Source organism: Condylura cristata, unplaced genomic scaffold (genome assembly GCF_000260355.1).
Source record: "Condylura cristata isolate star-nosed mole 26May11 unplaced genomic scaffold, ConCri1.0 scaffold00017, whole genome shotgun sequence".
NCBI classification, from domain to species: Eukaryota; Metazoa; Chordata; class Mammalia; order Eulipotyphla; family Talpidae; genus Condylura; species Condylura cristata.
Genome location: NW_004567118.1, coordinates 27,443,058 through 27,514,402, shown reverse-complemented (window position 1 = coordinate 27,514,402; position 71,345 = coordinate 27,443,058). Strand labels below are relative to the sequence as shown.

Below are 71,345 nucleotides of genomic sequence, written 5' to 3'. Positions count from 1 at the left end.
GCCTTTGCACTTGCTCTCCCTCTTCCTGGAGCTTTCCCTCCCCAGATGTCCACATGGCTTCCTCCCCCGCTTACTGCAGTTCTCTCCCATCATTCACTGACCACCTTGGATTGCTCCCTTTACCCTGACTGGTTCTTCCTCATTGCTCTCACTACCATTCTCCATGATTCCAATATCTTTGTTTTTCATCAAACCCCATTCTGTTCTCATAGCTATACGCAGCACTGAAAAGTCTTTGGCACAGAGTAGGTGACCATGAAATCATTATCAGATGAATAAGCGGAGGGATGTCTGAGGCACAGTGGAAACCTCCGGCGAGACTGAGAATACTTCTTTAGGAAAAGTCTTGCTCTTTGCAGGTGGGCTAAGAATGTTGAGAAGAGACTTGGCCCTCTGCTCTTAGGGTGAGGTGAGGGGTGGCTGCCTGATCACATTAGCTGAGTTGGAACAGATGTGGTGTTTTCCCCGAAAGCCTGAGTGTGAGGGGGCCGTGATGCTGGCTGAGCCCTCTAGCTGCATAGGTTCCTTCTGTGTGAGGACCTGGGAAGTTCACTTCCAATACGTGGTCTCTCAGCTCTTCTGACTCTCAAGGCTATAGGTTGAGGTTGCACAGGGAAAGGAGGCAGGTGCAGTGGTTAGCACCCAGGCATCTGTACACCAGCTTTGCCTCCAGCAGCCAGCATCCCAGAAGGCCTGGGGTGGGGGTGGGGGTGCGGGCAGTGGCTCTGGCCCTTCCCTCCCCCAGGGGAGCGATATGTGGTCAGTACTCCCTCTGTCTTTATTCTATGTGTTTCTCAAATTATCCCTCTCCCTCGTCATCCAAGAGATGAGGGAAATAAAGTAAAGATAGCAAAGGACCTTTCTGATCTCACCGCCAACTTGGAAAGAGGAGGGACGAGTGGCGTGGGCAGCCCTTGCTTCCCGGAGATGGAGCTCTGCAGAGGAGTTGCCCTGGCCTCGGGCCTTTCAAGCGAGGAAGAAAGGCCACTCTTTTAGGGCCTCTGCCGAGTCTTTTTGCCACCTGCCAGGGCTCTTCTTTTGAAAAGCTCCAAGTCATGGCATTGTCCTCCTAATACAAAGCTGCTTTCTGCCCTTCTCATGGCTATAGAAGAGGGAAAAAGCCTTCACACACATCTCAGATCCCAGAAGAGCCTTTTTTCCTGAGTATGGGGAACTTAATGGTGGAACAATGAGGTCAATCATAACTGAAATTACACAGTAATTTGGGTGCAATTGCATCTAAAGACTGGCTAACCTTTTAAAGTAGCACTTTTAAGAAAAAAAAAAGCCAGATATTCTCTGGGAAAAACCTGAAATGTGAAATTGTCCAGGAACCCCTGAGATGCTTTCAAACTGCTCCAGCAGCTAGTGGGGGTTCTGCTTCCCCTGCCCAGCGTCCATTTTGGGTCCCGGCTGCATGTGCCGCTGCCCCTGGCCCCAGCTCTGGGCCCCTGGCAAGCCCCCCACCACCTGCACTTTGGACTGTGGCTTGGCAGGCACCTGCCAAGTTACCTTTGTTCATTCCTGCAATTGCTCCCATACTCTATGTCAGGAGAGGACAGCTGTGGGTGACAGGCTTGCGTGGGTGACCTGGCTTTAGCTTTCAATGGGTGTGACTGACCTTGGGGCGTGGCTTCTATGTTTTGGATAAAAGCTGCTTTCTTGGTGATTGCAGACGTCTTGTAATTCAGAGCATCTTAATGGTAGAAAGACTGATGACTGTTTCCTTTTTTAATTTTTTAAAAATTATGTTAAGATGTCCACAATGACACTTAACCATTGTTACCATTGTATTTTATTTTTAAGAGATTTATTTATTTATGCATACAAGCACTGGGGTACAGGCCAGAGGTTCAGGAGTGGTCAGAGGATTCACCAGAGATAGAGTGGGGTGTAGGACAGGTAGATCAATGAAGCACACTGCTGAGGGGAGAAGCGGGCAGGTCATGCATGTGGGTCAGCTCCCTGGCCAGGGATTGAACTCGCGGAGTGGCTGCAGCTAGTTTTGTAGTGCTGTGCTTTAACCCATTGGGCCACCAGGGAGGACCCTCAGTTATCATTTGTAAGTGTCAGTTTGGTGGTTTGAAAAATACAGCACTGGCATCTCCAGAATGCTTGTCATCTTAACCTGGAGCTCAATATCTATTAAAGACTCACTCGCCTTTCCCCATCCTCCTGTAAACTTTCTGCCCATCTGATTTTGACTAAGTACCGTGGATTTATGCAGTGTTTGTCTTTTTGTAATAGTTTGAGGGTACTTGAGGGTGCAAATTCATTTTAGGATAGGTTTTCTGCAACAGATCTCATTAGGATTTTGATAGGGAATGCACTGAATTTGTAGAGTGCTTTGGGAAATGTTGACATTTTTACAATATTAAACCTGTGTTCCTTTAGAAGTGTTGAGATGTAGCAGAGAATTAGAAAATTAGTCATGCACAACACCCTTAGAGCCCCCCCTACACCTAGTTTTTATTTCTTCTTACTCATTTGTATGTTTTCATATACGTGTATCATTCACATAACCACACAGATGTGTATATTTTTGCAAATTGGTTTATATTGTGTTTCTCAGGCCTTGATTTTTCCCTTAGTAGTATATATAAAAAACATTTTCTTTCTGAAAAAGGAATCCTATCACACTGTTGATGGGAATATGAATTGGTGCAGTCATTACGAAGAGCAGTCTGGATCTATCTTTTAAAAAAAATGGAGATACTGTATAATCTACAGTCCCACCTCTGGGCATTTATCCAGAATATGAAACTATTAAAATGAAAACCCCATGTGTTCCATTATGTTCATGGCAGCTTATTTGGAATAGCTAGGGCATGGAAGCAGCCTAAATGTCTGTTGACAGATGATTGGATTAAGATGTGATGTGTACATGCCATGGAGTACTATACAGCTATAGGAAAGGATGAAATGTAACTATCTTCAGCAAAATGGAGGAAACGTGAGCGAAGTATATGCAGTAAAGTAAGTGTGCTGGGCAAAACAAATTCTGGACATTTTTATAGCAGAAAAATGGATAGCCTGAAATACTTTTCTTTTCTTTTTTTTTAAAGATTTATTTATTCGTACAGAACTGGGGTACAGGCCAGAGATGTGGAGGGTGAGAGGATTCACCAGAGACAGAGTGGGGAGCAGAACAGGCAGATTGACGAAGTACACTGTTGAGGGGTTTTGTGGTCTGGTCTGGAGAGTTTTGTCACGCCATGTGGTCTCCTCCGGGGCAGGCGGGAATCGAACTCATACGGAAGTGGTTTAAGCTTCTTTGTGCTGTGCTTTAACCCGCTGCGCCACCAGGGAGGGCCACCTGAAATACTTTTAAAAACCAAAGGACATCAATAAACATCTTGAGGTTTCTGAGATTAGTTGGGGGGGGGGGGGAGTGAGTGTGGAGGAAAGGGACAAGAAGAAACAAATGATGGGGGTAGGAAAAAATACATATTGGCAACTATGTTAGTGAACTGCTAATTTTCCGAAATGCAATAATGGTATCATGGCCATGGAGAGTAATGTCTTCAGTTTTAAGAGATGCCTATTGAAATATTTGGTGGTAAAGTGTCATAATATCTGCAGCCTATTTTGAAATAGTTTAGAGGTAGTTATGTAGACCTATAATTTTTTTCCAATTACATATGAATGTTGCATAATATACAATGAAGGTATAGGTAGCATTTTTTAAAATTAAACATATGCTTTGTTTCTGTCTAAACCCAGAGTAGGATATGTGAGATTCTTGCACTGGAAGGAATTAGCACCTAGTTTGACCTGTTTCATGGAAATACTTAAAGATGAATGAAAATGATGCTAAATCTTAGGACTAGCTGCCTCTGAGACCGAGTTTAACAGGGATCTGTACTGCCCAGACATAGAGTGACCTGGTTAGGCTCTGGCTGTGTCCTGAGACTACAGGTAAATAAATGGATTCACTGGACAGTGGGTGACAACATTGTTGCTCCCAAGGTAAGTAATTGTTTGTGCTCTGCTCACCACAGTGTCCCTGTTGCCCAGCACAGTGCCAGACACGTCCAAGGTGCTCCATCCATGTCTGTTCAGTGACTGGGTGTCTCTCATAGCAACTGGTGGAATGTTTGGGCACTGATGCTCTGATGTCTCTTTCAGGAGGCTTAGGACCCACGCCTCTGGTTCGGGGTGTACGAGGCCGAAGCATCAGCATGAAGGCACCCACTCCTTCCCGAATCACGCATGGACCCTTTAAGACCATGCCCCTCCGATGGTCTTTTGGAACCAGAGAGAAGCCACTCGGCACATCTGTGGGATTAGTGGAGTACTTGGAGTCCAGACGGAGGCCTCGGTCCACGAGCCAGTCCATTGTCCCGCTGTTGACAGGCGCTGCTGGTGGGGATAAGTCAGCAGCGCTGAGCTCAACCCCCGCCTGTGCTGCTAAGGAGGAAGACAGTGGACAAGCTGGGGAGAGCACACTGGCCAGAATGCCTGGCCCTTCTGGCTACTCCAGCCTCTGTGTGGCCCCTGGACACTCGGATGGTCTTAACACAGTGAGGAAACTCAAGGAAAACTCAAGTCAGGATATCAGACTTCCCAAACAGTTTGATCTGCCCCTCACAGTGATGCCCTCGACTGAGAATGAGAAATGTATGCGGCCAGAAGGCCAGAAGGCCACAAACTGCAAAAGCAACAGCAGGATACCCTCCCCCAAGGTGATGAGCTCTGTGGACTTAGCTCGGAACAGTGCAGATAATCACCGATCTCCCTTAGCCAAGCTGAAGTCTAATGCAGAGGGAAGGGACTCAGAGACAGACAGGTTACCACAAGGGACCCTCACCCTTCTGCGGTCTATGTTTTGGAAGAAGGACAAGAGGAATGGCCGGGCAGGGATGGCTCCTCCAGTCTCCCTGGGGAGTGACAGGCTGGGCCCAGCAGTGGATGAGCGGTCTCGCGGCTCATCTCCTTTGCTCAGGGGTTTGGAGAGTCCGGCCAGGGGACCATCCAGCCATCTGGAGAGGGATGTCTCGTCAGCACCCAGCTCTCTCCGCCTTGCTCGCAAAGCCAGCAGGCCCACAAAGGGCAGTGCCCTAAGCGCCTCACAAGACGGGCAGACTTCTCTTGGGACCTTGCAGAAAGTGAAATACCATACTCTTTCCTTACGTCGAAAGAAAACGTTACCGGAGTCCAGCTTTTGATGTTACCCTAGGCTTGCGTGAAACTGGTGTTCACGTGACTCCGAATTATGCAACTGGAGGCAGTTTGTGTTGCCAGCAGACTTTTGGATGCCAGTTGCTTTGTGAGCTCTCAAAATAAATTTGGTTTGGTCTTTGTATCTAGACAGACTCCCAATACCTTGTCCAAATCCTTGTGATACCTTCCTGTATTGTTGGGTGCTCTTATACTTCCATGCCACCAGAGGGTGCTATTGGCTCAGCATTACCATTTTATGGGGGCGTCTAGTTAAGAGGGCTCTTCAGTTTCAATTCAAATATTGTCGTTGACTTCCCCTTTCCAAACCTTAAAAAATTTTAAATAGTGGACTGAACAGGAAAATATTTTCTTTTAAGTGCTTCCCTGGGGTAAAGCATTACAGATGTCCCCCAAATGGCAGTGACTAAAGGCAAGATAATTTGAGAGAGAGAGAGAGAGAGGTAGGAGAGAAATGATGGACCGTTTCAGAGACTATTTAATATATGACAAAATTATTATATTCAGATTTTCCACAGTATTTAAAAAAGATAACTATTTTGATACTAGAATAAAGGAAGTTCTTTTAAAAAAGAGAAAAAAACTTTAATTGTGAGATCCAAGTGCAGTTTTAATAAAAGCTTGTCCGTGAACCATACATATGGCTGTCTGAGTTATTCAAGTTTGATAAATGGTCTCATTTTGTTCCTGCTGCATCCACTTGGCCCCTTGCTGTTGTTATCAGAAAGTCGTTGCTTTTGAGTTGTTTCTGAGATCTTGAAGTACTCCTTAACTGTTCTCCAAAGAAGCAGGAGTCTCTTTAGAGGGCTCGTCTCTGAGAGGGCTTTGGGTGGGAGCCAGCCTCCATGCTCCATGAGTGGACCACATGTCTCCTAGTCCCTCTAATAAATTTCCTATCACTTTGCACAGAGAAGCTACAGACTTGACCCCGGGCCTGGTCAGGTCCTTTCTGATGGGAACTATTTGTTCAAAACACCCGACTCCAAGAATTAAGTCTTCCCTCATACATATTGCATGACTCATTGGTATGTCTTTGCAACATCTTTTTTTACCCTTAAGAAGTAAGAATGGGTCTGCCCCACCACCACTCTGTGACATAGAATCCTTACTTTTAAGCAATTGTTAGAAGACAGAACTGAGAAAGTAGAAGGAGAGACCGCTTAACTAGAGCGGATGGTATGAATGCCAGTAGACCTGTGCGTTTGGAATTCAAAAACCCATCTTCTTGTCTAGTCTGAATTGATGTACTCTCAGGCAATGTGAAAGACACAGTTGTCCAAGCCCTCTTGGATTATGGGGCTTCCCTGGTTCTTTCTCCTCTGTTAATGCTCATCTGTCATCTTTAGGTCCCGTTCCTTTCTTAAATTCAGCCTCACTTCCTTCATTCTCTAAGAGAATGAGTTGTGATATAGACATGTTACCAAGCTTCTCTCCTCTACAGAACCTCAACCTTTCTCATGGGTGGATCCAGGGGTGACTCCCAATTACTGGCAGTGTTGTTGTAATGACCCATGAATTGGAGCACCCACGCAGGGCTCTGAATTTGGGGGGGTTGAGAATGAGGCAACTGCACACGGACGCTGCTGGACATACTTGCCATCCCCAGTCTCCAAGAGGGTTGCCTGAGGCCTCGTGGCATCCCCTCCCTGAGGTTGCTGAGCTTTTGGGGGATGTGGGAAGGATTTAGTGTGATTCCCTCCCAGACTGGAGGCATGGTTCCAACGTTGGCTGCACATTTGGGTGTGGCTGTCGACATCCGGTCAAGTGATATTTAAGGAGAAGCACTTGGATTCTTTATTCTAATCACAGAGATCCCTCTGGAAACCAGTAACTTTGTGGTGCTAGACAAAGGTTGAGAGACTGTAAGCCAGATAGGAGCATAGCCAGTAATTGCATTAGCTTAGTGGGGCAGAAGGGCCCACCATTCCTCCACTGGAAGACTGCTCCTAAGGCGTGGTCACTGATCTGATGGTAATGGCTCACCCTGGACCCCCAAAGTGTCCCCTAGGTCTGGGGACTAGTGTCAGGAATCTTGGGCGAGGAGGTCTTATTGATGGTGTCAGAAGCTCCTAGGGTCAGAGTTAGAGGAGAAAGACAGGGAGACTAGAAGGATATTAGGCCTTGAAGTTACAGAAAGCAGATAACAGGTAATAGTTCCAGCTCTGTGGTGGTGGAAATGTGAGGTTCTGAAACCGGGTGTGACCATGTTTCTGCCCTACTGGTCTTCAGTGGGGGAGAATGAGGTGGATAGGGAGAGAGAAGTGGACAGTGAGAGTCTCAGGAGTGTCCCTAGTGGAGAATTCTTGAAGCCCTACTCCCTCCACGCTTCTCTTCAGAGACCAGCTTTCCAGCTTTCCTCACATGGTTAGGGAAACCTCCCAGCTTCTCCATGCTTAACCTCTCAGCTGCATTTACGGCTCCTGTCCAGGTGTCATTTTAAACTCGCTTAAAATGTTTCCAGAGAGAATTTTTTTTTATTACAAAGTTTATTTTTACATCATTTTGCACTTTTTTTTTTTTTTTTAACATCTCGATTGTAATCCCCGCGGGTTTCCCATCACCATAGTCTCGTGCATTTCCCTCCCTCCCCCCCCCCATTTTTGATCCCATTCCCCACTCCACCCCCACAGAATGTCTTCCAGAGAGAATTTTAATGTTTCTGCTTTCAGGAAAATTTCTTTCTTTTTCTCATACTTTGTTTTCTTATGTTCTGGCAAGTATGTGAAGTTTCAGAGGGAAATGGAATTATAGTACCTTTTATTTAAACCACAATTGATGTACATTCACAAGTTTTGAGGCACTTTCCTATTTATTGATGGGTTCCTGCAAGATTTTCCAGTTCTTCAGATAGTTTACCCCTACCCCCCAAATTTCTCCCTGAATGTATATTATAGAAAAAGGGACCCCGATTAGAGTACCGCCAGAAGAGGCTGGGTATAATCACCATTTCAGAGAGGATATGGCTTACTCCAACTCACGTTCAAATCCTGGCCTCTGTGTTATGCAAAGTCCCTCTTCAGATTGACTCCAGCTCATGGCAAAAGAAACATTTCATAAACAGAATTAATCTTTACCTGCCACCTTTAACCTCAAGCAAGAGAGAATTACAAAGAGTCCCCAACAATGATCCATTTTTTTCATAGTTATATTCTATTATGTCCCTACCTGTGGATATATTTTATTATGTCACAGGTTAATTTTTCATCTATATGATGCTTGAAGTCCCTCAATACCCCCCAAAGCATCCTCAGTTAAAGTGACATCATGATGACACCACCACAGAGCCAGGACTCTTGCCCCTGAAGTTTTCTGTACCCATACATTTCTTGCAAAGGGAGGCATCAGGGTCTGACAGCACATGCGTGGTCTAACTTGTGTTGAATGAGACCATATTATTTGAGACCTGCCTTCACGATCCAGCACTTCGCTTGACATTAGTTTCTAAGAACCTACTGAGGATTTTCAGTGAGGACTTGCTGTATTTATTTTTAAATTTCATTTTTATTAAGGTATAACATTGAGTTCCTTTAGGGAATATAATGTTGATTGGATAACCTATGGCTTGTAATATGATCGCCAGCCGTAGCATCAGCTCTACACTATCACATCACAGAATTATTTCTTGGGTGGGGACAGTCAAGATCTGGTCTCTCAGCTGCTTTGATGTTTGAGATAGAGCATTGCCTGTTCTCACCAGCTGTATCTCAGCTCTCTGGAAGGACTGATTTTCTAGTTGTAATTTTGAACCTTGATTGTTGCTTAGGTTTTTGGAGCTTGCTGCCGAGCTCTACAAATTGGCCTCATTATTTTCAAATGTTGCTTATATATAACTCACTAATGCAAGTGGGTCACCATTTACCAATGGGGCGTTTGGAAGAGTTTTTGCTTTGATAAACAATGATATCCTGACAAGAAATTATTTCCTGGACTTCATCCAATACCTAACATAGGACAGAGACTTCTCGTGTTTATTTATGTTCTGATTTGAAGGAATTGCCTCTGATTTGAAGAAATTTTATTATTATTATTATTCTTTTATTATTTTTTTAACTATTTTTTTTCCCTATGTAGAACTAGGGTGTAGGCCAGAGGTGCAGGGGGTGAGAAGATTCATTAGAGTTGGGAGTAGAACAGGCGGGTCTGCTGAAATACATGGCTGAGGGGAGCAGCAGGCGAGACAGAAGAGGTCTGCTGTGCCATGTGGGTCAGCAACCTGGCCACCAGGGAGGTACTCAAAGATTTTTGAATAGAGAGAAAAAAAAAATGGTAGTGAAATAAAAAGAGAGCTGCTTAAGGAGGTGGCTTCCGTTTCCATAGGTGATGACTGTTAATATGATTGGCCTTGTAATCCCCACTAAATTTTGCCTCCAGTGGGTCTTAAAGGTGAGCTTTTCCACATAGCATTCATCTGCTTGGGTTGGATGCTCCCTCTTTCCCGTGACCCTGTCGTTTTGTTCCCCAACAGACATCTCCATATCCACTCTCAAAGGGAGCCCTACCTCTTCCTTTCCCTTCCGGGAACCAAAGACAATGGCTACAACACCTCAAACAGAAGCTTCTCCATGAGCCTGGAGAAAAACCTCAGCTGCTCAGCATGAAGCTGTGAGAGGGTGGGATTGCTTGGGGAAGTAGAAATGTAATAGTAATGAGGAGAATAAAGCTTGTGACCAAATGCTGGACCAAGTTTTTAGACTTTCTTTGGCTAGTAATGGAACAACTCGTATGTGAAATATTTCCCCTAAATTTCTACCCCTCCAGAATGATCAGAAAAAAGGGAAAGGCACCAGATAAAACTAGAAAATTGCAAGGGAAGCAACTGAGGCAAAAACCCTACTGATGTGGATCAGGATATGATCTACATGATCAGTGATTCGATCAAAGGCATGGACAAGAAGCAGAAACTAGGGGCTGCCAGAGCCCAGAGGAGGTGGGGACTTGGTTCCAGAGCATGATGCCTGGCAGTGGCTATCTGCTGCATGCTCCGACCCACATAGCAAGGGACAGTGCCTGGCCATGGGCATCCATGTGGAGACCATGACCACCACCCACAGTGAGTCTGCTGTTTTCCACCCTTGCCCCCAACCTTTATTTCTAGATGAATTTTCCCCCTATCTTCCTGTCTCCCTCGAAGATTTGAGCTTGTACTATATTAACAATTGTCCTCCTTATATGAAGATTAAAGGAAAATAGTGATTTAAAAAAGTAATCAGCACGCTGTTGGAAACAAGTCCACCTTCAGTTTTACGCATGCTTCCAAATGCTCAAGTTCAAGGAACAGTTCCTTCAGATGAGCATTTATTTTTATATTTCTCCAGGCACGTGAACTTTCAAAGGGGGCACAGGGATGAGGTAGGTAGGTAGTTTGCGTTTTGTTTCTTTCAGTGGAGAGGTGATACAGATATGACACAGGGGACAGGAATGGCCTCACCATTTCTTAGAGGTAGAAGGTCCCCTGATGAAGGTGGTATTGCTGATTCAACCAAGATGCCCTAGGCATAGCCTGATTCTTCCAGAAGCAGGTAGCTTTGCTGTCCCTCCCAGTACACCTGCTTTGTGAAATTTCCCCAACCCCACTTTCCAAACCGTGCTTTGAGGGAGCTCTTTCCCACCCAGAAAGGGAGGGTGATTCTGGCTAAGGGAAAATCAGGCAGAGACAGTTTTGACAAAATCTGGGGTAGATCTTACCCTTGGGATCCTAAGGCAAACAGAGTCCCCAGAGGTAACAGGAGCCAACCAGTCCCATTGTCTTATTTTCTTAGAAAATACCCCAGGCAGGGAGATCCTATACTTTTAACACACAAACAACAGTGTAAGCCAGTGCTTCCTCAATTAAAACAAAAAGAAAACAATTTTTTTATGGGTCTTTCCTTTTCCTTATTTAGACTGAAGATACTTCCTGGACTCAAGGGGAAGGTAAGTGGAAACACTTGGAACCAACACTATTTCAGCATCTGAAATTCATTAGCCAACATATAGATGCAGTTACTTGAAGTTACGGGATGGGAAGGAAAGAGAAGAGCTGGTCCCCTGCCTCAACTGTCTCTCTCTCTTTCCACCCCCCTCTTTCTTTCCCTTTCTCTGTGTCTCAGCTATCAATCCATCCATCCATCCATCACTCATCCATTCACCTTGTATGGATGGATGGGGGAGAGGGTTGGAGACAGCAGAATATTTTGTTTATATACTGTAGAAACTTCTTTAGGGTAAGACTGAATCTTGGGGTTATTTTAGCTTCAAGATGGGCAAGTATGTTGTGTTGGGATGTTTAAGTCTTAACCTCGCAGGCCCTTTTATACAGAACTAGGTTTTTGCCTTACTTGAGATTCTTGCAGCAATGGACCCTCATAGAACAATCCCATAGTCCTTTGAGCCAGAATTCTGTACATACCAATTTTGAAATTCTCATTTATTTTAACAAAGTAAATGAGTTAAACATATAACATGAATTAAATGAATGAAATGAGATGAATTAATTTTAAATGAATTAAAATATAACAGGTAAAGCAAATGTTAAACAGTTTCTTAGCCAGTAATTTAGCTTAGAAGAATAGCTTTTGGGGGTGGGCCCTCTCCCCAGTTTCAGCTCAGTGCTGGCCTCTTGCACTCATCTTCTAGAGCTCCTGCAACAAAATACCATAGACTGGGGAGAGAGAGCCTTAGACAGAAGAAACTTTCCTGTAGTTCTGGAAGCTAGAAATCCAAAACTGAGCTAAGGACAGTCCTGGCTTCTCCCAAGGTCTCTCTCCTTGGCTTGCAGACGGCCGCCCTTTCACTGAGTCCTCAGGTGAACTTTGCTTTGTGCATGTCCACGCCGGTGTGTCTTCTTATTAGGACACCTGTCCAATTGGATTAGGGCCCATATAAGAGCCTTTCTTTAACTTAATCACCTCTTTCAAGGCCCTGTCTTTGAAACTGTCGCATTCTAAGATGCTGAAGGTTAGGATGTTAACAGTTGGATTGGCGGGGGACACAGGTCAGTCCATAACCCTCTCAGGTGTTCTGATCGAGCTTGTGTGCACCTGAGCCCAGGGTGCTCCCTGTGTTATTCCTCATTATCACATGCATCTCAGCTTTCCCAAGCCAGGGTATGTGCTCATGGATTGACATACTGAAAGCCTTCGCTGAAGATATTAAGGTTGTAAGAGCTGCTTTAAATTAATTATTTAAACAAGTATCAGGTGATTTGAGCATTATCTGGCAGGTAAATAGACACTTGCCCTCTCCAGTAAAACAAGGTGTTTTCCTGGATTATTTTCATGTCCTCATTCCCTGTGAAAATGGACTCTCCTAGGAGATCCCTTTTAAACTGGACGGGACTTGTCTCCACACATGACTATAACCCAAAGGGGAAAATGCAGTCATTTATCAGTCAGTTCCTTATTTGACGTGGAACTGAGTAATTGGTTGTTTCAATATTTGGCACCCTGTGAGATACATTTGCTTGTGTTTCAAGGTCACATTCCCCAATGGTCCACCTCTGTGTTACCTGGAGATTGATGGAGAATCAGGCAAACCACCTGTTGTCCAGGATCCACATGTCCACCACCACTGCTGGCAGATGGGGTGGTTTAGGTTTATATGTTTGTGCTCTCAAGCAGCAACAATAATGGATATTGGTGAGGTGGAAGAAGAACATCTAAGGCAGAGCCCCATGAAACAGATGGGGAGCCTGTGAATGATTCTGGTCAGGAAGCTAGTTAGTGGCACGACTTGGACAGGAGAACAAGAATGAAATGATCTGTCATCCCTGAAATGACCTGTCATACCTTCTACCAATAACTCAGTAAACCAACTTCAAGTTTTTGTCTCTTACTTCAGGAACCTACCTATAAATACGGGTGTCAATATTTCTGAAAGTATAAGGTTATTTGTCATATCACTATGAACACTGTACTAAATAACCTACACTATATTTACACTACTAAATAAATTACACTACATTTGTAGTACAAAGCAATGCTGTGACAGATGCCATAACATAAAATTCTACCCATGGGATCAAATGTAGGGCAGGGCTTGTATGGACAGCTGGACAGCTCTCTGTGATTTGATTTTCCAAGGGTGATCAGATGAGGAGGTTTGGAGGGCCCGTGAATGACCAAGTAAAGTGTGTCCCTTTCCATAGCTGAGTCAAACTCGGAAACAGTGGGATTAATGTTGGATCTGTTTTTCATTCTGGAATCAGAAGGCTGATTACATCGTGGCTCTCCATTGGAACTTCCTGGGTCCGCTGGCTGCTTTCACTCTTCACTAATCCGTGGAAAATGCCCAAGCCCATGTTGGGTCTCAAGTGTGGTGTCCCATAGGAGGAAGGTAAGAAGACTCAGGAGAGAGATGTGTGGCACTTTATCGTCCAGTACAGTGCATATTGGAAGAGTTAATTAAATATTTCCAGTAATTTTATGATTCTATGTTCTGCTTTTTATAATTTCTTTTGAGAAAAATCTCTTCTAATCCTTAGCCAGTAGTTTCCTTGCCTGACAACAACCTTGAATTACAGATATGTTTATGTTTATGTATAAGTTACTTTTCTTTTCTTTTTAAAAGATTTATTTATTTGTGCATACAGAACTGGGGTACAGGCCAGAGGCTCAGGGGCGGTGAGAGGCTTCACCAGAGACAGAGTGGAAAACAGAACAGGCAGACTGACAAAGTACACTGCTGAGGGGAGCAGCGGGCGGGTCAGGAGAGGTCTGCCACACCATGTGGTCACCTCTGGGGCAGGCGGGAATTGAACTCATGCGGAAGCGGCTTTAGATTCTCAGTGCAGTGCTTTAACCTGCTGTGCCACCAGGGAGGGCCCTGTATAAGTTACTTTTCAAAGGAGCTTTTGATAGGTCATAAGAAGACCACCTTGGGCAAATAATGGTTAAATAATATTTTAATGCAATTTTCTCATGTTTTTCAAGAATATGCTAAGATAGATTGGATAGTAAATAACTTATGTATAGATATAACTGCTTCAAAAATTGAAGAAGTAGAAGAACTAGAATATAATATAGTGGCTGGTAGCTGGGGAAGGTTTCCTACCTGAAAAAGCACAGTAAAGACTATAATAGGGAAAAGCAAAAATCTGATTTCAAATGAAATTACATTTCTTTCTACATCAGAAGAAAACTAGAAAAATATTTGGGAAATGTATACAAATTTATATGCCTATATATGTATACAAATTTATATGCCTATAAATATATAAGTACACATATTACATATGCCATATATCTCCTAAACATATAAAAAGTTAAATAAAATATGAATAAAATATACAATTCCTAAGTCATACTAGCTACATAGCAAGTTCTCTGCATCTATATTCAATTTTTTATTTTATTTAACTTTTTTAAAAATTCCATTTAACTTTAATGTTAAAAGGCATATTTTAATTCTAAACGCCAGTAGTCTGTACCCTGATTATGGTGTGCATATCTATTCTGAGGAGGAAACTTTCCACTGGTTTCCTGCCCACATTTTCTTAGGGGGGTCTCATTTGCTTTACTTTCAACAAGACATTTCTACATCTAGCACTCAGGTCTATGTTCTCCCTGAGCCCTGAATTTTCATTTCCAACTTCATGCTGGAAATTTTAACTTGTCTTATCACATCAGATTCAATGTTTTTAACTCAAATAGGTCTTTCACTCCCTCTTAGAAAAATAGATCCTACTCTGTAAGTGTTAAGTTCAGTCTCTTGCCCATCTAGGTCATAGACCTGCTAGTCATTTTTTATACCCTATTTTCATCTTCAAAGTCTTCCTTTTCAGTATATCCCACAGCTGCAACTCACCCCATATCCACTTTCCTGGCTCTCACTCTTTATGCATAGAATAAGCTCACAACCTGTCTCTCTGCATCTTCTATACATTAGGTCTTAGGAATAGACTAGCTTAATTGTAGATATAGGTTGTGTAGGATGTTAATTAAATACAAATCTAAAAGAGGTCTGCAGATGCCAGGGTAGATAGTACAGAGCCACTGAATACTTTGGACCAAGTGAGCAGCATAATGAAAGCTCTATTTTAGGAGTGTTCCAAGTTACAATCTGTTATCCTTTTCTTTTTTAGAAAACCAAGATCCGTGAGTCACAGCTAAAACTATATGAAAGATTTGGAACAGGTAGGGAATATTCTCATTGTAAGCATTTGTTGAAAGGACAAAGAAACTGAAGGTAAACTCTTGGTGAAATATTTTGACTTTGATGTTTTCATATATACTTTGACCATATATACTTTTACTATAGCCCATTTTTATTTTTTGAGTAACCTTGTAGGAACCCTAGATAGCCTCAGCCAGGAACTTCTCAAATATAATTTAACCTGTAAAGTAGCCTGGAAAAAATATTTAAGGGACTTGGTGGGTCATTAAGCCTCTGAAGGAAACCACAGGTCAATTTGTGAAGGAATCAGAAAGATCCGTTAGAGATTTTCTTGGCAGTGTTGCTCAGCAGTTTTAGATTAGTGTTGCTCTGAAGTAAAAGCTACAAAGGAACTTGTATAGCAAAGAACATACAAAATGTAATTTCCACTAAGACTTTAGGATGTGTGGACAAGGACTTTAAAACAATTGTAATTCAAGAAAATAGAGTGAAGAATTTCACCAGAGAACTGAAATCTTTTTTAAAACTGTGAAATGGGAATTCTAAAAATGAATGCCGTGTCAGAAAATTAACTCAGTAGATGGATTTAACAGTAAGAATTACATGGCAAAAGAAAGATGAATAGATTATATTGGTCAATAAAAATATCTGTAAATAAACAAATGGTGAAATATTCCTTTAATGGAATCCCCATGCAGCCAAACCAAAAACAAACTAAAACAAAACAAAAAAACTGATATATGTAACAAGCAGAATGACTTATGAAGAAATTATATAAACAAAAGAGGCAACCCAATATAATTTACTTTATGATTCCATTTGTATGAAATTCAAGAACAGACAAGGGATATTTATGGGTGATGGATATCAAGCAGTGGTTAGTCTCAGGGACAGGTATTGACTAGGTATACAGAATCATTCTGGGGTCATAGAAATGTCCCTTAACTTGATCTTTGGGGTAGTTGCTTGGACATGTGCATTTGTAAAATTTGGCTGAACTGTACACTTAAGGTTTATGTACTTTTTTTCTGGATATAAGAAATGGTTAACACACAAGGGATTATGGTGATATGGTGGTTGGAGGTTTATGGGGGGTTGCACCTGAGGGGAGAAATCAAATATTGTACAAAAATGAACAATGATTTAAGAAAAAATTAAAAACAGTTTAAATTTGAAAGATGCCAGAGATTCCTGTTTATTCTTTCTAGCCTTAAGGTTTTGCTTATTGGCATTCAAGTTGGGTTTGCAAATACACATTGAATCTCTGGGTGGGGACTAGAGATAACCAGGAAGGACTTGATAGAACTGTTGGATGAACTAGCTTTGAAGGAAGGAAGGGTGATACTCTGTGGCTAGAGATTAGATAAAATTTTTAGCCAGATCAAATTTTTGAGTGGCTTTCTTTTGAAAACATTTAAAAATTTCTCCTTGGAACAGAACACTTAGCTAGCCTGTTGTTTTCAAAGGGTTTACATTATGAATGAACAAAGGTAGAGGATTTTTATGCATACCCCCAGTTATTCACTATGTAAATGAAATGCATCCATGTCTAAAATGAGCAAACCTTCATTGACTATACCTGGCATATGGTGGACTTGGGTGAGTAACCATAAACCTCGCCCTTTCTGATAACTGGCTCAGTGAAATGAGCCAGTCACAGCATTGACACAGAATGGATTCAAAACCCTCCTCCCTCTTCTAGGGCCCCCATCTGTGCCTACAGGACCATGGTAATCTGGGACCAAGGTCTTCTCACCAAGAAACCTGGTTTAAGTAATTCTTTAGCTATGAGAAGGTAGCTTCTTATTCTGAATTATTTATGATGAGTGATGAAAAGAAGGAAATGTTCTAATACACTCCACCTTCCTATTTCCTAGTGAGAAGGTTTGTGGCACAGAAGCCTCTCCTTCATGCTTAATTTTATTTTAATGGAAGAAATGTTGTTTTACAACACTGTATGTGACTTAGAGAATAGGCCTCAGGGGTACACCCCACCCTGCCCACTCATCAAAGCACCCTCAGTCCTTTACCCTCGGCCATTAGGCCCCTCCCCTTTTGTTCCTGCTTCCACCCCACTCCCCTTAGCCTCAATTCTGCAGTCACATTTCTAGGGTTTGTTTTGCTTTAGTTTTGTCAGTTCCTTAATTTCCCCCCTCTATATGCCACATAGGAGTGAAATAATGTGGTATTTGTCTTTCTCTTTCTGACTCATTTCACTTAACATAGTTCCTTCCAGTTCCATCCATATTGTTACAAATGACAAGAGTTCATCATTTAGTATGACACACCCCCTTTCACCAAAGTTAAATCCTCCTCTCTAGCCCACCCCCTAGTTTTCAGTTTATTGGCTGAGTTTTCTTTATTAGGCTGTGACATATCCCTTCCTGAGAGGGCAACAGGACCTGACTGGATACAGTGACATCTGAAAGCCAGTAGCAGCATCCAGCCAGAGCGAGAGCCTGGAAATTCAACTGTGGGCACCTACCAGTCAGACAGCCAGTCCGCTGAGGGTGGGTCTGCCTGGCGGTCTCGGCTTCCCTGTATCCCGGGCTCCCTTGGTCAGCTGGAGAGGAAGAGTAGAGCAGACCCACTGGCAGGACTCTTCCTGCTCTGTCTCTCCACTTCTTTTAGGGGAGCCCCAGGTTCTGAGGCCTGCCCCACTTAGCAGTCCCAGTTCCCCCAAAGTGAGCTTTCAGGTCTACTGCAGATTTTGCCAGATATAGCCCTTCCCTGTAAGTGGTTTTGCCCCTGGCTTCCTTCCAGTGATCTCACCTGAGATCTGAGAGGAAGCAGAGCACTTAAAGGGAGCAGGTCAGGACTCCACAGTCTGCATCTGGGTCATGGCCAGGCCCCACCTGGCGTCCATCCCTAATGTGTCCCCAGAACTGACGGCCTGTGACCCCAGTTCCAGCCCTTCCTGCCCCAAACCTGCTATCTGTTCTCTGGCCACCAGTCAAGCTTTAGCCATTTTCCCGCTGCCATTGCCTGCCCAGACCTCCTATCCTCCCTGAACACCCCTATAGCACCCCGCAAGCTCCCCATGCCCACAATAATAAAACTTCTTGGGCTAGAAGTTTGATTTGCCTCCTCTGAGTTGCCTTACCTGCTGCATTGCTGACCCACGTAAATTCTGACACCTTATTTTTGGGGTAGGCAGGGTTCCAAGGCAATCATACGATCCTGAGCATTTTGCTTTTTAAAATAAGATTTATATGTGTGAGTATATAGATCACAGATATGTTAATTTTGTCTATGATTTGAGGTCCAAGAGGAAATTTGAGCCTGCTTTATCTATATAAATATTGGAAAAGTTTGAATCTCTAGTTAACAACATTAGTGTAAAAAAATATATGCTTTGCAAGACTCTAAGAATCATCAACTGTTTTACACAAGAACAACTAAGAAATGCCCACCAGTAACAGGATTTAAACTGAGTTTTGCTTCAAAAATGTACAAAAAGGCTGCAGTGAGGTGGGGACCCTGGGGCCAGAGTTCTAAAGATCTGTTACTCCTTAGACCAGCTGTGGCTGCTGCTGAAACTGGGGGAGGGCGATCGTCTCTGTGCTGCCAACCTGGGGGCCACTAGCCACACCTGACTATTCACACTCAAGTTAAGATAAAAGGAAATAAATACAGCTTCTCATTGCGGGGGCCACATTTGAAGTGCCCAGCAGCCAAACGTGGCTAGTGGCTGCTCCGCAGGATGGCCGATTGCGGCTCTCTCCGTCACTGTGGGAAGCTCCGTTGGCCAGTGCTGCCGCCTCTTGCCAAGTTCTACTGCTGCTGCTGGAGGCGGGCTGGACACTGGGCAGGTCAGAAGCGATTTTCTGAGTGAGTTCCTAAAAGGGGGATGGTGAGCAAGCGTGTATTCGGGAGTTAGATCCCTATGGTTCCTATTTTCCTGCTCAGCTATCACCCTATAAAGAAGCTTCTGGAAGTGTGTCCTGGGGATATCAACTGGAAAAACCCCACATGGCCCTGTGAACTGTGAACATTCTGAGGTCCCCCTCTCGTCCTACTTGTCTGACAAGAAGAAACGAAGCCATCCGCATAGCTTGACCAGGCTGTTCTGAGTAGCAGCCGTGTGTGAGTGGGTGCCTGGAGTAAGCCAAACTTGCAACCCACGACCAAGGGACGTGCTTGACTTTAATCATTTACAATGTGACCCAGGGGTTTGACAGAGAGGACTTGACCGGCGGGCACCCGGCTCTTGCCTCTCCAATGGCGCCCTTGAACCACCAGCAGAGACAAGATCCCAGCACTTGCACTTGCCCTCCTCCGTGCATGGAGAGCAGTGGCATTTCTTTAGGTCAGGGTACAGCAGGAATAGGAAGGAGCCTGGCCTCCGTGACTCATTTCCTCAGGCCCTGCACATCTGCCTTGCATAACAAGTGTACAAACTGAGCTCAGACTTGTGGCTGCTGGAACAGCTGTCACAGCATCTGTTCTGCTGAACTGCCCCTTGGGCGCGAAACCTCATTTTGAGTTTGAATAAACACTTTGGTTAGCTAGCAATGAAACTTTTATTTCAGTGGACACCCTTTCATGGGTGGGCTGTCCTTTGGGTCATTCTCCCTGGGGTGGAGACCATCTCCCACAGGGAGAGTACAGGGTAGGATGGTGGGGTGGCTCTCCCCCAGCTCAGTGGCTGAAAACCCAGCACCTTCCAAGAAAGCCTTTACCTCAGTCTCAGGGTGACCCACTGGACCTCTTCAGGCTAATCCTCTTCTGGGACATTGAGTTTCTCTTTCACCCCACAGGCCACCACAGCAAAAAAGAACTCTGGGAAGAAGGTGCGGATGTACATGGCAGCCTTGGGGATGGGGTTGGCCATGAAGACCTCTTGCTTCTTCCGCCTCACAGTGCGCATCACTTCCTCGGCCACCTCCACAGGGTGTACCCCATAGGTCAGCTTCCTGAAAAAGACTAAGATGCCCGGAGAGGGAGAGGGAGTTATGGGCCCCAGCAGAAGAAAGCAGACAGTACCCACTCTGTGCCCACAGGTAGCACGTGCATGGCTGGGGCCTGAGCCCCAGGCCAACTTGACTGTCCATGGCCATGTGGCCCTGGGGAGACACATGGTTCCTCTGGGCCTTAGTTTCTACATCCATAAAGTGAGCACAACTTCCTGCCCAATTAACTTTACAAGGTGGTTGTGAGCAATGGAAGGGATGAGAAAGAGCTTAGAAAATAAGAAGGTGCCAGATGAATTCACAGTTGTTTAAAATGGCTGCAGAATAGTACTGTCCAGAGCCTTCAGGGTCTACCTGCCAGATCAGGGGTTAACTTAGCTTCCCTTGGGCAGATGGAGCCTTGGGCACCGTGCAGGCCCCCCTCTTTAGGGGATCGGGTGCCCTCATTGTGTGCCAGTTACTATTCCAAACCTCTTGATGAGCTGAACCTTCAGTCTCCCCAGAGGCCCTCTGAGGGAGGTGTTACATCATCACTTACTTTCTGAAGGGGACCCCGCAGCACCATGACCAAGGGATGTACTTGAGTTTAATCATTTACAATGTGACAGACAAGCTTCCAATTTGGGCAACCTGACTCCAGACTCAGCCTCTGTGCTGCCTCCCAGGAAAAGGGGGTGGGAGGCAGGAATTTTTTAAAAGACTCTGTCCTGGTAATTCCATATGAGAAACTGAGGCTCAGAGACAAGTAGTCCCTTGGCCAAGATCACAGGCACCTGTGGGTGACTGAGTACAGCTGGAACGTGGCCTTCTGGTTGCGGGTTGGGATTCTTTCTACCTTGTGCCTCAGAACTGAAAGTTTGCAGCTCCCTCGCTGCTATTAGCTGGGCACAGGTACCTCCCCCCCCCCATCTCCCATGTCTCACTTCAGGAGCACCCCTTAGGCTGAATGAAGCCAGGCTGTCCTGAGACCCAGGTGGAGTCCACTGCGGCTCCTATCCCTCAATTTTCTTCTGCAAGCTCACATTTCCAAATGGAGGCTTCCCAGCTTCCTTGACCTGGATATGCTTGGTGGGAACGGATGAAAGTCGGGCTCACGGTGCTGACCACGACGTCGTACTCCTCAACTTCGGCTCGGAGGCAGTCAAAGAAGCCTAGCACGGCATGCTTGGAGGCAGCGTCTGCGGGAGAAACCAGCCAGAGCCCGCGTGTGAGGGCCCTGCTTCCAGGAAAGCGAGGGAGACAAGAGGCCAAGCCCAGCTGAAAAGGGCCCTACAGGTCCCCCAGCCCTGCCCTTCACCTCACAGAAAGCGCTGTCTGATGGACAGAGCAGAGCTGGGGCCGAATCCACTTCTCCTCTGTGTGGTCTTGAACAAACCACTTTACCTGTCTGAGGCTTGGTTTTATTATATCTAAAGTGGGATAAGATTGGTGTTGCCCACACCTAGCAGTTCTCTTGCAGGAAGGCAAATGCTGACACAGCTGAAACCACAGATAATTGGCCCAATTTAGGTCTTGGAGAAAGGAACTAGAATAACCTAACAGGATCCCTTACTTCATTATAATACTAAAATTATATAAGCCCAGGGGTGGAGATTTAACACTAGGCAATACAAGACCTGGCTTCAGTTAGGGAATGGACTTGCTCTCACCCAAAACATGAGGAATGTGGGGACCCCCCGGCTGCAAAGCCTTATAGCCTCACCTCAACACAAGCCTGGAGAGAAAGCTTCTATGGAGCATGAGTTCCCCCTTTCTCCATTGTCAGGTCAGAAGATAGAAGATCCTGCTCTGTTTCCTGACCCTAGCTGTCGTGCTGTTGGCTTTTGGTTACTAGGGGACAGGCCTTCCCATTCAGGAAGCCTGCAGTAACATTGTTCTTGCCACGTGGTTGTGAGGACCATCTGAGAAAAGGCCTAAAAAGTGCCTACCTCAAACCTGAGTTCCCATTCCTTCCAGGAAGACTGATGCTGGAATGATTTCCCCCCATGTCTCAAGGACAGCTGGTGACCTCCGTGAGCCCCAAGCACAGACCTGTCACTTCTGGCCCCCATTCCTTTGGCGATCCTGTCCAAGTAATCTACTCACCAAATCATCCAATTCAAATGGAGGAGGCCAGGGGCTGGGTAAACAAGGATTATTCCAAGAATTCCAAAAAGAAAGGAGGGTGGGCATTAAAGTTTTGGAAATGTAAAGCCACACCTGAGTTATGAGGAACCCCAACTTCCCATTTCAGGGGGGTCAGTTGGAAGCTGAATGAGGCAGTGCATGGACGTGTCATGGGGTCTACCCCCAGGCCCAGATGTCCTAGGGAGTGTAGGGATGCCTCTGGAACCCTAATCATGCCATCAGGGTTAAGAACAGAGGGGCTGGGGGCTCACCTATAAATGAAGATGGTCAATGAGGACTGCACCTGTGCTAGGCCTGGGAGACCCTTTACCATGTATCAGAGCTTTTTCATGATTACTCTCCTTTCAGTGGCTCTCAAGGTAAAAAACATCTGTAGGAGTGAGCTCAGAAGTTCCTGGGGATGGAAGTGAGCAGGAAGCCACCAGCTCTGTCTCCAGGCCTGGTGCCTCTTGGCTTCAGCCACAACTATTGAACTACTGTTCAGGAAGCTGGAAGTTCTGGTTTTTATTGACATGCCCTAATTTTCATATAGTTAAATACTTAGCACCTTAACTTTTCATCAATTCCAATGTGTGTGTTTTCCCCCACACCAGCTGGGTGTCCTACAAATTCACTAAATTCTAACATGATGTATCTGAAATTAGCTTCAGATGCCAAGCTAAGCCTTGGTCCTACCGAACACCCCCAACCCTTACTTCAAGCATCAGTCACAAGTCCAGGTTGTCACCTGTGCTTCTGACCCACCAGCTGTGGATCAGAGATTTGCGTGCTACAGTCCCCTGCTTGGATTTGGTTTATTTGCTGAAGTGTCTCATAGAACTCAGAGGAACATTCTACTTACTTGATTACTAGTTTCTTATAGAAGGATATAAATCAGAAATATAAGGCGGAAGAGGTGTGCGGTAAAATATGGGGGTGGGGCAGGGAATCCATACCTACTCGCCAGTCTCCCCAAACATCCCCAAATTCACCAACCTGGGAATTCCCTGAAGCCCACATTTCTGGGATGTTACTGGCTGCTTCATTATGGAGCCAGGGTGGATCAAATCACTGGAATTGAACTGAATTTCCAGCTCCTTTCCTCGACCCCAGAGGTAGGGGTAGAACTGAAAATTACTACCCTCTAGTCCCATCTTTGTTCCCCCCAACCAGCCTTATCCTTAGGTGACCTAGGAGCTTTCCCAAAGTCACCTTGTTAGTGTGACAAGACGCCTTTATCATTCTCATCACATAGGACCTTCCAAAGGCTTTAGGAGCTCTGTGCTAGGGGCAGACAAAGACCTCTCCTCTTTCCTGATGTGCACCCATCTTTTTCAATGGTATTGTTTCTGGCCCTTCAAAGTGGTAGAGCTCTGGGGAAAAGCATTACAGCTGGGGCTGGGGCCCATGCCAGGCACATGACCTTCAGTTGGCATTGAGCAACCAGCCAGGGCTGCCCTGACCTCCTGTGAGATGAGAGTTTTGAGAGAGAGTGATTTTACCTATCTTGCCTTTCAAATCTCAGCATCTCCCGTGTGACCTAGTGTCACCAGGGCTCAGAAGTAGAGACCTAAGGGATGGAAGAAAAGGAGCTCCCCTTGCCCCCCACTTACCCAATGCCTACTCCTAGACACATCTTTTATGACATGTAACATTATTGTCTTAGGTACTTACAAGCTGTCCGGAATGGTATTCCAAACTTCCCTTGGATGTTATTCACTAACACAATCTGGCCTGTCCTCCGGGAGATCATGTTGGGAAGCAGGACTAGAAAGCACAGGACAATGGGTCACAGTTACAATCTGAGACGAGCAGCAGACAGCTCCCAGACCCCCTCTACTGCACGTGGCTCCTCAACCCGCCTGGTAGTTAGATCACAGCAGGATGGGGTGGAAGGGCCCCTCGTAATCATTTATTCCATGCTTCCTACCAGTAGGCTGGGCTCAGCTGCTCAATTGCTGGGTGATTTTACGTGCGCCCCAGTATGCATGAAATGATAATGTGAGAGGTTTGATTCTCCTGTTGCCCCTAGAGGGAAACCTTACCTTGTTCGAATGTAACTTTAGCACCTGCGAATCTTTTAAGTACGAGAGCAAAGGCCTCAGTTCCGAGTGTTCACAAGTGTTTTCAGAGCATACTAGTCTGTTTTGTTTTCTAGTTTTCTTCCATTATTGAGAGGGAAAGGGATTCTTATTTTTATGGTGGCATGATAAAGATTTTTTCTTAAAATAAATTAATTTTAAGTTGAGGACATTTAGAGAGTAATTGGAAATCAGTGACAGTATGGATAGAATAGGAACAAGCAAAAAAAAAAAAAATTCAGAAACTCAGCATTCAGTGGGGTCAATTCAATATAGCCCTTGCCTGTGAGAGATGGGTAAACTGAGACCCAGAACTAGTGGCTAGATGGATTCTCTAAGCAAGTTAGAGCCCACCCAGGAAGAGAAACCAACTATGACTTTTCCATTCCAGTCCTTCCATCCCTTGCTATGATGCCAATGAACAGGCCCCTCAGAGGCAGACTGAATGACATGTCAGATACTGGCTGGCCTGCTCGGTGTGTCCACAGGGCCTGGGTTGGAGGAAACAGTTGTCTTTGCAGCTTCATTTAAGAAGTTCTGGGAAATCATCTTTCTACCTCAAATACTTTCTTTCCTTCATCTAGCTAAAACTCAGAATGCCATAGATATTTGGGCTGTGGAATAATCCTATTCTGCACCTACGCCCCACTCTAAATGTGGCTAGTCTACAAGCTTACATACTCTCTGTATGTAAAATAAACCTTTATTTTGAGGGATGCCTTCATCTCTTGGTTCTTCCCCATATCATCACCAGCCCAACCTCCAGATCTCCAGGCTTCAGATTAGCATTTGGTGGTGAGACATTTCTGCCTAGGAATCACCACTCTGTCCTTAAAAAGGAGACATCCTCCTGCCTTCCCTATTTCTGCAAAACACTGACTATGCCCTCTTATAGTGTGGGGATCCATTTTTTCTCCTTCTTCACTTCTGGGCAAAGAGTATCTACCTTTGACTAATTATTAGGCTTGAGAACATATTGGCCATAAGATTTATCTATCAAAATCTATGCAAAAGATGAAGACAATGGGTTAGAAGTATAGAATGGGGATGGTGGGGGATGTTGTGAATATGAGTAGAAAGAGAGGGGTAAAGGGTAAGACTTGGGTAGAGAGGGGTGGCATTTGAAGGGAGGGGTTTTACCAGTAAGATACTTTCAAATCCCTTTTTGTCATCAACATTTATGATCAGAAAATGAAAGTTTTCATTAAATAAGGTAGTTTTTCTGAGGATGGCCTCCAGCCATAACATAGCAGAATATTTCTAGCAACCCAAGACCCAAAAAATCCTTGGGGAAGTCAAACTCACGAGACCTTTGGTCAATGTGATTGGCCCAAAGTAATTGGCATCCATGATCTTTTTGTCAAGCTCCAGAGAAATCTTATGAGCAGGCCCTTTCATCTTCATGCTGGCATTGTTGATGAGGACGTCCACACAGCCGTAACAATCCAGGACCTCTTTTGCCACATCGTGGACACAGCTGATGTCTGAGAAGTCCAAGAGGACTAGCTTTGGGGTGAATGTCTGTTGAATCAGTGAGAAAAATCAAAGCACAGTCCTTGGGGTCTCTCTCTGTAAAAGCCACCTCTTTTGAAATTCAGAACTCATGGAATGGCTACAAAAATAAATTGTGAGACTAAAGCAGAATGACTCTGGAAAGACAATCCACTCTTGGGAGGCAGATAACAACATAAATTCAAAGGGCTGGAAATGATAAATCCAAATGGATTTCACCCTTAACAGCAGAGGCTGATGATTCTAGTGGGGATATCATCACATAATATTTTAAGCTCCTTTTTGGTATTTGCTTTTCAAACTGGCTTATCAGTCATAAGAGAATCCATCACAGTACTCTGTAGACACATTTGATTTTGACCAACATCATACACACATCACAGTACTTTTAGAATACCATCTGTGTGCCAGGCACTGTGTTCTACCCAGACATTGACTGTCATCAAGATTCATGGTTACTAGAGTGGGGACAGATGGGACAAGCAATGTTGCCATGCAGTTAAAGCAATTCCAATGCTTGATAAACACTCATTCTGAGATATATCCTTGAAAAGACAGTATCCTGATTAAATTCATTTGGGAAATAGATTATTGGATATTCTTGGGGATACAAGATGCCTACTAGCATATCAAAGATTCTGAAAAGTCCTGCAATAAAAATACCAACTAGACAAGTTTGAGTTAACTCAGTTAAGTCACTTGACTCAGACTCTCATTTTTCCTCAATACCTGATAATAACCTAAGAAACACACTTTGGAGAATGCTGTGTCATCCTGTTCAACTCATCTCAAATAACAGACTTACTTTTGGCTATTTCTAAAAACCAAACTCAGCATCAAGGTCGAAGATTTACAATAAAATTTTCCTGAAGAGAGTTCTATAGGCAATTCCTTAAACAATATTCCAGAAATGGTTTCAATATGGCAGTTGTGCTAAAATACACATTACTTCCTGATTTCTTGTAAGAGGACTGCATTTCCCTGATTTCCCTGAAGGAACTATCATTTGAAGTATTGTAAAAGAAAAGAAAAATCAGCCATAAGTGTTTGTAATCACAACCCACAACCTATGACATACCCTACCTTCTGGATCATCTTTGAGTCTGATTTAAAGCGTTGGTGATTAGAGAACACATTTTTGGCATGATGAGTGATCAAAATGAGTTGATCTTTTATGACTGACAATCATGCTTATGGCAAGGTCAGTGGGATGATTACCTCACATCCCCCCAAAACTATTACCAAATTTAGCCCAGTTGGCCAGAGGCTTTAACAATTTATGAAGGGCAAGTGTGCCCAGGAGTTCCCAACATGGCTCCTGGAGGGTCTTACCTTGCTGGGGTCAGCCACACTGGTCAAGGCATCATACAGTTTCTCTAATCTCTCCCAGTTCTTTCCACACAGCACCAATCTTGCCCCGCCAATGTGGAACACCCGAGCACACTCTGTGGGGACGGAAAAGAAGGACAGGGCATTGTGTGGATGGACCACTGATGGTGAGACCCACTTCTGTTACAAACTCAAGACTTCAAAGATTCAAAATTCCTAGGACCCCAGGGTCCTTTCGAGGTCCTTTCATTCAGCCTTGTCCTGATCTGTATTTTTTCCATTTCCAGCCTTAATGTGAAGAAAAGCTCACAAGGGGTGAAAGAGCCCCCCTTCATTAAGTAGTTCTGATATTAGGACAGTCTTAAACTGGACAAAAAGATGACTCTCTTCAGTTAGCCTTACATCTATCTCAACCTAAAAATACTGGAAATAGCCACCACATTTTTTAGACCAAATGTGATGAGTTCCCTTCACATTTTCTCTGTGGATAAATAATCTTGTCAGAGTTCTTTTAATTAAGAAAGTAAACCTGCTTCTGTCTAGTGGATTTTTCTCTGGACTAATTCCTGACTCCCCCAACGTAGGTCTTTTCTCCAATGAACTCACAGCAATCTTCTGTAGTAATAATACTGATGTCTAAAAACTATACAACTTAACATATTTTGAGAGCTGACTGCTCTAGGGACTGTTGGAAGAGATTTACAGAGATTAGCTCATGATTCAGTAATGTCACCAGTAATATCTTTGGTGGGTTTCCTTGAAGCAGAATCAGAGACAGGGATTTAGGTGACCAGCATTTCTGAGGAATGCATTTCAGAGAAAACCTGTCAGGGAGGAAGGGCATGTTGGGTTTACATGAAGGGCAGTTGGTTGGATTTTGACAAGTGGGAGTTGGGGCAGGGAAATGGTGGGATTGGAGAGTGATTTTGCTGGGCTCTATAGTCTAGGCCAGATAGAAGCAGGAGCGAAGCATAAGGTACTGATAGAATAAGGCCAAGGGGTAGGGGCCAGACAAGGAGGTAAAAGCTAGCCTTGGCTGATCCAATAAAGGCTCTGGAGTATAAACCCAACTGCAGAGTTGTCCCAGAGGGAAGCAAGAGGACCAGTACTGTGATAACCAGTGACTGGCCCTGGTGCTTCCTCTGTGGGTGGGAGTACAAAGGGCATAATTTTGGGAAAGCAACATCTCTGTCAGAGAGCGAGTTTGTGAGCTGTGGTGGTCAATGCTCAGGCGTCTGGGTGCTGGAGGAAGTGGCCAGGTACAGGACTCTGCAAAAGACAACCCCAGGGTGGGAAAGGTGTCACTACTATAGGAGGTACATGCTTACGGCTGTCCCATTTAACACCAAGCAGTCGTGGGCCCTGAGAGACCAGGGATGCCAAAGGAACCACTGGAGGCTGGTGTCCTTAGTACATGTGATTTCATGGCTGTGTAATATTTTCTCCCCAAGGCCAGCTGCCTGGTGCAGGTGGAAAGGAGACCAGGACAGTTGGTTGGGTTTTGACAAGGGGGAGTTGGGGCAGGGAAATGGTGCAACTGGAGAGTGATCGTGCTGGGCCCTATAATCTAAGCCAGATAGAAGCAGGAGCGAAGCAGAAGGTACTGATAGAACAAGGCCGAGGGGTAGGGACCAGGAGAAGTAGGTCCCCTGGGGATGGCGATAAGCCCACAGTGGACCCAGAGGTAGGCCATGAGCAAGTGGCATGCACCCACTTCACAGAAGGTCCAGATGAATGTGCGCAGGGAGGCCTCTGCAGGACCCAGATGTGCTCACAGCTCCATCCAAGCACTGGAGCTTGAAGTGGTTTTATAACCTTGAGAGGTTCTCTTTCCCTCCCTGCTTCCCTGCCTCTCTACCCCCAGAGGGGTCAGAAAGCTTGCTCTACCTGGCTAGAAGGAGGAGAGGAGGGGGAAAGAAACTTTCATTGTGATGAAAACAGACGGCTTTACTAACGTGTTCTACTGAGAATCCCACTCCTGAGTTGCTGCTGTTTGAGGACTCAATGTGACCGACAGGTTTGTAAAATCTGATAGTTATCAGAGATAAAAAAAAGTCAAGATGCAAAGGAAGGCCTTCCCCTCTGTCTAAATTTGAGGGACCAAGATGGCCTGCCTCACTACACCCCCTGATTCTTGTTACTTCACTGCTGTTTTTACAAATAAGCATCATAAAGAGGCTGAAGGGAAATAAGAGGAAGTGTTCACAGGTGGGTGGGGTTCTAGGTGTGTTTTCTGAGTTTTTACTTTTGAAATCCCTTTTAGTATCTATGGCTTTTATAATAATGGAAATCAGCCCTCCGTGGGGGCACAACGGGTTAGGACGCAGCACTGCAAGCTGGCCTCAGCCGCTTCAGTGTGAGTTTGCATCCCCTGTCCCAGAGGTGACCCACATGGCATGGCAGACCTCTCCTGACCCGCCCGCTGCTCTCCTCAGCAGTGTATTTCGTTGATCTGCCTGTTCTGCTCCCCACTCTGTCTTTGGTGAAGCCTCTCACCACCCCTGCAACTCTGCCTTGTACCCCAGCTCTGTATGCATAAATAAATAAATCTTTAAAAAAAACAGAAATCACAGAAGGATCTTCATCTGGAGGGAGAATGCCTTAGTCCTCATGTGTTGCAGCTGAAATCCCCAGCAGTAGTCAGGCTGGCTTGCATTTTCCACCCAGAAGAATGAGGTTCAATGCGATGAAATGATTAACCCCTAAGCCACAGCCAGTCTGAGACCACCACAGTGGTGGACCTGTGGACCTTAGCACTGACCTTCCCACTGGAGTGAAGAAGCGTGCACTGGGGCAGATTGTGGCCTGCCTCCCCTCAGTAATGAGGGACATATGTACAAGCAGGGCATAAAGTGAGGTGAGGTGTCTGTGGCCAGAGCCAGCCTGAACTCTGGCCTTTACCTCAGGGCAGCCAGCCAGGAGAGTCCTTCCCCATCATCCATGTCCCCACCCCCTTCTCTGCTGATACTGCCTTTCCCCGGGGGTTTGGGGGGCTGGAACCAGAGGTGCCATATTGCTTCAGGGCAGCTAGCCCAAAGGCACACCCCCAAATAAGTCGTGTCTAATGCCAGACCTTGGGTACACACAGGATTTCTCGTCTGTATTCTTTATTACTAAGGCTCAGCACAGCGTTTCTCCTGAGTCGGGCACGTGGGCATGTGGCTTTTCTTTCTCAGGCAGCAAACGCAAATGAAGTCCTCACTTCCCTCTTTCCTCAGGTCTAAGATGCCATTGACTGTAAGAGGCTTCCTGGTTTCAAAATGTTAACATGCAAAAGGATGGGTTGTGAATATTGCAGGGTGCTGTGGATGAAAAGACTATCAGCTCAGTTTCAGAAGTGTTGAAAGAATGTTCAGAATGTTCAGAATGACTGTGCACCTAGAGGTGAGGAGTCCCAGGCGGGGCTGTGCTCTCTGGGGCTGGTCAAGTACACAGGCTTAGCATTCTGGGAGTCCCTTTGCTGCACACACTGTGATAGCAGGGACTGATTTCTGATTTGGCTGAAGTGTGCAGGTTGTGGGGGTGGGGGTGGGGTTAGGTGGGGTTAGTGGGTGCGGGGGGGAAGGGTGGGAACCGGGAACCATGTGGAGCTGGGCGCCTGGCAACTGCCGTCTCTCTGTGTTGGGTCAGGCTCCCTGGGAACAGGGTATGCTGAGGCTGGGCATGGCCTGAGTCCTCCATTCAGATCCACTTATGTCTTGCCCTGGACCTGAGAAACGGAGCAGTTTGATCCTGGAATTGCTATGGTTGGCAGCATGTCCATGCTAGGCATTTACTTACAGTCACATAGGCCCAGTTTCTCAAGTTACAAATAAATAATTGTACTTTATTTTTCCCTGCTTTGCATATCTTTCCAGGGTGGACCCATAACATACAGTAAACGAGAACTCTGACAGCAGCTATGACGGAGAGTAGACCATATTTCTCTGAAAATGCCATTTTGCTCCTGAGATACATTTTTTGGGAATATCAAATTTGTACAGTGTGTGACTCTGTAGAGTTGATGAGACTTATAAAAAGCATAAGGCCACGGAAACAAATGTCCATCTCTCAGCAGGAGCTAGGATGGTAGTTCTACCTGATAAGACAGAAAATCAACAAGGCTGTAGAACTGAACAATCTCCTCTACCAACAGGGTTTAATTGACATTTGTGGGGACATCTCCCCCCCCCCCCCGGAGAAGACACGTTCTTTTCAAGCACCCATGATCATTTGCCAAAATAGACCATATCCTGAGCTGTAAAACATCCCTTGGCAAATTGCAATCACACACAATATCTTCTTTGATCAAACTAGAATCTAGTTAAAAAGCAATAAAATAAATGCATAACAAGCTTGTCTGAAAGCACGCCTTCACTCATCATGTGGGGGCTATCTATGAGATCAGTGGTTCCTGAGTGCTCGTTATATGGGGCTGGGTGCTCAGGACACCCACAAGCAACACATAGGCCCCACAGAGGGGAGCTGTGCCAGTGGCCTGCTGAGAACCATGTGGGGGTATTCTAGAGGAGCCCCAGGTGCAGAGGCCAGTTCTTCAGGGAAGGAGCAGTGAAGGTGACAGAGACTTCTCAAGGAAGCAGTGGCATGTTGGGAGCTTGTCTGATGCTCCCTAGGCACATTCTACTAAAGGATAAGGCTTCCCAGAGCCATTTTGACTCTCGGTGTTTCTAGGTGAATGTCACTTTTCCAAATCCCCATGGCAACAATGACTTCCTCTTGTCTTGTTACAGGTCTCATTGTATGTCCTAGGCTTGTTTCTATAGAAGTTGGGAGTTTGTGTCCCCTCCCTTCTGATTTCCGAGTCTAATGATGCTGGGCCTCCTCCTTGGGTATTGTTTCCGAGGCCCACACAGGGCCAGGTAGGGAGCTAGTTTGTCTGCCTTATACTTTTGTGTTTTTTTGTTTGTTTGTTTGTTTTTTAATATTACAAGAGGCTTAAAAAGAGATGACCCATTAAAACTGAACCCCATTTCAAAGCATGCAGACTGATTCCTACTGGGATGTCCAAAAGAATGAAACTCAGACTTCCCAGCCAGGAGGTTGTAAATGTAAACCATCCCAGGCAGGATGGTTGCCCCTAGGAATGGGTGCCCAGCCACTCTGGGGGGCTCTTTGGAAGGAGCAGTGCTCTCCGGATGGCCAGGATGTGCTGGGCTTCATTGCTGTTTGTTGAGTATCTACTGAACATTTGGCTGAGTGGCTCCTCTGCTTGCGGAGGAATAAAAGCAAAAACAAAAACTGTACACAAACTATAAATTATGGGGCTGCCCTATCATTGTGAGGAGTGACAGAATCATTGAAATCTAAGACATTTACTGCTCTTCATGCCACAGATGCTGCAATGCAAGGATCCTTTGAGATTATCTTTTTTTTAACAAATTATATTTTAATTTATTTGTATATATCTCACATCAGTGCAGTCCCCATAAAATTCCCACCACCAAGTCACCCGCACACCATCACCCTAGTCCCTTGTGTTCTTCCCACCTGTTTTGTGCCCTCCTCCTCCCCCACCGCATAGACCATCTCTGATTTATAGTTGTCAAGTTATTTTGTTGTATGGTTTTTTAAAACTTTAGTTATTTTTTCCCCTGATCCCTAATTTGGTTTCCCAGTATTTCTATCTAATACAGGATTTGTAAGTATAAGCGCCTTCAAGGCCAGGAGGTGATATGGCGGAGGGCATCAGGCAAGTAAGACACAAAGGGGATTAGTGGAGTGTGCAGTCTGCACGAGTTTGTGAATCATTATCATGGCTAACTCCTATGAGTTGCCCACCTATCCATTCATTTTTTTTTTTCCTCTACAACACTATGAGGTAGAGAGAAGATTAATATCCTTGTTTTCCGATGGGAAATCTAACGCAGAGAAGTGAAGTCACCAGCCAGTAAGTGGTGGAGTCAGGAATTGAACCACCTCCCAAGTCCGGACTCCTAAGTAGTACTCTGCTTTGCATTTCAAGTTTATGGAAACCCCCGGCATCAGAATAAGCACATCTGCAGGCAAATTTTGCGCCTTGGGCTGAGTTTGCAGCCCCAGATATTCTAATTTCTTTATTCTAATCCTCATTTCTCCTGGAGGAAGCTGCAGCCTCCAAAACAGAAGATGCTTGCTGGTGACTTACAGATACCAGGTGAGAACACAGTCTTGACCCCACTCCTTGTCCCTCTTCTATCCTGCCAACACAAACTGCTCGGGAGAGTGGGCACAAGTGCAGCAAAGCCAGCTTACCCTTGCCTAGTCCTGAGATGGCATCAGTGATCACCACGACTTTGTTCTGCACGGCTGATTTAGACCACAGCCTGGACACCTCTTGGTAGATGAAGAGAAGACCGCTGATTCCCAACAGCAGCAGGGGAAGCATGAGCACAGTTGTGACTCCCATCTTGTTCTGGGGGGAAATTGGTGAAAGGATTTGGCTTGGCAAAGAGACTGAGGGGAACCGTGGGGCAGGAGTCCCAAGGTTGCAGGGTGCACTCACTGTGCACCCAACCCGGAGTGTCCTCTCCAAGGAGCTGGGCTGTGTGGGAGTGCCCCAGGGCCCCTTTGGAGCTGAACTCCCTAGTGAGTGCACTAATCCCCAAATATTCAACAAATAGAAAATTACTCACAGTGTCTCCAAAAACAAATGGAATCCAGGGGGCCTGCCCTCCCGAAGGTTAATTACAAACTTCATTAAAATGGGTCTGCATTTTTGGAAGGAAATCCATGTGTCAAGGCCACTTGCTTGGGCTTTAATGACTATTTATAGCTCTCAGTGCACTAAAGGCTTTTCAGGGTAAATATAGTATCTATTCCGACATTCAGGGACACATGCTGACCGGGTCTGATTTCAGAGTTCTTGCCAGGATTTTAAAGTTCGTTTGGCTGGCCCAACTATTAGAGGTTTCCTTTGCAGTTTGGGGCTGAGCTTTAGAGAGCAGGAACTGGGATTTCAGGACAAATATCCTTGCTCTCATGTCCTGTGCAACAGTGTCTGGCAGCTTCCAGGTAGCTCAGCTGGGCATGGTAGTGGATCATCTGCTTCCTTTTCTGGCGGGGGATGAAAAGCAGAGGAAAGCTGTTATGCAGAATGGTACCTATAGGAGAAGGAGGTGTGCCATGAGCTACTGGAAAGTGTGGGGAGTGTTTCTTATTCAAGTGACTCCACCTCTGAGCCTTAGCAGTCTTATCTGTAAAATGGGCTCAAGGGGCTAATCTTTCAGGACTGTTGGAAGGGTAAAATAAGGTACTTAGTATCAAGCTAGTATAGGCCCCCTGGCTCACAAGAATATGATTATTATTATCTTTAATGATTAAGAATTTATCTCCAAAATGTTAAAATTTGAATTACATCAAAAAAACTCCATAGGATTAGAAACAGACATGAAGAATTAAAACCTAGCTCAGGTATGCAAATTATCAGAACCCAGAAGACCAGTCATAGGGAATCATAATTTGTGTGGTAAGGATTGTTGAGCTGAACAGAATGTGGGAGCCAGGAATGGCAGAGGGCTTAGGGGGTGTGGAGTTAGGGGGAATGGCATTTCTTCCTTGGAAATGAAGAATAATCAGGAACTTTGAAAAAAAAAACACACTAAAAAAATTGAGGTAACTGGTTTGCAATACAGTATATGACACACCTTCAGATGTATATCATCTCACCATACCTACTACGAAAGCATCCATAGTCCTCCACTCTAGTCCATGGGGCCCTTCTATACCCTGCTCCCCCACTCTGCCTCTCTGGTTGCTGTAATTCTACGGACAGATTTCTAGGGTTTGCAATTAGTTTTGTTTTGACTCACCCTTTGTTTGGTTTTTCTCTATTCCACATCTGAGTAGAACCATCCAATATTTATCTTTCTCTTCCTGACTGATGTCATCTAGCATCAGCCTCTCTGGTTAAATCCACATTGTCACAAATGGCAAGAGCTTATTTTTATCACTGAGTATTAGCCCATTAAAAACATACTTTTAGGACCTCCCTAGTGGCACAAGGGATTAATTCTCAGCACTATGAAGCTATCTGCAGCCACTGCAGCATGATTTCGATCCCCAGCAAGGGAGCTGACCCACATGGCATAGCAGACCTCTCCTGTCTCACCTACTGCTCCCCTCAGCAGTGTGTTTCAGTCACTCTGCCTGTTCCATTTCCCACTCTGTCACTAGTGAATCCTTTTACTTCCCACATCTCTGGCCTGTACCCCAGCTCTTGTATGCATAAATAAATAAATCTTTTAAAAAAACCACTCTTAATTGCATATAATATACACATAGGGCAATATTGTAAATGTGGTGCTTCCTGAGTCTTCATGAACAGAACATACTCCTTTAGCTCAAGAGCTAGCAATGCCAACATTCCCCCATTGTGCTTCTTCCCAGCCCTTCAGAGAAATGACTTTCTAACTTTTAAAAGCAGGTGTAAAAGGTAACTTTTATACTGCAGCAATATTGTTTCCTTCAACACCATTTCATTATAAACTTGGTAAGAAAAAAAGAAGCCTCAGGCAACATTGAAGACAACCACTAACTTCCAGGACCTGCTTTTGTTATTCCGTCCTTTGCTAACAGTTGCAGTTCCCAAGAACCTATCTATGTTACATGAGGACAGCTGCTAGTAGTAACTTTGGTTTAAAGATAATTTATTTAAGTAGATTCACAGAGTTGTTGAGTGAACACTGTGATTATGAGATTCATCTGTGTGGTGGTGAAGTTGGTGATGATTCACTTTCACTGTTTGACAGTCCCTTCCATGTTTTAATGTTAGCACAGTCTTCTGTGCCTTACAGTTGGACGATGGCTTCACCAACCCAAGGATGCCCAAAGTCACCAGCTCACAAGATCCTCAGAGCTCGGTCAAATAAAAGACACTTTGAATATTGCCCTGAGGTCCTGGTGATGGGGAAGGGCACATCAGGACTGTGGGTTGCCTGACTTGGGATGATGCTTGAGCTCAGATAAAGTCACCAGGGCAGATTAAGTTGCACTAGAGGGAAGTGAACCCCCTGAGGGTGGCGGGGATTTCCTTCCCTTTTCTTTTTTAAAGATTTATTTATTTATGCATATGAGAACTGGGGCACTGGCCAAAAGTGAGGGGGATGACAGGATTCACCAGTGTGGGGAGCAGAACAGGCAGATTGATTGAAACACACTGCTGAGGGCGAGACAGGAGAGGTCTGCTGCACCCTGTGGGTCAGCTACTTGATTGAAGCAGCTGCAGCCAGCTTCATAGTGCTAGGCTTTAACTTCTTGTGCCACCAGGGAGGGCCCAGGATTTCCTTTTCTTTCAAGGCATATACTAACCAAGCCACACTCTTTAGTCTACAGATTCTTGCCCCAAATCCCCATCTACTTTCTTGTCCAACATAGGAAAGAAACCTGCAGGTTTCTGGTACTGTTTAATCCAAGGATGGAACACAAAGGCTCGATGATGAATGCCTCTACAGGGGCCTTGGACACCCAGGATGTGAAAGCCACAGTCCAGATCAGAGTAAGTCTTACCTGTCTTCTCCTGTAGAGACTCTTCATTTCCTTGGATTCAAATGGAAGCCATGTCCAGTCACAGATATTGGGGCCACTGCATTGAAAATCTATACCTGAATCAGAGGAAAATATCCCTTTAGTGACTTCCTCCCAACATTTATACCCCCGTCCCTCTGGGTGCATGAAAGGCACCCAGGGCTCTGCCCTTATTTATTTTTGCTTAGCCACAAGGGAGATTTCAGCCACTGCCCTTCTCTATCACCCACCTTGTCAAAAGAGATAAGGACCCCTTGCTTCCTGAATCCCCTAAGCCTGGTTGGGGAAGATCATTCAAGGTCAGCTGGTGGCTTTTTGTGAGATGGGGTTATGATTCAGTACAACACCCTGGCAACCTCCGTGTCTGTTGGGCTGGCCTCTCACAGCTATCCCCGACAGGCTTTTTACGAATACCAGAAAAGGAAGAAGGTTGACTCCTGTCTTCCAGTGCCTGGAACATTGTAGTCACCTGATAAAATACACTGCATGGTTAAACAGGATGGATGGCTTCCAGGCTAAAATTAGTTGGTGAACTTGAACTCATTTGATCCTGTATTTCTTCCACTGAGGTTTCACTATTGTTCCCCCAATTCATTGGCAAAGTCTCAGACTCTTGTTTCCTCATATACCCATGGGCCCTAATGCAGCGCTTTGCACATGGCAGACACTGGCAGGTGATTCTTCCGCTGTGCTCACTCAGTGCCAGGCATTGTTCCAAGGTCTTCAATTACTAATATGCTTCATCCTTACAAATCTTAAAGTGGGTAGGATTTGTCTCTTATTATTATTATTATTTTTAAAGATTTATTTGCGCATACAGAATTGGGGTGCAGGCCAGAGGCCAGGGGCGGCGAGAGGCTACACCAGAGACAGAGTGGGGAACAGAACAGGCAGATCAACGAAGTACACTGCTGAGGGGAGCAGCGGGCGGGTCTGCCGTGCCATGTGGTCACCACCTGGGCAGGTGGGAATCGAACTCATGAGGAAGCGGCTCCAGATTCTCAGTGCTGTGCTTTAACCCGCTGCGCCACCAGGGAGGGCTGGATTTGTCTCTTATTTTATAGATGAGACATGGAGGCATAGAGAGATAAGTGACCTGTCCTAGGTCAAGGGAGGAACTGAGATTTATATTCAGGCTGTCTCCAAAAATCCATGCTCTTAATTACAAAATGCTAAAGAAAAAAGGCCTACTTGAACAGAACATCCACATGTGAGTACATGCATGTTCATTTGTGTTTCCTCCTCCTTCCCTCCCTCCCTCCTTCCTTCTTTCCTTCCTTCTATCCATTCTTCTTTTTGCAGGGGAGAGAAAGCAGGACAAACAGCATTTTGCCTGGATATGAAGCCAGGATATTTTCAAAGTTCATATTTATTAATATATAGCCATTATGTTTAATAGAATGTTTATTAATATTAAATATTCTTAATCTTAAAAATTTAGGAGATTATCGCACAAACTAAAGTGGTATAATGTTAACATGACTTTCAGTTTTCATTTGCACTAATTAGGGCTTTTTTTTTTGAGGTAACATTGATTTACAACACTGAATGTGACTCAGAGGCACAGGATCACACCTTCTCAGATACTTGTCACCACACCATACCAACTCAAAGACACCTATAGTCGATCCCTCCACATTTTGTTCCCCTCTTCCTATGGCCCTTCTGGTAACTTCAATTCAACAGTCTGATTTCTAAAGTTTATATTGGTTTGATTTGACCCTTTGCTTGATTTCTCTATATTTCACATATAGGTGAAAATACCAGTATTAATGTCTTTTACCTTTTGACTTATTTCACTTAGCATAATCCCCTCCTACTTCCATCTATGTTGTTGCAAATGACAAGAGTTTATCTTTTTCCTTTTTTTTTTTAAAAGATTTATTTATTTATGCATACAGAACTGGGGTACAGGCCAGAGGTGCAGGGGTGGTGAGAAGCTTCACAGAGACAGAGTGGGGAGCAGAACAGGCCGACTGAGGAAGTACACTGCTGAGGGGAGCAGCGGGCGGGTCAGGAGAGGTCTTCCGCACCATGTGGTCACCTCAGGGGCAGGCGGGGATCGAACTCATGCGGAAGTGGCTTAAGCTTCTTAGTGCAGTGCTTTAACCCGCTGTGCCACCAGGGAGGGCCCTTTTACCTTTTTTTTTAAATAGCTGAATAGTGTTTCACCATGTGTATATATATTCATGTTATCTTCTGAATCCACTTATTTCTTCTTGGGCCCTTAGGTTGTCTCTAAAGCTTGACTATTGAAGCCTAGTGCATATATTTCTTGGATTTATTGCTTTTTTTTTTTTTCTTCATTCTTGGTATACTCTGGAATGGAGGAATGGAGTAGATAGATCTCATTGTATATCTGTTTTTAATATTTTGAGAAGTCACCATTACTGTTTTCCATAGGGGCTGGACCAGTCTACATTCCCATCAGCAGTGCATGAGGGTTCCTTTATCTCCACATCCTCATCAATGCTCATTGTTTTGAGTCTTTTTGATATGGGTCATTCTCACAGGTGTGAGGTGGTATTTTATTGTGTATTGATTTGCATTTTCTTGATGATAGGTGATGAACATTTTTTTTTTATGTGCCTGTTGGGTATCTGTGTATCTTTCTTGGAGAAGTGTCTATTTAGATCTTTTGTTAATTTTTTGATTAGGTTATTTGTTTTCTTTTCATTGAGTGTATGAATTCCTTGTAGATCTTAGAAATTGACCCCTTTTCAGATACATAATACGCAAATATTTTCTCAGATTCAGTAGGGTGTCTTTTAGTTTTTGTGATAATTTCTTTCACTGCTTTTAGTTTGATGTAGCCTCATGTGTTGATATTCATGTTTGTTTCTCTTGGTGTTAGAGACGATCCACAAAGATTTCACTGAAGCCAATGTCATGGAGTGTTTGCTTATGTCTTTGTCTACATATTTAATGTTTTACATCCATGTCTTTAAACCATGTTGAATTGTTGAGCTAATTTTTGTGTAAGATGTAATCTAGTTTTTTTTTTTTTGCATATGTTAATGTGTGTTTTCTATTCACCAGTCATGGTTCTGATGCTGGGGCATGCAAAGAATGGGTCTTGACATAAAGAAATAATTTATAAGTTATAGGAGAGGGAAAAATTATGAAGAGGCTATATCAATATACTGGAATTAAAATCCATTTGGGTGTGTGTTATATTGAAGATAGACTTCAAAACAAACTGAAATACAGAAATAAGATGACTCATCCTGTTTCTTGATTTTAGGGGCGGCAATACAGGTATACTCACTGCCTGAAAATACATTAGGCTGCCCCCTTGGGGTTTGTGTGCTTTTCTCTTTGAAAGTTATACCTCAATGAAATCAATATTTAAAGCTTAATTTAAAGGGAAGCAAAGTGCCTTGGGAGTTCAGAGAACGGAGCAAAGAATGGGTTTTGACTTGAGCCTTCTGCTCTGCTGGTGCTGAACTGGTCACAGGCTCTTTTCCAGAGCCACCTGGCATTTGATACCGGTTTCTCTGACATGACTCCAGAGAAGCATGTGTTCCCCTTGGGAACTTTTCCAGTGTGTTTCCTTCTCTCTAAGATATGACTCTGACTCCATATTGTAACACAGGGTCACCTACACTGATAGTCTGTTCAAATATGCATGGTTCAATCAGAAACACAATTCCCAGGGACAGACATTCCATAGGCTGGTACTTAACTTGAGCCCCAGACATGAAGTTAGCCAGATTTTCCCTTCAGTCGATGACAGTACCATACTTGTTAGAGCTCAGGATAAGCAGACTGAGTGCTGTTATTTTAAACATTTGGTTTTTTTTTTTTTTTTAGAAATGATGTGTTAACTAAATATACAGTCACACATATATTTATGAATCTGAGCTAGGGAAGATTTAGGGTTATTAGAATTTGATGGTCTTTTTTTTTTTCTTTCTAAAACCTAAATTATGTGTTCAACGACATGTGACTTCAATAATTTGTTAATTTAAAATACAAAGTAAATTTATAAAATATTGTAACACCTTAAGGAACACACAACTCATCATGGTGTCAAATAAGATTTGCAATGTTTGCAGTGTTTATTTTTAGAAGCAAAAGTGCTTGGCAATTTAATTGAAGCACAACAATTCAAACCTTTATTCCACTTAGCCTTGAGAAGCTGTCATTTCATTTGATTATTCTCATTTTGTTCTTTCTTTTCTTTTTTCTGACACAGCAATGAAAAACATTTGATTATCTTTCCAAACTGATTTTACTATAGATGGAAATTTCAAAGAACAAATGTTGAAAATTTATTTTTAAATTTATTTTAAAATTTATGAATTGTGAATTAAAGTAAAAACATTTTTTTTTATTTTAAAGAAAGCAGTTACACACTCTAACAGTGTACATACATTGATTAAGGAAAAAGCTCTTGGACTTGTCTGTCAACAAACCCAAACAGGCATCTATTTTGCATCCTTTGTAGTGAAAGCCTCAATTTTCCTTTTTTCAGTTACTCCTATGTTAGCGCTCACATGTATCTTCTTTCTTCACCACCAGTGTGTTTCTTATTAAACAGACTGCCTCAAAGTCTTGACAAACTCATTTATACTAGCGTGTCCATGGTTTATATCTCTTGTAAGAACTATCTTGCTTAGAGATACTGAAGTTTTAACAAGGACCAGAATCTGAAGTCAGAGGTGGTTAGTGAAGGAGGAAGTTGTGGGTGGGAGATGCACCAGATCAGTAACCTTCTGAGCTCACCCCAGAGATGCTCATGGTAAACACAGGTACCCAACCCATCTGCTCATACAGATCTGACACTATCAGCACTGGCTAACACACAGACACCTTGCCTTGGGCACCTGGTGGCAGGTGACCAAACACATTCAAGAGGGCATGCCCAGCAGGGCTGGAAGCAGCTTGTTTCCCAAATGCTTTCTGAAGCCACAGTTTCCAGGAAGCTGTGCTGAGAGTGCCGACTGCCGGTCTGCATCCTCTGCTTCTCTGTGACTTCCAGGCGAGCTGCTGTGTATCTGTTCATGGTCATGACTGACACAGCCATGCAGAGGGCAAAAGAGCCCCAGGCAAGACTGTCAACAAAAGGCACAGTTAGGAAAGGCGATAAGCTATTCCAGAGATTCCTCCTGGGGTCAGTCTGGTGAAAAACCAGATATAGATCTTAGATCTATATAACCTGTATGCACCCATTTTGGTGCACCCCAGGGCCTGAGCACCCTGGCCAGCAACTCACCAGTATGACCAGCTGTGGTCCCATATCTGAGGCCTAGAGTCCCCGGCCAAAGGTTCACAGTGATTTGAAAAAAGTGGTGTACCTCACTGGGCCAGGAGACCGCACATGGAAAGCTGAGCCACAGTAAGAACAGTTTCTCTCTCTAGTGTGACTTGAAGGAAAGGTGCCTACTGCACCAGCTTCACAGTCACAAATATACATGGTGGCATGTGTCCCCATGGCCACTTCTTTCCATTTCATCAAGCTCCAGCGTCCCTATGTCGAAAGGCAGCCTCTCTTCCCAGGCATGCTGAGGGGCCCTTAAGCTCCACTCGGCCTGAGGCCCTACTTCACACTACTCTGCCATGCTGTCCTTTTGACAGATTTTTTTGCTACACTTAAAAAAAACTTCTTTGCATATAAGTTTGAATGTGTTTTGGTCACACTAGAGTCACATGGCAATAATCTGTAGGATCTCAAGTCAGTTGCCAATGGGATTTTCTTTCATTTGTCATTCTTTTTGCCTGAAAACGCAGAGGGTTTAAAAAAAAAATTAAGAGGATATTTATACCAAACTTAGATAATGTTTTTTAAAAGTCACTATCATGTACTTACTGTATTCGAGGTGCATTCTATTTAGTAATCATCATAGCTTTTTGAGAGAGCTGGCTCAGAGACAGTAAGTAACTTTCCAGGGGACCCAGAGCTATTATAGACTCATGCAGGACTTCTCTACAGACTATCACCTAATTAACACACTAAAAATAAGCAATTTATTTTCTTTGCTCTTCTTAGAGCTAATGTAGTTCTCTCCAGAGTGGTTATAAAGACACACTGGCAACTTAACATTTTTTCATCTATGCTTGTCCCCTTTCTTTTTACTAGTTATCTAAAATATCATTATTTCCTGCCAATGGCACAACTCAGTGAATTAGACAGTGGGCCAGCTTACCTGCTGGCCTGGCTATCAATAGGAAAGAGTTAGTCAATGCTGTGGCAGTGAGCCCAACCTTTGGGTGGGATTTTGCTGTTCCCTGCAGAGCAGGAAGTGGGGGATGTGCTGTTGGGAATTACCTGCAGTCACCAGGAGGATGGCTACAGAGGCGTCCACCTTGAGCCAGGGGAGTCCAGGGTTGTGATAACTCACTCTGGAGCCCAGGATGACACTTGTCAACATTAGAGGTATATTCAGGACCTCTGCCCCAGTGGACAGCCACACATCACCTACAAAATACAGGCATAGCAGAGATGCTGGGCAATCTTTTGACTTAGAGCACTTCTAACTAAGAAAAATAAAAACATCACAGGTTGAAAGCAACAGTTTTCTCTGTTGAATCTTGGCAATTGACAATTAAGGGGTTTCCTAGGGCTTGAAAGAAGAGCTTGTAAAGATTGTCCATAGCTGGGAGAGGGGAAAAAAAAAATCAAGTGAAACTATCCTATGAGGACATAAGAGATACTAGGATTTCTTGCCCACAGGTGAAAAGTTAATGTGCTGTCTTGATCCTACCAAAAAACAATATTTTTAGAAGAAGAAGTACATATTCAAACAGGGGCAGAGGAGTCTGGGAGTTTAAGAGACCTAGATAGGAATACTGAAGTTGTGTTTGTTTCTATGTGAGCCAATTATGTGCACTCTGGGTGGGACATACCTGTGACCTCAAAGCACCATTTTGGATGTGGAGGAGACATGAAGGGAAACTGACTATCTGTAAAAGGCCGGCTATAAGGCAAATCAGATACTGAGGCACAGCAATGAATGAAATATGGTTCAGGTCTTCACAAAACCTGAATTACAGCTGGGGAAGAAGATACTAGAAAGTATATGACAAATATGACTAGAGTTATGGAAAAGAAAATTACTACAGGTAGTATGTTCCAGAGGTCATCTCTCCCCAACCCTGTGTTCCCCTCACAGTAACAGCTTGAAGTTGGCCAACATGAGAGGATTTATACCATGAAAGTGGCAAACACAAACAATGGCGCTGCCCCTGCCCCAAGTAAAGTTGGTTCTAGAACATTCTCCAGGACCAATCTCCAGTACCATTGACCACATAAGGAAAGCCTATGGAAGAAGATTTTGGACTTGACTTCACAGAATATATATATAACTCTTCCAATTTTCACCACCCCAACAATAACAAAGTTGTCCCAATCACAAGGCACATCGGAGGACAGGAGATGAGTGAGGCATTCACCTTGCTCTTCAGCTGGTGTGATACTCCAGAAACTCCTACACCTGGAAGACAAACAGCACCCATCAGTAGGGTTTCACTTTGACAGTTAGGGGCATTTAGGGGCAAACTCTGTTCCTGGTCCCTTATGTCAGGTCCTTTTGGCCAAGGATGGGGAGTGTGGCAGATGGTGTACTCTCCACAAACAGGTGTCTTAGTTACCCCTTCCTAACTCAGGCATGGCCATGGGACTCTGCTTGGCCAATGAATCAAGAGTGGAAGCGAGCTAAGTCACCTTGGGTCAGAAACTCTAAGAAACAACATTTCCTCTACCCAGTTTTCATCTCCTTGCCTCTGTGACCACAGAAACACATGTTCAAAAAAACACGCTTCTGTCAACCTGGATCCCTGAATGGCTACGCAGAGCAAATGCTCCCAGCCAACCTGAAAGGTACACATAGAAAGAGCTAGCAATGAATTTTTTGGTTTATATCACTGGAATTTGAGGGTTGTTTATTATCGCAGCATAACCTTGCCCATCTGGAATGATACCCTGGCTAGTCTAGGACCAGTGATTCTCAGATTCTGAAACAGTATCAGTTATGTTATGAATCTCGAATAATTTGCTTCTAGTTAGAGTTTGTAATTTTTTTTTTTAAATTAGAGCAGAGGAATTAGAGCAGAGGAAGAGCTATTTACTATAAGACCTGCATAATGTAAGTGAGCTGGAAATTAACTTCCATTGTGCTTCCTGGAACATGAAAGGAAAAGGAGATTGTGTGTACCATGTTCCAGGAAGAACCCAGCACCAGATTGATTTTATGCTTCTGGGGCAGGTGCTTTGCTTGTATCATCATGTTGAAAACATGGCCTAGAAAAGCTTGTCTTGTTGCTAGCTTAGCCTTGTAGTTCATTTGAAATAACTAAATCCATGCATAAACAGTTGTACCAAAGTAAATTTACCCCCATTTGGAGATGAGTGACAGAGGGTTGAGATCATAGCAAGGTACTGTCCTAGGTGGCTCCATACTCTCCATTAGCACTTCAACCCCTAACAGCATCTCAGACCGTAGAGTGGGAAGCTGCCTGCATACTTCAGAGTGTCTAAGGAGCTCGAAGGGTGAACGACTCCTGTAAGACAACATGGGAGAGGCAGCTATAGCACTGGAACTCAGGCCTGGAGAGGCCAAGCCCACTGCTGCCCTGTTGCATCACTGACTTAATGCAATTAGTGGACAGCAGGGGTGGGAGGCCACGGGGGGAGGGGGGTGGTGTCCAAGGTACAAGAGGCCTGAGACACAGTTGTGCCCTGTCTGGGCTGGCAGTGGTAAAAGAGAGCAAGTGGGGAATAGATCAGTGGCTCTTAAAGGAATGGCTTTCTCATCTCTAAAATAAGCTCAATAGTTCCCCCATTAACCTTGCTTTGAGGATTAAATGAGATAATAGCTAGGAAAGCTTCTCTCACATTTAATATGTGCTTATATCTTAGGGGAATAAAGAGAGTTTTTGCAACCCTTTTGGCTTACAGCTGGCATGGATCATTATTTATTCCTAGACTGTAATGAATTTAAGGATAAGGATGCCATTGTCTATCCTTTCTGGAAGTTTTCAGGAACAGAATTAAGTTTGGGAAGCTTCAGAAAATATATTAATTTTAGAGGAGAAAAAATTCCAAGTCACTTTCCTCTTCAAGAACTTACAACACCTCCTACTTCCTCAGTATTAAGTCTTTTCCCCCCAATACCTTTCCTCCAGCAGCCTGACTGGCCAACGCAGAGCCCAGCCAGCATCACCAGGCTCACGTGGGAAGGGCCACAGGCATGACTAGATGCTGGCTTTTTGCCAGTACATGCCCACAGGCCAGAAACCTTTGGATTTGTTGAGCTCGCCCCATAAAAATCCAAGCGCTTTTGTGCCCCTCTTTTCCCTACTTGCCCCTCAGCTGGGCTTTAGGGAGAAACAAAGACTGGGCTTATGACACAACCCTTTAGTGCAGCAGCCCTGTCAGCAAGCTTTCCCACTTCAGCTTGTAGTGGCAATTCCCCCATCACTTAACTGTCTACAGCAAGCAGCCTGAGGGAGGGTATTTGTGCAGTTTGATGCTGGGGCAGTAGCATCTGAGAGCCTTGTAACTTTCAGCCCCAGTGACCTCTGCAGCTAATTTTTTTTAATTGCTCCTTTATTTGCGGTAATGTTGGTTTACATAACCACCTATGATTCAGAGGAGTCGGTTTACCCCTGCTCAGATGGGCATCGCCATGCCCCACCCACCTGAGGGCACCCACATCCCTTTGTCATATTCCATTCACACCCTTGACATGTCTTCTCCCCTCTAGTGGCCTCAATTCTGCAGTCATTTCTAGACTTTGTCAGTTCCTTTGTTTTGTTGTTCTATATTCTACCTATAAGTAAAATAATCCAGTGTTTGCTTTTCTCCCTTTAGCTTATTTCACTTGGCATCATCCCCTCCAATTCCATCCATGGCAGGAGTTCATCTCTTTATAGCTGAATAGTTTCCCTCTGTACATGCACCATATTATCTTAACCCAATCATCTGTTGTTAGGAATTTGCTTAGCTTAGCTATTATAAATAGTGCTTCCGCAGCTTTTTAACTAAGTCAACTCTTTATCGATTCAAATGGACATTTCCCTGGTTGATTCTCTGATTTTGGCTGTAGCAAGATTATTAAAGTCACAGTACCAAGAATTTGTTTTCCTTGTCCAACCAGGGAGGTTGCTTCAATGCTTCACAGCACTGGAGAAATCTAGCTTTCTTGCCTTGATCTCTTGCATGGCACTTTTTTTTTTACAATAGACTCTCAGATCCTTCATAACAATCCTGTGAGTCCGACTGCCTACTGTAAGAGAGGAGGGTGGGCATCATGGAGCAAATCTGCATCTATACCTCAGAGGTCAAGTCCAGCTTCCACGCCTACTTTCAGGAAATATCTGGACTCTCTGAGCCTCACTTTCTTCATCAGCAAAATGGAATGAAAGTCCTCTAGTGAGCCGTGGAAGTATTCTGTCAACTGCCTTACACCCTTTTGTGTATTTAACTCATGATCAAGGTAAATGCAAATATCCATATTTTGCTGATTTGGAAGCCAAGTTCAAATAGGTTAGTAGTGTTGGGAACTGAAGTGGGATTTCCCCTTTTTCTGCATAAAAAACTGTCTTTGTATATAATTCATGGAGAATAAGGGTCTACTATATAAAAGAACTGCCTTTCCTAATAGGAACAAAGAAGAGGCCAGACAGAGAGCCAGGAACAGGGTAAAGAGAAAGTGGTGGCCAACCTAGGAGATAAAGAGAATTTCAAGTAGCTTAGAAGGGTGAGCTTAGCCTGGGCTAAAAGAGTCAGAGCACAGTGACTCCCTGATTAATAATGAATCCTCAGAAATGGTGTTCCTTTTGAATAAGTCCAGCAGGATTAAAAGGAAAAATCTTGATAAATCCCATGAAGCCAGAGAAGCGGGTGTTACATGGCTTAATGGTGCTTTGCCAGCCAGGCTGGGCAGCAAGCCAGTCTGGGGAACAGTGTCCAAGACCTCGATGATTCATTTGTTCCCCACCCCTTGCACCCCTCCCCCCCCCCGCTGTTTATTCTACTCTATCCTTCACTCCTTGTGGGATGACCAGGCCCCTCGATCCTGGAGTTTTTTTGAGTTTATCAGAACAATACAGACTTGGAAATCAGCACATTTTCTTGATTTGCCATCTAAGGAGGATATTGCACATTGTGAGTACTGCCTTAACCAGTTGTGTCAAATCTTCCTTCCTGAGGGTGGAATCAGACACTTTAGGCATGAAGACAAAATGCTGAGTGACTGGAGGGGCTTGCACAGAGTAAGTCCTGAAATAGCACTCCAGGTCCAGGCTATCCCAAGGGCAACTCACAGGGAAACAGAATTGGAGCCAATGAAGGAACATGTCTAGTGAGGCCTCACAGGGCAGCAGAACTGGGGTGACCAGACTCTCCAAGTCCTCTTTCCTGGATTGATTTAGGACAATGAACTGGTTTAGAGGATCCTAATGCTGAGTCTTCTTAGACTTGATCCTAATGCTGGGTCTTCTTAGTCTCAATCCTAATGGTTGGTCTTCTTAGCTCAACTCACCCCTTCTGGCCCTCTCCCTACAGCACTGTGTGGTGTCTTATCATTACCCCCCACTGGGGTCCTTTCCTTCTTATACCCCAATCTCTAAACACTTGTGATAAGTTACACTAAAGAGATGATTGTGTCGAATAAACTCCAACTGGGCTCGTGGGCTACAGTGGACTGTAGACATGCTTCCAGGGGCCCATGTGATGGTCTCACGATAGTAAACATTAGCAAATTTCACACAGAAACCTACATGAAAAATCAGGGGCTCTGACAACACTGAATTCACAAATCCACATGACCATAAAGCTGAGGTCAGCAAGAGGCTGTTCCCTTTTTTGAGATTTTAAGTTCCTGGATATTCCCTGTTTTATTCTCTTTTATTACCACCTCCTATGAGTATTTATCTGCAAACTTTGATGTATGCCTTTTGTTTTATTCTTTGTTTCTCATTATTTCACATTAACCTTCTCATTATTTAGTAAAAGTCAATTCTACACTTGACTTTAGGGGCATGTGTAGTGTGAGAGGGGGAGGTTCTGGAAAACCACCCCTTTCCTCCTTCTTAAAAAAGTTATGCCAATATTTAGAGATCCTGGTTCACCTGAATGAGTTTATTATGAGGAAATGTGTAAAAATGTGAGCAGGCTTTGGTAGCATGTTTTGGTAGATTGATGGATACAAACTCACATATTGATAATCATAAAAGTTGTAATCCTTCAGTTAAGTTTGTGGGTGTTATGGGGTAATGGGAAGTCTGGGCTAATAGCTAAGAGATATGAGCTCATATCCAACTTGACTTGTATTTAGATGAACAAACTTCAGCAATTCTACCTCTAGAACTCATTTTCTCATCTCTGAAACAAATCTGTTGTTTTAGATTGGCTTTTTCTTTTTTTTAAAGATTTATTTATTTATGCATACAGAACTGGGGTACAAGCCAGAGGTGCAGGGGCGGTGAGAGGATTCATCAGAGACAGAGTGGGGAGCAGAACAGGCAGATCTACAAAATACACTGCTGAGGGGAGCAGTGGGCAGGTCGGGAGAGGTCCGCCACACCATGTGGATCGAACATGCACTGAAGCAGCGGTGTGGCGCTAGTTTGCAGTGCTGCGTCTTTACCCATTGAATTACCAGGAAGGGCCCAGATTGGCCTTTTCTAAAGAGTGTTCCACTCAACAATAAAACATTACTCTCACAAAATATTAATCCTTACTCTATGCAGACATTTTTTTTTATGCCCAAGTCATTTTGTGAAACACTGGGATAGGTGAAAATAAACAGGGTCTCTTTATTGTGGGATTTCTGAGATATAGCAACATGCTAATATTGCAAATTTCTAAGAATATAATATACAATACTTTATTTATATACTTGTTTTTTTTACTTAAGTAACTGTATTATAACACTCTAAGTTTCAGGTATGTATCATTATTAATTCATGATTAGTGATATGCATGATACTTTTCAAATTTGTTTGATTATCAAAACTCTTCATTCAATTTTGCAAAAAGTATCTCAAAAGATTGTGAAGCTGACTTTGACAAAACCCAAGGAGGCATGCAGTCTTTCTGACTTGACCTCAAGTATGTAAGATGCATGCAAATGAAAAGGGATCAATAAATACATCTGTATTTCTAGCTGGATTTGTCTATGAAACATTGAGCAAAGCCTCGAACTTTGTTAGAATTCAGATGTGTTCCTGTGAATATATAAAAAAGCTCTCACCAGTGTGAGGACTGAGAAAGTGTAAACTCTCCTTGAATTGGCCAAAGTGCTGGGGACTCCTGGCCTCTGAGCACACCCCCTGAGAGAGCCTCACGTGGCTCCTTCACTGTGCTTTTGCAAATTATATCTGTATAATGTCTGTGTGAGGCATAATCAAGAGGAAAGTAAATCATTTGTAGCTGCTTGCAATCTTCATTGAGTTGGGTCTTTCAGAGATGAGGTATCCTCCCCACTCCTCCAGCCCAGCCCCTATGGGACCCTTTCTCCTAGGCCCTAGTCACTAGGAAGGAGCTCCTTCCTACCCAATTCTGACTCCTGTCAGCAAGTTCTACCACAGCCCACCTTCCCTGACATTACAAACAGCAGTGCATCTGATTTTCTCTAGTTAACCCTTTTCTTTCCAGAACATTCTTGTTCTTCCTGCTGCAGTCATGGTGACCTCAGGCTGCAGTGGGGGAGAAGCTGCCTCCCCTGAGATGGAAGAACCTGTGAAGCAGCAATATTAGGAAGGTGGCAGAGCAGATGTGGGGTGTGGTGGTGCAGGATTTATCCTGATCTATTATGTCAGGAAGTCATTAGCTAAGCCCAACAGAAAGACAATGCCATGGGAGCATCAACCACAAATAAGAGACATGGGGGGGGGGGGGAGTAGGAAAAGGGATCAAAATGAGAGAGAAGAGCACAAGGGACTATGGTGATGGCTCACGGGTGAACTGGTGGTGGGAATTTTACCGGAATACACAATGATGTAAAAGATATACATTAAAAAAAAATTTAAAAAAAGTTTAAACATGAAGGCAAATGCAAGAAGAAACAATAGAATTAAAAGCGATTTCTGGGCCCTCCCTGGTGGTGCAGTGGGTTAAAGCACAGCACTGAGAAGCTAAAGCCACTTCTGCATGAGTTAGATCCCCACCCTGGAGGTGACCCCCAGGGCGCAGCAGACCTCTCCTGACCCGCCCACTGCTCCCCTCAGCAGTGTACTTCACCAGTCGACCTGTTCTGCTCCCCACTCTGTCTCTGGTGAACCCTCGTACCGCCCCTGTACCTCTGTCCTGTTCCCCAGTTCTGTATGCACAAATAAATAAATCTTGAAAAAAAAAAAGCGATTTCTGGGCCCTCCTGGTGGCACAGGGGTTAAAGACAGCACTATCACGCTACTACCAGCCACTGCAGCAACGAGTTTGACCCCCAACCAGGGACCTGACCCCCATGGCACAGCAGACCTCTCCTGTCTCTCCTGCTGCTCCCCTCAGCAGTGTATTCAGTACAGCTGCCCATTCGCCCCACTGTCTCTGGTGACTCCCCACCTCCTGCACCTCTGGCCTATACCCCAGTTCTTGTATGGATAAATAAATCTTAAAAAAAGGGAGGGGGGATTTCTGAAGTGGGATTAGGTGATGGCACTCAGTCATTTATACACTAACTCCAGGAGGTGAGCTCAGCGGCTGCTCCTACCTTACAGATGACAAGGCTGCGACAGGTCACCACGGTGGCCGAGCGGGATCCAAACTCAGGCGGGCCCTTGGCGCTCGCTCGCTCGCTCGCTGCCTGCGCTGGGCCCCGCGGCGCGCTCACCGAAACCGCTGAGGGCCTCCTCACAGCTCTGCCAGAACCACACGTGGCGCCCGCGCTGGGCTAACACGTCACCGCCGGCTCAGACGTTCCCGCGCCGCCTGGCTCCCGCCGTCCCTCCTGTCACCTCTGCTGAAGTGAAGACGAGGCAGTGCTCGCGGGGCTCCTGGCACAGCGGCTTTGCCTCTGCCGGGTCCTCTCACACCGGTAACGGCTGTCCAAGGCGGCGAGGGAGAAGGCCAGCGCCACAGCAGTGGGCAGGAGGGTCAGCGCCGTGCCACGTGGCCGGGGCCGTGGCCGACTGAGTGTGCGCGGCGGCCTGGGCGACGGCCCGGTGGAGGCGCACCCCGCCGCTCCTCAGCCCTGCCTCTGTCACCCTTACGGGAGCCTGCTTGTCCGCAGGAGAATCTGGGGCGCTCCCGTGGGTGCCCGCCAGCCCCGGGGCGCCAGTGGCCGAGAAGCGTCCTGAGAACGGTGGTGCGCTGGCCCGCATAGGAGATGGATGCGGGAGGACGCTGGCTCTCTTTTCTGGTCTTTTTCAAATGGTGGTGAAATATACTGAAGCTAAAATAGACCTCCGAAACTGTTTCAAGTGTACAGGTTAGTTCATTCCCATTGCCCTGCGGCCAGTCTCCCCACCTCTGCGTTAGGCCCTGTAAGATTTAAAGATGGCGCCGCCTGGCTACAGTGCTGGAGTCGAAGGCTGGTGCAGTTGCGCCCCCTGGAGGCGGACGCCGGGGAGGATGAATAGACCCTGGCGGAATCTGATAAAGTATGGGTGGGTGGGGTGGACAGAAGACTTCCATAGGAAATACGAAAGAGACTACAGAAGCAGCCCACCATACATGGTTTTTTGGAACTTCTCCGTTTTCTGGGATTTAGCTTTCCGGAGTCAACCATTCCTGCCCTCACCACGCTGACCTTCCAGAGGGCTGTTGCAGGTCTCTGAAAGACTCAGCAAAGAGGCTATGTAGAGCCAGCAAGACAGAGAGCAGACTCTTTATGGACTGGGCAGATGGGTAATGGAGGAGTCCTAGAGCCCTCAGTGGCTTTGCTTTGTCAGGTTTTTTTTTTAAAGATTTATTTGTTTATGCATTCAGAACTGGGGTATAAGCCAGAGGTACAGGAGTGGTGAGAGGATTCACCAGAGACAGAGTAGGGAGCATTACAGGCAAATCAATGAAGTACACTGCTGAGGGGAGCAGTGGGTGGGTCAGGAGAGGTCTGTTGCGCCATGTGGGTCACCTCTGGGGCTGCCGATCAAACTCACACTGAAGCGGCTGTGGCTCGCTTGTAGTGCTGCATCCTAACTCTTTGAGTCACCAGGGAGGGCCCTGTCAGGCCTTTTAAGACCTTTTTATACTACTCAGGGGGTGCCAACCAGGTGCAGGGCAGGAGGCAGGCTGGCAGGCTGGCAAGCTGGCAGGCTGGCAGGCCTCCCACCCCTCAGCAAATCTTTACTCTTTCTGGGCTCTCTGGAGTCTCTTTGGCCTCTTTGCTGCTCTCTGCTGCATGGTCCCCTGCCCTGGTCCTGTGAGATGCTGTCCTCTGGCTCAGGTGTGCCCACTGGGTGCACATCCATACCCCACCCCAGGTGCTGCCATCAGGCCTGTGCAAGACCACAGATATGGATCATTGATGCTAATGGTAGAAAAACCTGACAACTTCTGTTTGCCCAACAAGCTTCCAGCAGCCAAACTCAGAGGAGAAAGGCTCAGAGGCTTTGCCAGTAGCCTAGTGACGGAAACTGTTCTGAGCTTGGCAGGGAAGGCAAAGACCCAGAGTTGGGTGTCTTGCTGAGCTGTGTGAGCGTGGCCATTTGTCGGGTCATTTGGCTGCTACAGCTGCTGTTTTAAGTGTCGCTCATCTGGTGCTGTACTGGGGCATCTTGGCACCTCTGGTAAGTGTCTCCTGTTGTGTCTTCTGTTGTCTAGATGAGTTGGAATTGGCCTGTAGTCTGGCTGCCACATGTAGCTGGAAGATGCCATCTTGGGACCATTTGTATTTGGGACTTGAAAACCCTGGCCACTGCTTTGGGTGAGGTAAACAGCCATTTTTGGTATTAGTAACACTTTGTTTTCACCCCTGGTTTGCTAAATAAATCCCATTATTGTTGTTCTCTGAACCTGAGTAATCTTGCAGTTGTGAACGTGGGTGAAGAACCCAGATGGTGACTGGTTAAGTTTCCCTGGTCAGTTTTAGTGGCCCTTGCTGCCTTGGATTACTCTCAGTAGCCCAGGGTCCCTGTATGTGTATGTGTCCTACTTGGCTCCTGTCTTATAGGAAGAGGAGCCATCATGCTTTGTCATGAGATGGCCTCTGTCCAACAAGGGGATGCCATCCTGTCCCTTCAGAGAAAGGATGTTTTCAAAAAGGATCTCTTTGAACCCCAGAGATTAGATAGAATATTTCACCAGGCTGGCATTTTCTCTACCAGCTTACAACTTCAAAGACAATCTTTAATGTGCAGTTACAGAATGGCTTCCCTTCCATATCTAAAAGGTATTCACTCGTGTGCTGTGCTCCTCTGCATCCCTTCATCTGGCTCTCTGCTGTCTGTCCCGGTGAGAGGGTCACATTGGTTCCGCTGATCTTACTGTTATGAGTCCTTGGGGGTGGGGAATCTCTGTTCATTATGAGCATTTTACTACTGAGATTTAAAATCATATCACACCAGGGTTTTAAGATTTCTATAGATTTCTATGAGGTGATACTCATCTGTTTTCCTCCAACCATTCATTTAGATAAGTTAACCAGGTGAGTGTTTATGGTGTCCTTTGAATAGGAAAAATATTTAAATACAAGCATATTCCTCTCTTGCTGACCTATATTTCATATATTCAGGACTTCTTTTTCCTAGGTCTGCAGTTTGGGAGACTGCAAAGAGTTGCAAAAGGATGCTGGGAGCTGGAAGGGGAAAGGTGGGGAGAGAAGGGCCAAACAAACTTTCAAAGGCACACTGACAAGCCTGCTAGAGAAAAGGAACTTCCCAGACAGTTATGTTGAGTATGGCATCTTACCAAGTGTGGCAAGTATGGTGACTATGGCCAGAAGACTTGGGTACTCTAGTTTTGCCTTTTACTGCTGTGTGGCCTTGGGTAAGTCACCTAACCTCTCTGAACCTAAATGTTCTCAGCTGTAGGTGGAAAAATAATCACAGGGTTATTGTGGGGATAAATGCAATAGGATGTTGCAAAAGATTTTATAAATGTGAATTGTGATAAGAAAGTACTAATATATCAGTTGGTGATTCAGATGGATCATGAATTCCATAAAAGGGTCTTGCAGGTGGACTGAATGACGTGTTTAGAACAAGTGTGCAATTGACTTTTCAGCATGTTGTTTTACTCTTGTGTAGACAGAACCCCAGTTGCTGATTGGGGTTTTTCTTCAGGCTTTGGGTCAGGAGGTACTCTCTCCTCAGTGGGGCAACTGCCTCTTTTGAAGTTTTGGCATAAACAGGACCCAGAGGAGGCCCCTGACTTTGTCACTGATCTCAGCCCAGCCTGAACAGCTGATTGCCTTACTGAGAAATATCCTTCCTCACAAAGAAGACACCCCCCTCTGAGCTGACTCAAGGTCCATCTTCTCCTGCCAGCTATCCCTCAGTGTCTTGAGCCCCTGTCTGTGGCACGCAGGCCTTAGGCATTCAGCAGGACCTTGGGGGTAGAACTAACTGACTGTCTTGCTTTTACTCCTCTCTGGCCTCCACCAAGGAAGTGCCAGGAAGCACAGCTGACTTGGGAAAGGTCTGGGAAAAATCTCCTTGCCTTTGGGGGGAGGGGGCAGGGCGGAGGATGAGCCACGGCTGGTGAGAAACTTTGGAGATTCAGTAGATCGCTCGAGGCTGGTCCAGACGCTCCCGGCGCAGCGTGGAGAGGATTTGTGCAAACACTTCCTCGCTGTACAGAGAGGAATGCAAGAGGAGGCCGCCTGTGGTCCATCTCAGACTGTTAGAGAAATGTGTCCGCCCTCGTGAAAGTGCAGTGAGGAAGATGGGGCCTGGGAGAAGGAAAGTGGGGTCCCTGCCTGGAGTTCATGTGCTTCCCATGGGCATCCCAGCCCCTGAGCCCTTCCACAGGAAGCTCTCTCTCTGTGCCCCTAGGAGGTCCTTCCTTGCCTTGCTGCTTCTGGTTTCCATCAAGCAAGTAAGAACAGTTTTATTATTATTGTTATTGCTTTTTTTGCCATTATTGTTATTATGATCCTTGTGGTTTCTAGTTGTGTATATTTTCTGACTATGGAAGCAATTTGCACTTGTAGCTATTTGGAAAATATAACAGTATTGATAAAAATGATCAGCTATAACCCTAGCATTCAGAGGTAATCACTGCTCATATTTTGGCATATTATCCCCAAACCATTTTCTATGCATATTTTTTTATGTACCTGAAATTATAATGCATATAAACATTTTGTATCCTGGCTTTTCTTTTACATCATATTATAAGCATTTTCTCACAAGAGTGTGAACTCTAGAGAGCATTTAAAATTCTGTATATATCATCTTGCCTGTTTTTATCATTTCTTAGGTTGAGTATTTAGGTCAGATGGATAATGGTTTTATTTTTCTCTCATTTTTCTTTTTCATTTCTTTCCTTCTTTTCTTTCTTCCTTCTTACCATAAACATAGAATGATTTTTTTAAACTTATAAATTCCAAAGAAGTATAAATATAAACACATGTCACTGCAATCCTACTACCCTCATTCATATTTTGGGCCTTATACTTGAGCATAGACATTTTTCTACCATCTACTTAAATATAGTTTTTTTTTTAAGATTTATTTATTTGTGCATACAGAACTGGGGTACAGGCCAGAGGCTCAGGGGCGGTGAGAGGCTTCACCACAGACAGAGTGGGGAGCAGAACAGGGGAGCAGCGGGCAGGTCAGGAGAGGTCTGCCGTGCCATGTGGTCACCTCCGGGGCAGGCGGGAATCAAACTCATGCGGAAGTGGCTTTAGCTTCTCAGTGCTGTGCTTTAACCCCCTGCACCACCAGGGAGGGCCTAAATATAGTTTTGTTTTTTTTTTTAAATAGGCTCATGCTATAAATATTATCTTATAATCTGCTTTTTCCTTAACTACACTAATAACATAAGTTTTCATTTTTATTGAACACTTACTATGCACTAGATTCTGTGGCAGGCAGCACCCTCATATTATCTTATTTTTTCTTTCCCAGAGAGGAAACTTCTACTAATCCCACTTTACAGATGAGTGTGTTGAGGCTCAGGGAGGTGGAACAGTAAACGTAGGTGATGTATAAGAGCTTCCAGGAGGTAGTATAATGTGTGTAACTATTCTCTTTAGTTGGATATTTGATAATTGCTCTTAGTCTTATCTGAAGAGAACAGATTTTTACCCCTCTCTTTTCTAATTTCCATTTCTATGCTGGGCCGTGAAGAGGAGCCGCCTTAGTATCGTTCATCTGAGTAAAGCAAGCTCGAGGGATTGGTTCTCTCCTTCTTTGGTTCATGGGCATAGTTAGTCCTATTTGTAACCTCAAAATTCTATAGATAAGTCTCTCTTGTTCCTTATTGGAAGGGATGTGGTGCCCTTCCCTTATTGGAAGGGATTGTTCACCTCACCAGGGTTTTTTTGGTGCTAACCTGAGGGGCCAGACAGGCAGAAACCCCCTACCAAATTCTACACATCCAAATTCTCCTGGAGGCTGCCTTCACACCTAATCCATAATTTCATGGAGTTCTTGTCACAGTGGCACCTTCTTGGTAAGTGACCAGAATATTCCTGAAGGGTAAGTGGTCCTGGCCAGTCTCCTGCCCTAGGACTTAGTGGCATCTGTTGTAGAGAGCGTAGACATAGACACTCATTCTTGCTTTGTGACTTGGAATTACTTTTTATTAAAACTGAATGTAGTCGGCTATTTGGTTTTGTTCAAGATCTTTTCACAACCATGTATTGAACACCAATACACGCACTGCTGAGTCACTGCATCTCATCATCCTCCTTCCACCCCATAACAAACCTCTGAGAAATGTATTATTATTTGACCCATCTTACAGATGGGGACTATAGTTCCCTAGGAGTTAAACACGGTCTGTGATTGTGTAGCTCCTGCATAGTGGCGTAGCTGCATTAACCCAGGGTACTTGAAGTCCTGTGTTCTTTCTTCCCTAGCATTCCTTGGAAACTTTGGCATATGAATATTTATACATTACAACAGCAGACGCCGCAGTGTCTCAGGCAGGCGTATGAAGCTGACCAAGGCACACCTTGGCCTTCATGCTGGTATTTTCATAATCAATAAAGTGTCCGTTGGCGGTGTCCCCTCTCATTTTGCACAAGTTATTTACTCTGTCTGTCCTGCAGTATATGTCTGTAACCCTGAGGACCTTCCTTTTGATTCTCCACCTCAAAGCTCATATTCTTTCTCCAGATGTTTATATTATAAGGCTTTGCGTTGACGTTCGTGATGAATTTTCCTCATAGACGCTTTCCCTGCCTGGATTATAAATGATCGTGGTGTGTTCTCTGGCAGGAAGTCTTCATAAAATCCACTTAATGAGAAATTCTCAGGAATAGCTTAGTTTCTAAATCAAGCAGGCAAATAGTGCTATCTTTCCCCTTTCCCTCTCTCTAAACTCGTTTCAGTTAATTGGCAGTTGTTTTGGCATCACAAAAGTAAACTCTCTAATGTTCTTTGAGAAGTGACCTTGTAACTTTTTCATACATTGTTGATGAGAATGTAAAAAGGTACATATTCTTAAATTAAAAAAAAAAAAGCTGGCAAGTAGATGGTTTGGCAGTACATTATCAAAGCCCTTTAAAAATGTGTATGCTCCATGACCCAGAAATTCCAATTCAAAGAATTTTCCCCAACTATGAATATTTTCATCACAGCATCATTTATATTAGCAAACATCTAAGACTATTTAGATGTTCAAAGATAGAGTATTTAAAAAATAAATTATATTGAATTCAGAGAACATTATGTTGCTGTTAAAATGGTGTTCTAGAAGTTCTTGAAATGCAAATAGATTCATGATATATCTCCTAGTGAAAGATAGGTCATAAAACAATATGACTTCCTTTTTGGTTAAAATAAAAGGAAAATGAAAGAAAAAGGACGTGTGTGCAGAGAGGAATTTGGAAGGAAACAATAATTTCTGATAATAAGACTATGATTCCACCTTCTTTGTTCTTGTTTATCTGCAATTTGTGTTTTGTTTACAGTGAAGTGTATTCCTTTCCTAAAAACAAATAATAAAGGATTTATTTAAAGCAGGTCATCAGGAGGCTTTTTTCCTTAACCCCTTCTCAACTAAGTTAGTTGCTGATGCTAGTTGTCCATGCCAGGGAAAGCGGTGACAAGTCCAAGCTGGACTTTTCCATTTAGAAAGCATCCTCTCATATCGTGCCTTTCCTCTTTACTTTGTTTAGGTCTGGTTGTGACTGAACTTGGATTTGCATTTTGTGTTTTTGGTGTCTTTAGGACAAGTACCTGGGAAAACAGTTGGAATATGTCCGACTTCCCTAAACCTACCCAAATCAGTATTTTTTGCTTTTTGTTAATTCCGTTTTTGACCCTGGCCATTAGTCATGGCAAAGACATGGGAAATGGGAGAGCTCATATATATGACTGATTTTATAGTCTCTTTTTCAACCAACTGCGGTCTCTGAGGACATAAGCAGCACTTTACTCAAAAAAGGGTCTTGCTTTGGTGACTTGGGATATTCTGCAAGCTTATGATATGGTTGTCAACTTGAATTTGTAAAAATAATAGAGTCAAAAATATAGAATCAGTTGTGGTCCCATGAGAATGTTTCTTTCTTTAAAGATCCTAATATACTATAAGCTTCTGTCTTATCTTTTATGCCATAACTCAGAGAGAGCTATTATTAATGGAGATTTAAAACTACTTGGACACTGAAATCAAGGGATAAAGGTCAATTATTTCATCATCATTATTAATGGCTAACCCCAGCACCCCACAGTTGTATACTAAGATGCCACAGGACACCTATGTGAGCACACAGAATGGGGCATATTTTAATTTCTCAAGGGGAGCACACTGATCATAGCATCTGCATGTTATGGTGCAACTTACTAGCTGGAGGTAGTTCACAGTTTCAACACACACATTCTTCCTTTTGATGCTGTTGTCCAACTGCAAAGCTAGGTTTTCTGCAGTTGCTATGATACAAAGTAAGTACCACACAGATGCCAAAGTACAGGGTTGAATGTGTTGTTATCTACCTAATTCTCAGGTTTAGTGTCCCTATAGACACTAAACTGTTAGGACATAAATACTTATTAAGATGTTTGTACCTTTCTACCTAATAAATAGGGCTTCGGATATTTCTTTTAGTTTGCTTTCCATGAGGTGCTGCAGAAAAATTGCTGAGGCACTAAAAGAACAATAAATTGGTCCAACGATGACTGTATTGATGCTTCTTTTAAAAGTTGGTTATGTGATTCTTTGGAAGCATGCAAAAGAACTGCTCACAGACTCTATCTGGATGCTGGCGAGTGAAGGAAGAAGGTGGATTAGACTAATTACTCAGGAAGTGAAAATTGCCTACTTATTTGACTCAGAGGTCTTTTTGTTTGTTTTGCGGTATGTGTATGTCTCTGTATGTGTGTATGTTTGCATGTAGTTTGTGGCTAGGAGAATCTCCTCCATTGTGTACCCTTCTGACCTGATTTCTTCAGGTTATCTACCTGGCCCCAGAATGCACTTGAGTTTATTATAACTTATTTGAGAGGCAAAATCTCAAAGTCATCTGATTAACTGGGTGACCTTAGTCCAGTTCACTTTAACCTTCCCTGTGCAATCCCCTCTCCTCCCACTCCACGATTATACATGGTTTCCTTAGTTAGAAAATGAGGACAATAAATCCTGCCTATGCTAGAGACTTGTGTTCTCAGGTATAAGCATACCCCAGCCCCTAAGAAACTTCTGGGATAATGAGGGAGAGACGAATAAGCCTCCTGAACAAGACAGTATATGGTGAGCCATGGGAGCCTCTGGCATACGGGGTCTGAATCACTGCAGATGAGGGTTACTAGCTCAGAACTGCAGTGAGAGAGACAGTTAAGAGTGCCCAGGGGTCCTTAGGCTTGAGTGAGCTTTGTGTGATGAATGGGGAGTGAGCCAGTTGAAAGAGGCATAAGGAGAGGCAACAGGAAGTGCAAAGATTTACAAAGGTGAGAAAGCATGAGATTGGGGTTCAAAGGCTGGGAATGGAGGTGACTGAGATGTTCACTTATGAGTTAATGAGCCACAAGGGTTAGCCTTTAGGCAGGAAAGTCCTGTGATGATGGAATGGAGAGGGAATGAGATGTGGTACTTGACCAGAGGTAGAAGAGGTGGAAGGGGTTGAACAGCAGAGAAATTTAGGACAGAATCTAGAGCCTAGTTGGATGTGGGCATGGCAGGGTAGGGGGGAGAGGGAGGAGTTGAGGGCAACTCCTGGTTTCTGGTTGTGACCAAGAGGACAATGGTCCAGTGCACTAAGGGAAGCAGAAGATGATAGGGTAAGGTCACATCTGACTTTCTATGCCACCTGGATATGTAATTGCTCTATCTTTAGCAGATTCTAAATTCTTTAAATAAGAAGCTATGTCTTATTTTCTTTTCATCTTTGTGTCACCTTCATTTCTTCCCTAATGGCACATAATAGGTACTCAATAAAGATGAGTGAGTTGAAGAACAGAAATCCCTTTTAAAATGATAAAACATGGTACAGATATATAATTAGAGCTCAAAAAGTGTGTGCTGTGTTTCTAGAGATCTCTGGGATGGGATAGTTAATGTCAGGAAAAATACCTCAGGACATCAGTACCATGGATCCCCATGTACATGGGCTGGGAACTGTAGACCCCTGCAAAGTAAGGGAACTCAATGTGGTGTCAGAGGCATCTGACCCCTCTCTGATGTACATTGAGTCTCCTTAGTAGGAGGCCTCTCACTTTGAGCGCTAAATAGTCTGAGAAGCTTGAAACCACTCATCTGGTAGGGTGGAAAACATCAGGTTGAGCTTATTATTTGAAATGTCAATCTCACTTGAAGATTTTTTAAAAAGAAAAACATGTATTTTATTAAAATCAACATGATTAGATTGTGTAGGAAGTGTAAAATTTGTATGTATTTCTAAGATTAAAATATCAGATGCTAAAGAAATTTTGTTTTTTAGAGCAAGCCATTATGAACACATTAGTGGGAAGCTTGAAAATCATGGTGTGTGATGAGAACCAGGCCTGTGTGTTTGCAGCTAACTCAGGATCACCAGGTTTGGTTCTACTTAGGTTACAGGATCTCTCCTAGAGAAGACAACTCAGAAGTGGATTCAATACAAAGAGCAGTGTCTGAGAGACTTACTCAAGAAGCCTTCCGGTAAGTATATATACTAGCTATCTATAGCTGTGTAATGCATTAACCAAAGGCTAGTGTTTAAAATAATGTTTAAAAAATGCATGATCTCTCATATGGGTCAGAAATTCAGACAGGGTCCCTTGTGGATGGCTTACTTCTGTGATGCTGTGACTGGGGCCTGGAATCTAAAAGTTTGTCCCTATGATGCTTTTGCACTTATGCTTATTCTAAGCTGAGGGACTTCTAGTCATTCCCCTCTCCCTGAGAACTTTTCTACTCCCCAGTCAGGCAATTATCAGAGCTTGATATCTGTTAAAGCATCATTGCATACTTTGAGGGATCCTTCTTTCTGAGGTCAAATAAGGTAGGTGCTTTTTAGCTGGAGCTTGCATAAGCAACAGAGTCAGGTGAACACCATTTCCCACAGACCAGGTGTTGAAACCTGGCATCCAGTTCTACAAGGTGGCCTGAGCCAGGTTATAACCTAGTAGAGCTGTGTGCCAGGGTCCTGGTGCCAGCAGTATGGCTGCCCACCTCAGGGGTCTCTGAGTTGTAGCTCAGTAGGAGCAGGTGGTAGGTGTGACACTTGGATTCTGGGAGTGAGGAACTTATATTATGGAAGTTCTTGAAATCCCTTTATTTGACTCTGTGAGACCTATGAAATGGAAGCTTAAGTTGATAGCTTCTCATTGGCAAACACTAGGGTGGAGATTATCTGCTGAGTTTGAGAAAGTATAGACATTTCATAATTTTCATTGGATTAGTCTTCCAACAGAGAAATATAATGAAGTTGTGTTTGTGTTGAGTCAGTTCTACAGATCCCCTTATGTCCACTGATCAATGTGCACATTTCAGTCAGAGTGTTCCAGGATCTCATGGTAAATATCTGACCATTATTCAATTATGGAATATGAGTTGCTGGTAAAACCTCCAAGTATCCTCCTGACACTGAGTTTCTGTGAGAGTTCAGTTCATGTAAAATAAACCAAAATCATCATGACGTGCACATTGACATACTGGACTGGACCACTGCCAAAGGTCAGGTTTGGGAAGACAAAGCCACAGTGTTTGTGGATTAATTAGACATTCCTGTCCTACCCATACAGTTCCTCATCCTTGACCTATGTAGGAGACTGGGATAACCAAGCAGATCCCTGGACAGATTGTACCAACTTCAGATGCCAGGAAGGCAGGCTCTGGACTCCTCCTCCTTCATCAGGGGCCCCCTAGCTCCAACTCTACTGTTCATTTGTACCCTCTTCTCTTTGCAGGCATATTTTGTAATGGGACCTTTGATAAGTATGCATGCTGGCCTCATTCCTCTCCAGGAAATGTCTCCATTCCTTGCCCTCCATACTTACCTTGGTGGCGTGAAGGTAAAAAGCCTTATATTACCAATTGCTGAGGGTTCCTCCAGGGTAGAATAACTCTTAGAGCAAGGGCACCCATAGGTGATTTTTCTCAAGTCCTCTCTCCCAATGTCCCTTCAAAGCTGTCGCTATTACACCTTCTCTCTAATTCTCCTCTTGTCTTCCTGTGTTCAGATGACCCATTAACATAGTAGTCTTCTTTTCCCTGAAGAATAGAGTAACCAGCGTGGTTACTGCAGAATTTGCTACTGTGAGGATAAGAATTATCACTGTTGTGGAGAGAAGAAAGATTGGGATGCTCACATCCATTCAACTTTTGATTGGTCAATCGGGAGAAAGGATGTCAAACTGCCCTTGCAATGGTATTGAAAGGAGTTGCTATTGAACTGGTGCTTTTTAAGCCCCACGAGACTCAGATGGAGAATTTAATCACTTAGCTTGCCTGGGTGCTGCTTGAAGAGAGACAGTTACGTAGGAATCCAGAACAATAACCCACCTCCACCTCCATGAGACCAACCTCTTGGTTATTTTATTCTGGTTAGTATTATTCTGCTTTTAACTAAAAACCTTGCTAAGGCTAGGTAGAGCTATTCTCAGAAAACATAAGTGTTTACAAAGTTCCAAGCAAAGCAAAATGATAATGAGTTTCTGAGAAGGTAAGATCAAAATACTTTGTACTTACTTTCAGCCCAATAAAACATTATATCCGTTAAAAAATTGGTTTTGATTATTTGAGGCCTTTCTACAAAGAGAGGTTTTCAAAGGAAGCTGCATTTGTGCATGAAAGAGTTAGTGGTGTGTATAATGGAACTATCTTCTGGTGAAATCCATTTGGAATCAACCCAGGAGGTCTGAGGATGTGATGTTTAGAGAAGATGGAAGGAAAGATACTGGATTATTTGCTGGGCCAGATGGGTCTGGGTGATTCAGGCAAGTAGTCACTTCAGGATCCTCAGTGAGGTGGAAAGAGTGCTGGACATGGGTTCAGGAGACCTCAAGTTAGACCACAAGCTCTATCTTTTCTCTGTTGATAGCTCTTTTTTTTTTTTTTTAAAAAAAAGATGCTGTGTTTACAACACTGTATGTGATTCAGAAATATAGGATTCTGCCTTTTCAGATATGTGTCCATACCACTCAAGTGATCTAGTCTTCCAACAGGGCGCATTGTACCTCTTCCCTACTTTCCTCTTTTCTCTTTCCCTCCCCACACTGGAAGCCTCAGTTTTATAGCAGATGTCTAGGGTTTGCAATTGATCTTATTTGTTTTTCTATATGAGTAGAACATATGAGTAGAGCCACTTAGTAGTTGTTTCCTTTTGCTTTGTTTTGCTTAGTGTAGTCCCCTCTGGGTCCATCCATGTTGTTGTAAATGGCAATAGTTCACTTTTTTTTATAGCTTAGTAGCATTCTACTTTAGTCACATGTATGCATATACACACACATATACCACACCTTCTACTCCACTCTTCTGTATTTGGATACTTAGGTTGTCCCCATAACTTGGCTTAGAACACATAAATGACTATACTTATGAACACAGGAGTGCATTGAATTAATGATTTTTCATTCTTTGGCTAGATACCTAAGAGAAGAATTGCTGGGTCTTATGGTAGATCTATTTGTATGTTTCGAGAAGTCCCTATGATTTTTTCATAGGTCCTGGACCAGTCTACATTCCTACCAAAAGTATAAAGAGTTTCTTTTTCTTTACATTGTCACCAACACTTGTGTCTGGTTATTTTGATATGAACATTCTTACAGGTGTGATATGGTATCTTAGTGTGGTTTTGATTTGCATTTCCTGATAGGTGATGGTGAGCAATTTTTCATGTGCCTATTGGCCATCTGTATGTCTTCTCTGAAGAAGAATATTTTTAGGTGTTCTCTTTTTCTGGATTTAGTGTTTTGGTTTCCTTTTGGTTGAGTTGCATGAGTTCTTTGTACATCTTAGACATTAGGTCCTTGTCAGGTATATGCTGTGCAGTTGTTTGCTTCCACTCAGAACGGTGTCTTTTCATTTTAACAAGCGTTTCTTTTGCTGTGTGAAGCTTTTTAGTTTGCTGTAGTGCCATTTGTTTATTTTGACTGTGTTGTGCATGCTGTAGGAGTCCCTAAGTACATCACCGAAGCCAGTGTTGTGGGAAGTCTTGTCGTTTTCTTCTATGTATTGTATGGTTTCAGGTATTAATTACCTTTAGCTCTTTAATCCACTTTGAGTTAACTTTGTATGTGGTATGAGATTGTGCTCTGGTTTCTTTCCTTTACATGCGTCTGTCTGATATTCCTAACTAGAAGAAACTTTCCATTCTCCAAAGTATACCCTTTGCCCTTTGTCATTAAGTTTGGTGTGGATTTACTTATGGGCTCTTAATTCTACTTCATTGGTCTGTGTCTATTTTTATTCCAGTACCACACTATTTTATTTACTGTAACTACAAGCTTTTAAACTTGTAGTATAGCTTGAGTCTGAAAGTGTGATACATTATTCCTCATTTTTTGGGCCAGGATTTCTTTGGCTATTTGGGGTCTTTTGTGAGTCCATAACATGTTAGTGATTTTTGTTCCATTTCTGTGAAGAATATCACTGAAACTTAGATGGGGATTGCATTGAAGCTGTATGTATCCTGTTTTGGGTAATATGGTCATTTGAGTCAATAGGGATATGTGTTTCATAGGGAAGGAGACAGTGAGTGCAAAGTTCCTGTTTGGGGAGCACATCTCGTGTGTTCTACAAAGAGCAAGAAGGCCCATGTGGATGGAGCAGAGGGGAAAGAAAGGCAGTTGGAATTACACTGGCAAGTACTGGGGACTGGCCTCTTGAAGGAGGCCCTCTAGGAACTGTGCCTGTTTCCAGAGAGCCCTGGGAAGACTTAGGGCTGAGATGATTTACATTTTATTCAACTCACCTGGATTTCTGGGTTAACTGATGTGGTACACACCATGAGGGGCAAGTGTAAATGAGAGATAATGGTGGGTTTTACTTAGGGTGTTTGCAGTGGTCAAAAGCAGTGGTCAAATTCTAGATATAGTTGAAGTTAGAAGATGACAGGCTGGGCTGACAGACTAGATGGAGGGTGTGAGAAACAGAAAGAAAGAAAGCAAGGCTGATTCCAAATCGTAGGGCCACAAAATTCAAAGATGGGCTTGTCATCAGCAGAGGTAGGAAATTAGGTGAGTGATTAGGTTTGAGGAACAGATGATGAGTTTAGTTAGGCATGTGTGGTTTGAGATGACAGTTGAACACCCTAGCAAAGCCACCTGTTGGACTGGTAGGTGGATGGTGTGGGTGTCCATTGATTCAATTCAGCAAGTTAGTTACTGTTGGTCAACTAAGAGCAGGGTCAGGATTAGGACGTTCCAACAAATTTCCATTGCTCATATACAAATCCAGTCCTGATCATTGAGGGGGGAGGACCTTTGGCAAGGACTCCTGGAACAGACCTGTCAGGTCAACCAGGGCCATCACTGTAGGCCCTGCAGGCAGGGTACTCTGCTGTCACTTGTGGATGCACACATGCACATGTGCACATGCACACACTCTTCATTCCTCCCTCCTCAGACTGTGGAGGTCAGGTACCATCATCTTGCCAGCTCCTAGTGAAGAAACCAGATTCGCCAAGAGTAGAAGGACTGATCTAGGTCCACAAAGCCTACAGATAGCAGGACAGGCCTTGTGACTCCCACATTCTCTTCTGCCTGCTTCCCTGTCTTGTGCATCTGGAGGCAGTGCCCCACTGAGCAAACACCAGGAGCTGGCACCCCCCAGCTGAGCTGCTAGCAGTCTCTGGAAGGCTAGCAGTCTCTGAGTCACCAGGGACTGTTCTAGCTCCAGAGATGTTGGGTAAACACAGCAGACACTAGTGGATCATGGTGTATTATGAAACGTAGAGGCTTCCATGTTTTGCTTTCTGTACCAAATAGTGGGGATGCTAATGAGCCCCCAAAGGAAGTGAAAATCCCTTTTCTTTGTGATTGTCCACAGCTTTGCTGTGAGAGCAGTGGCCTGACCGTGTGCTCAGGGAACAGGCTGTGTGTTCTGACCTTTTCCCTAGAGCTGTGTTTACTTTCAGAGAGCCCAGGACGGGTCCACAGACACTGTTTGGCTCAGGGGACTTGGCAGACGCTGGAAAACTCCTCAGATATTTGGCAGGATATCTCCGAATGCTTGGAGGACCAGAGCTTCAAAGAAGACGTGAGTCTGTTTGGGTTGGTGACATACATACCCCTGGGCCAGCTCTCTCCCCCAGACCCCTGTGGTGGGACAGCTGCAGGGCTCCACAAAGAGCTCTCCCCCATCCTGTCTGCCCCAGACTCACCTGAGTCAGGTCCATAGTCACCCCAAATTGTGACCCCAATGGCAGCCTCTGAATGTCTTCTAGGGCAAGGGTGAAACCAGGGAAGTCAGTCTCTAAGGCTGTTCCCTGTGCTGGAACACCTTTCCCTAACTCATCTGTGGCTTCGCCTTCTGATCCTTCAGGTTTCAATTCAATGTCTCCTTTAAAGAGAGTCTCCCGTGGCCACCCAATCTAAACTGGCCTCCATGTCCTCTCTCTACCACTTCCTCTGACACCCCGAGTTTCTCCATGGCACCTGTCACTCTCTGATGAGCTCTTGTGTTGGCATATTTGTTAACGTGCCCCTTTCTACAATGTAGACTCAGTGATGATGGGAGACACATGTGCCTTGAGGGAGCACACCACAGCAAAGGCATTCTGAGCTCAGACTTCAAGGCCAGACACTCCTACTTCATGTCCAGACTGTTTCTTAGCTCTTCACAGCCATGCCCTCCGTCACTCAGCCTCTGCTGCCCCATCCACCCATGGAGATGAGTTTATTGCATGTGGTCACTGTGAGGGTCTGAGGAGTTAAGAGTCGCACAGTTCTTTGGAGTTTGCATAGTTAGTAGGGAAGAACGTGTGGGCCATCCTTCAAAAGGATGACCTGGCACTTCAGACAGAGGTCAGGGATGGGACCTGGCTGGAGGCCGAGGCAAGAGCAGGGAGGGCCACTGCAGCAGCGGTCCAGATGTAAAGAGAATCCTGGCAGCAGTGGAAAAAGAGGGAGCCCTGATGGATTCACAAGTCACCTGGGTGGGGATTGAGGAGTCAGATGCTGGGTGTGGGTGAGGGGCAGAGTCAAGGGCAGCACAGCCTGATTTGGTATCTGGCTTGGGCCTCTGAGGAGTTCTGAAGTGCTCCTCACTGAGACAGGTATGCAGGGGCTCCGTGACCTTCAGCTCTCTTGGATTCTAGATTGCATTACCTAATTCTTTACCCTAACTTAAGACTATAAACTCTAGCCTGCCCCCGGACCCCAGGATGTGGCTCACTTTTTTCATAATTTAGTTGGATTTCAAAATTCTTTAGCTTTATTAAATAATTTTGATATTTTCCCATTAAATGCTAAAGATATTTGAATAACTTTTGGGGAGGGGAAAAGTAAGCAGTGCCATCAAGCAGAGCTACCTCTGTAACTGAAGCCATGTCACTTCTCTGCATGCCTCCAAGAGTGGGGTTGGGAGGCAGATGCTGCTCAGGTGGTGAGTCTGAGTCCTCCCAGCCTGACACCACCAGGCACTCACAGTGAGCTTGGCGGCATCATTTGCCCTAGGCTGTCTCCTCTGGTCCCCTCCAAACAGAATGTCCTGCCTGCTGGGCCTCTCTCTGGCCCAACTTTGGGGCATTGAGCACAGTCTCCGTGTCAGTATGAGATTGTGGTGTCCGAGAGTAGATTTCCTGCAGTGTCCACTGGGGTTGATCTTTGAAAATATTTTTCATTTGGCTTTTTAAAAAGTCAAAGACCTAGTTTTATGCTTATTTTTTAAGGTAGAGATATAAATCTCTTTCTCTCCCTCTCATATGTCTCATATGGTAAATCTCAATACTTTCAAGGAGGTCTTTGATACATTTTTAAGCTGTATCAATTTAAGTATTGGATGCTTTAAATATTGTAAATATCTGAAATAGTTTCTACAAAAAACAAGTCTAAATCTTAAATAATACTTGTTCACTGACTGCATTAGGCTCTTACAGGGAGTCTTACATTTTCCTAATGTCAATACCAGTTTCATTAAGTTTCTAATTTAAACTTAAGACCTAAGTCAAATATGTATTGAGCACATTTCATACTGGAATCACAGTATCAGCTTAGTAGATCCAGTACTATACCAAATTTTCTAGATAGTAATATTAATTATGCAGATTATACAAGAAATTTTAAACCCTCTGTATAAGGATAGATGGGTGGTAATGCTGTGTAAAATGTTAATGGTAGAATTTAAGTCAGGGTACAAGATGTTCTTTATAAAATTCTATCTACTTTACTTATGTTTTAAAGTTTTCATACTCATTATTAAGAAAATAGCACATTCTCTATATCTGAGTTTCACACAAAAATATTAATAAATGGAATGGCTTGATTAAGCCTTGCAAAGGTTAGGACCAAAAGATGAATTTCACAACAAAGAAACAAACTGGCCAGGAAACTAGAGTTTTTCATCTCAGCGGCAACACAACGTGTGTAGACAAAGGCTTGTTTGGCCCGGCTGTCAGTAGCAGTGGTGGGGTGTTCTACTTCTAGTGCAATAATTGGCTTCCTGCTCCCACTGCACTGATTTGCAATGTTTGCCAACTTTGTGATGTAAATGCTCCCACCACAGCCAATTTCAGGCTTCCAATGTGACATCATTGAAAGCAGTATGGGAAAGATATTCACCTTATGCACCATTAGATTCATAATGGCATAGCATAAAAAAATTGCAGGAGCACTGAAAAGAGAAATGTAGAAAAATAATGAAATGTGGAGTTGAGTATTTTTTGCTTTTATTTTTAATATCGTTTATTTTATTGCTGGGTTTTTAGTCAAGCTTGCCCTTTACCACTGACTCCTTTGAAAAGCGGCCAACAGGAACATCGCCAGGTCTGCCAGGCTGATTTTTTTTTCACTCCCACTTGTGGCCCAAGTCCATGCCCTTTGGGGGAGGAGGATCCATCTTCCCAGGTTCAAGATGTTTCATCGCCTGTTTATTTGATCTGACTGAAGCCTGCCAACCCATCCCCACCCTGGTCGTGGCTCCTTCTTCAGAGCCTCATGGCAGTCAGCATGGCCCAGGCTCTCCCGTCCATGGCGCCTCCCAGGGTGAAAATCTTCCACTGTGTCCTGCCCATCTACAGGGAATTCTTGCTGAACCTCAGCTTAACGTCATCATCTGATTTGAGTTAGAAGAATTCTTTATTTCTCATATAATTTTTCCATGAGATAAGTCATACCTTTTAAAGTTCTATGTATGTATGTATCTAGTGTTAACTTTAATTCTTTCAAGGAAATCTTTGATTAATTTTTGGTACCTCCTGAAGATATCAAAGTGATACCTGTGGATATGGTTTCTCTCAAGATTTGGTTATACCATAGGGATGCTAATTGCATGTTTTAATCTAGGCAAATTCTGTACATTTATCTTCTCTCCTTGACTAAGCTACTTGAGAATAATTACAAAGTTGTAGTTACAGATGACCCTTGAACACCATGGGGGTGAGGGATGCTGCCCCCCAGGCAGTTGAAACTCTGTAATTTTTGATTCCCTCCAAATTTAACTAATAGTCTGCTATAGACAGAAATCCTTACTGATAATTTGAATAGTCAATTCTTATTTTATATTATTATACTTATTTTTTATTTATATTTATATACTATACTTAGACTAAATTAAGCTAGAATAAAGAGCATACTTAGCAAATCATGTGCAAGAGAACATGCATTTCAGTACTGTGCTATATTATTGGTACCTAAGTTATATCACCTGTTTACAAGAAAATCCATATATAAGTGGGCCTGTGCAGTTCAAACTCATGTTGTTCAATGGTTCACTGTATATCCAAATAGCTCATTTTCCCCCCAACTCAGTACTGATGTGCACAATGGTCTTTATAGTATAAACCCTGAACTAATGGCTTCACAAATTTTGGATCAGTAGGCCTGTGGTGGTACCTAGTCACCAGTGCTGGTGCTAACCTTTCCCCGGGGAATCTAACGTGATCTGAAGCTGGGACTAGAGATGTTGAGAGAATTTACCAGCAGGTGCAGTGCCCGCTGCCTCCTCTTGGCTTTTGTCTGCAGCAGACAGGGACAGGTGACAGGGACAGCAAAA

The 71,345-nt window shown here is 44.1% G+C and overlaps 3 protein-coding genes across 4 annotated transcripts in view; 2 read left to right on the top strand and 1 right to left on the bottom strand.

Moving 5' to 3' along the window:
• USP43 (ubiquitin specific peptidase 43) overlaps positions 1–5,627 on the top strand; it is a 54,305-nt gene extending 48,678 nt beyond the window's left edge. For both annotated transcript variants that reach the window (XM_004684596.2, XM_004684595.2), the window contains exon 15: positions 4,129–5,627. In XM_004684596.2, the coding sequence (XP_004684653.1) occupies positions 4,129–5,168 (1,040 nt within the window). In that variant the 3' untranslated portion in view covers positions 5,169–5,627. The remainder of the gene's footprint in view (positions 1–4,128) is intronic.
• A 14,179-nt stretch (positions 5,628–19,806) lies between these two features.
• DHRS7C (dehydrogenase/reductase (SDR family) member 7C) lies at positions 19,807–33,606 on the bottom strand. The gene is made up of 6 exons (XM_004684594.2): positions 33,446–33,606; positions 27,218–27,330; positions 25,684–25,894; positions 23,967–24,059; positions 21,209–21,364; positions 19,807–20,199 (listed from the first exon to the last, which is right to left on the bottom strand). Exons 1-6 carry the CDS (start codon positions 33,597–33,599, stop codon positions 19,991–19,993), a joined length of 936 nt encoding a protein of 311 aa, XP_004684651.1. The 5' UTR covers positions 33,600–33,606; the 3' UTR covers positions 19,807–19,990.
• A 21,878-nt stretch (positions 33,607–55,484) lies between these two features.
• Positions 55,485–71,345, top strand: part of GLP2R (glucagon-like peptide 2 receptor) — a 39,128-nt gene continuing 23,267 nt past the window's right edge. Inside the window, exons 1-4 of the mRNA XM_004685085.1 lie at positions 55,485–55,637; positions 61,763–61,850; positions 63,101–63,205; positions 67,270–67,391. Of these exons, the coding sequence (XP_004685142.1) occupies positions 55,485–55,637; positions 61,763–61,850; positions 63,101–63,205; positions 67,270–67,391 (468 nt within the window). The remainder of the gene's footprint in view (positions 55,638–61,762; positions 61,851–63,100; positions 63,206–67,269; positions 67,392–71,345) is intronic.

What these genes read in the sequence shown, in the direction of transcription:
- DHRS7C (XM_004684594.2), bottom strand. Translation starts at nt 33,599, where the DNA reads ATGGGAGTCACAACTGTGCTCATGCTTCCCCTGCTGCTGTTGGGAATC. An exon ending in CATCTCAGGACTAGGCAAGG is followed by an intron (nt 27,331 to 33,445) that starts GTAAGCTGGCTT and finishes CCGTCCCCACAG; the next exon opens with AGTGTGCTCGGGTGTTCCAC. An exon ending in AATACCATTCCGGACAGCTT is followed by an intron (nt 21,365 to 23,966) that starts GTAAGTACCTAA and finishes TTTCTCCCGCAG; the next exon opens with ACGCTGCCTCCAAGCATGCC.